Source organism: Tachypleus tridentatus, chromosome 1 (genome assembly GCF_004210375.1).
Source record: "Tachypleus tridentatus isolate NWPU-2018 chromosome 1, ASM421037v1, whole genome shotgun sequence".
Lineage (NCBI taxonomy): Eukaryota > Metazoa > Arthropoda > Merostomata > Xiphosura > Limulidae > Tachypleus > Tachypleus tridentatus.
Genome location: NC_134825.1, coordinates 178,098,785 through 178,163,546, shown reverse-complemented (window position 1 = coordinate 178,163,546; position 64,762 = coordinate 178,098,785). Strand labels below are relative to the sequence as shown.

The 64,762-nt window shown below is 33.9% G+C and overlaps 2 protein-coding genes across 8 annotated transcripts in view; both read right to left on the bottom strand.

The window, feature by feature from the left end:
• Positions 1-12,940, bottom strand: part of bisc (TM2 domain-containing protein 1 biscotti) — a 21,968-nt gene extending 9,028 nt beyond the window's left edge. For 2 of the 6 annotated variants that reach the window (XM_076466044.1, XM_076466042.1), the window contains exons 1-4: positions 12,639-12,859; positions 10,924-11,000; positions 10,687-10,777; positions 670-761 (exon numbers count right to left, since the gene is read on the bottom strand). In XM_076466044.1, the coding sequence (XP_076322159.1) occupies positions 670-761; positions 10,687-10,777; positions 10,924-11,000; positions 12,639-12,769 (391 nt within the window). In that variant the 5' untranslated portion in view covers positions 12,770-12,859. Of the gene's footprint in view, positions 1-669; positions 762-10,686; positions 10,778-10,923; positions 11,001-12,568; positions 12,607-12,638 lie in introns of those variants that run through there. The other 4 variants (XM_076466058.1, XM_076466069.1, XM_076466063.1 and 1 more) reach the window with 4 other exon arrangements.
• Positions 12,941-24,096: 11,156 nt separating this feature from the next.
• Positions 24,097-60,401, bottom strand: LOC143231491 (gamma-interferon-inducible lysosomal thiol reductase-like). Of its 2 annotated transcripts, XM_076466029.1 has the most exons (7): positions 60,301-60,401; positions 52,346-52,492; positions 46,871-46,945; positions 41,669-41,764; positions 29,706-29,852; positions 24,914-24,982; positions 24,097-24,317 (listed from the first exon to the last, which is right to left on the bottom strand). In XM_076466029.1, the coding sequence occupies exons 1-7, from the start codon at positions 60,367-60,369 to the stop codon at positions 24,255-24,257; spliced, it is 666 nt and encodes a 221-aa protein (XP_076322144.1). In that variant the 5' UTR covers positions 60,370-60,401; the 3' UTR covers positions 24,097-24,254. The 2 variants fall into 2 exon arrangements, with proteins under 2 accessions (XP_076322144.1, XP_076322151.1); XM_076466036.1 differs by lacking the exon at positions 52,346-52,492.
• Between the last annotated feature and the right edge of the window lie 4,361 nt (positions 60,402-64,762).

Below are 64,762 nucleotides of genomic sequence, written 5' to 3'. Positions count from 1 at the left end.
CAGAGTCCAAGTTCAAATCATTTTGCAGGTAGACTATCCAGAGTCCAGGTTCAAATCATTTTGCATGTAGACTATTCAGAATCCAAGTTCAAATCATTTTGCAGGTAGACTATTCAGAGTCCAAGTTCAAATCATTTTGCAGGTAGACTATTCAGAGTCCAATTTCAAATAACCACATTAAATAAATGTTTATTTTAGAAACAGTGGAAAAAAATATTTTTCTGAAACTACATACTTATCAAATTTATCAATTAATTTTATTTTTGGAACAAAACAGGACAACAAGAACCTTCTATAGTCAAAAGGATAAAATATGAAAAATATGTACATAGTTTTGTCCACAAGGAGATGTGTCAAGAAAAATCTGTCTATTACCACTTATTGATAAAAGATTCCACATAATTGGAAATATCTCAGCTTTTGATCCTTTCACACAATTTGTCAAGTCTAAGATTATTAAAATATAGAGCTGAAAAAAGTACTTAAGAATGAAGAAAGTCCATATATATATATACACCATATAATTTCACAAAATATGAATCTTAATGAAATTCCAGCATATTATTTTTATAATTAGTTTAACTGTTCTTGAAGAATTAGGTTTCAAGTTGTAATAAACTGGTAATCTTATAAAAAAACATATATATATATACAAATACTACAACATACCAATAGCAGGATAGCCTAAGTAAAACCTGTCTATACCAAACATTCCCAGAAAGATAGACAACAGAAGAGCTGTTTCAAATGAGTAACCATTTCTACACATGGAATAAAAACAGGCAATATTAGAAAAACATTAAATTATAAACAATGCAAGGCTTAATAAAATTCTCTATGAAAATTAGTTAGAAAGAAAAATAGCACCATTTTAGCTAAACACAATTCCTACCTTAATAAAAATGTCCCCTAGTTATAACTGAATACAAAAAACATCAACAATCTTATAAATCTCAATTTCTTCTTTTTCTTTTCCTTATGTGAAAACCAATTTCTGATGTCTGAATCTGCACAACATATTTAATAACAAAATTCAGGTAAGGATTACACTGTTAAACAAGGCATAATGAATAACAGAAATCAGGTAAGGATTACACTGTGAAACAAGGCATACTGAATAACAGAAATCAGGTAAGGATTACACTGTGAAACAAGGCATACTGAATAACAGAAATCAAACATGAATTACACTGTGAAACAAGGCATACTGAATAACAGAAATCAAACATGGATAACACTGTGAAACAAGGCATACTGAATAACAGAAATCAGGTAAGGATTACACTGTGAAACAAGGCATACTGAATAACAGAAATCAGGTAAGGATTACACTGTGAAACAAGGCATACTGAATAACAGAAATCAGGTAAGGATTACACTGTGAAACAAGGCATACTGAATAACAGAAATCAAACATGAATTACACTGTCAAACAAGGCATACTGAATAACAGAAATCAAACATGGATAACACTGTTAAACAAGGCATACTGAATAACAGAAATCAAACATGGATTACACTGTTAAATGCAACATACTGATTAGGTAAAGATTAAATTGCTAATTAAGGCATACTAAGTAACAGAGTAGGTAAGGCCATATCCATTGTCTGTGCATTATATGAGCCTAAATTAGATCTACTATCCCATTCACTGGTTAACACTCTTTAACAATGTAAATTTATAGTGATTTGCACTTGCATAGAAAATATATGAATATTTGCAAGAATTTTGAAAAAGGCTAATCCATCACAACATGTGGTTACACAAGGTCTACCAACATCTGCTTATTAAAGTTTTCTTCAGAACAAGGATGCTCATTACTTAGTAATGCAACTTGCTGGAAACATTTTGCCAAGCACAACAAGCTAATTGCTACTAACCTTGTCAGTATTATGCATGTTTTAAATTGTAACTACTGGATAGTGAAACAAGAGAATCACACTTTGAGAAATTTCTATTCCAAGAGTATTGGTACAGCTATCATCAAGAAAGTTAAAACTATAAAAACAAAGGCTACTAGGTATAGTTACTATCAGGAAATTCAAAACAGTATCAAAAAAGTGTACAAGTATATCTCTCACCAAGAAACCCTAAAGAGTAAAAACAAAGAGCACTGGTATAGCTACCATCAAGTAAATAAAACAGGGTAAAAACAAAGGATACTGGTATAGCTACCATCAAACTCAAAACAGTAACAACAAAGAGTACTGGCATAGCTACCATCAAACAAAGGGTACTTGTATAGCTCTCAAGAATCTCAAACCTGTACAAAAGCAAAGGGAACTGGTAGAGCTACTATCAAGAAAGTGAGTGAGTGTAACAACAAACAAAAGCCTGTACAAAAACAAAGGGAACTGGTAGAGCTACTATCAAGAAAGTAAAGCGAGTGTTACAACAAACTCAAACCTGTACAAAAGCAAAGGGAACTGGTAGAGCTACTATCAAGAAAGTAAAGCAAGTGTTACAACAAACTCAAGCCTGTACAAAAACAAAGGAAACTGGTAGAGCTACTATCAAGAAAGTAAAGCAAGTGTTAAAACAAACTCAAACCTGTACAAAAACAAAGGAAACTGGTAGAGCTACTATCAAGAAAGTGAGTGAGTGTAACAACAAACTCAAGCCTGTACAAAAACAAAGGGAACTGGTAGAGCTACTATCAAGAAAGTGAGTGAGTGTAACAACAAAGAGTATTGGCATACCTACCATCATAAAACTCAAAACAGTGTAACAACAAAGGGTAGTGGTATACGTACTATCAAGAAACTCAAAATAGTGTAATAAAAAACAGTACTGGGTAACAGTACAAGGAGTAATGGAATAGCTACCACGAAGCAACTCAAATCTGTTCAAAAACAAAGGGTACTGGTACAGCCCCCATCAAAAAAGTAAAGTGAGTGTAATAACAAACTCAAAACAACATAAAAACAAAGGGTACTGGCATAGCTACCATAAAGAAACTCAAAACAGTGTAAAAAGAAAGGGTACTGGGTATATGTACTATCAAGAAACTCAAAACAGTATAATGAAGGGTACTAGTATATTTCTCAACATGAAACTCAAAACAGTGTAAAAACAAACAGTACTGGTAGAGATGCCATCAAGAAACTAAAGACAGTGTAAAAATTAAGAGTTCTTGTATAGCTCTCATCAAGAAACTGATTGGTTTGTTGGTTGATTTGGTGTTTTATGGCACAAAGCAGCTAGGCTATCTGTGCCAAACATCTGGTAAACAGTAAAGTAAATTTAGTAACATTCATAAAATGAAATTACGGTAAAACAAAACAAAGTTTAAAACAAATATCATAAAACTAATGTTTACATCTAGTGTACAATGTTAAGAGAAAAACTACTGTAATAAAAGTTGTAAAGGACTTTCTGTAGCAGAACTGTAATTATCATAACTCACCAGGAAGACTAGCAGGTAAGTACAAAAACCATCATCAGTCACCTGAAGTTGGTCATTTTAGTCCTGGTTTCGAGTTATTTAACGTTATGGCCATTTTCTAATTTCAAATCAAACTAGAGAGACTGTGATTCTTAAGAGAGAACCACATTAAAAAAAGATTCAATGTATAAATTAAACAACTTAAATGGCATAAAAAGATTAATGGCCTTTAAAAAACTAAATATATTACCAAGGTGAACAATGTCACCATCACCAATAACACTGTCTAACATTATGGAAAAACCTTGGGACAGAACATGTTTAAAATGAAGCTGTCGTTGAGAGTCATAACGAAGGTAAGAAAGTAAAATGGAGTTTACTGTGACCTGAGTGTTACACAGACTATACATTGGTGTATCAGTTCCAGATAAAAGAAAACAATGAGTTAAAAAACTGTGACCAATGCATAGCCTAATCAGAACAACTTCCTCTTTCTGATCCTTATGGAAATAAGACAGCCAAAGTCCATTATAGGGTTTTATTTGGAAAAGCTTGTTTTCACTTTGCTCACTCCTGGCCATAGTCCACGTATGGAAGAGGCACAGCAGTGTTAGTGCCAGAGCAGATATATTTAGCTGCTTTTTCAGCGAGCTTGTTCCCACAAATACCAATGTAGCACAGTATCCAGAAAAACTGGATAGAAGTAGATGTTAAAGAGAAATGGGCCAGTCAGTTTTAAATATTGGCAAGAACAGGGTGTGAATTAACATGAAATGATTCCAGGGTCAGTAGAGAACTAAGTGAGTCAGTATAAATAGTGTAGTTTGAGAACTGCTTAGCTTCTTTGTGATCCAGGACAACAGAAACGGTGTAGTTCAGAAGTGAACACAGAAGCTGTAGAGAGGATTCTGTGCACAACCATCGAACCACAACAAACTGTGGCAGAGCCCACACAGTCACCAGATTTCGAATCATCTATATAAACAGGAAGGAAAGGATGGTTCAAAAAATATTCAGCAAATAACAGACAGTATTTCCAATCAGAAGTGTCTGCTTATCTCAGATGATTTAAAGATAGGTCACATTTGGGGACTGTTATAAGTCATGGTGGGATGGGTTGACCACTGGATACAGCAATGTTATCCAAGGTCAGACCCAATTTATCCAACTGCGCATGGATACGAAGGCCAAAAGCAGCAATGGCAGATCATCTGAAAAAGTTCTAAAAAGAGGAAGGAAAACACAAACTCAGATGGGATGCTTTGGTAAGGAACGAAGTTTCAAAACATATAGTAAAGACAGTTGCAAATGGCAGAGGTGTAACGAAGGTTCACGAGACTATGTATAAGCTCTAAACTGCGGAAGTGAGAAAAGCCCCAGTGCTGAGCCAAAGCCCTTTATAATGAATTGGGTCCAGCATCTTTTAGGCCAAGGTTCTGGCAGATCCATAGACCAGAAATCCATAGTCTAGCCTTAAACAAATAAGAGCACAATATATCTTTAGCATAGAACATTGATCCAATCCCAAAGTGGTGGAAGACAGAACACAGAGGATGTTCAATGCTTTTGTACATTTGACCCGTAGCTGTTTGATGTGTGGTATAAAGATCAGCTTATGGTCAAAGATAAGCCCCAAGAACTTTGTCTCAGGGGCCACAGGCAGCACAACTTCACCAATATGGAGTTCAGGATTAGGGTGAACACACCATTGACAGCAAAAGTGCATGGAAATGGTTTTAGAGAAAGAGAAGATAAAGATATTTTCTGTGGTCCATTTCAGTAAACAACTGAGGGCAGTCTGTAGCTGCTGCTGAATATACCTCATGTTTAACAACTGACATGAGATGTGAAAGTCGTCAACATAAAGCCCGTTTGCAACAGTGAGAGGGAGTTGTTCAGTGATGGTAATAATCTTTATACTGAAAAGTGTGACACTCAAAACACAGCTCTGAGAGACTCCAAGTTCCTGTAGAAAAGAACAGGAAAGTGTCGAATCCACACAAACTTGGAATCTCCTGTCCATTAAAAAATGTTTAATAAAAATGGGCAGATGGCCATGTAACCCATATATATATGGAGGTCTCATAAAATGCCCTACCTCCATGTTGTGTCATAAGCCTTCTCAATGTCAAAGAATATTGATACAAGATGTTGTCATTTGAGAAAGGCTTCTCTGATTGACACTTCAAGTCAAATAGGTGGTCCATGATGAAGAGCTGTCATCAGAACCCACACAGGGTGGGCGTGAGGAGGTTGTTTGAATCGAGGAACCAAACAAGACAAACATTAACCATCCTCTCTAAGGTCTTACAGAGACAGCTCATCAATGCATTTGGATGGCAGTTTGAAGAAATCTTGGGATCCTTCCCAGGCTTAGAGAAAGGTAGGACAATAGCCTGGCACCATGCTTAAGTAAAAACAATTCTCCTGTGACATCCGGTTAAAAACAAGCAGGAGATAGATGGCACAGCATTTCATAGTGTACATCATCTGGTCCAACCAATATACTGCCAGACTGATGAAGGGCCAATTTGAGTTCCACCAGTGTAAAGGGACAATTATAATCATAGAGACAATTAGCTTGAGAGGAAAGAGGTGATCGCTCTGCCCAAGTCTTGATGACTAAGGAAGTTGAGGAGGAGGAAGAAGTGCTAGATACCTGGCAAAAGCTTTCACCTGGAGTATCAGCTACTTCCTGGCCATCAGAGAGCAAGATTGAGAGGGGACAGAATTATATTGCCCACTGACCTTTCAAATCTTGTTCCCTATGACCTTGGAACTAGTGGTAGAAGATATGCTGGTTGTGAACTTAATCTAAGATTCCTTCTGGCTTTGACGTCTTACCCACCAAGCATGTGCATGGGCCTGCTGGAAAGTGATGCAATTCAAGAGTATGGAAAATCTAAGGAAAGTATCCCAGGCCCATTATTGAGCCTTCTTTGACATGTGGCAGGCAGAATTCTACCACGGACGAGGATATTGTCAAAAACAATGTTTTAGGAATACATTGAGCAGCTGCTTGTTTAATACAGTCAGTTACTGCTGCCACACAAGCATCTATTGATGGCTTACAGACGATAGCAGGATCAAGTTCTGAGAAAGCAGTAAAAGAGGACCAGTTTGCCTGATCCAGCTTTCACCAGGGCACAAGGGGGTCAGGTGGCATTATAGGAAAATGATCACTGCCTCGTGGATTATTGTCAACCCTCCATCAAAAATGGAAGAAAAATGAAGGGAAGCAAATTGAGAGATCAATAGCAGTAAAGGATTGACTAGGTGCATGGAAATAAGAACTGGTATTGAAAAGAGAAAGGTTGTGATCAGAGAGCATATGCTCTATAGAGCAACTCCTCCTATCAATATTAGGACTTCCCCAGAGGGGATGATGTCCATTAAAGTCCCCAGGATTAAAAAGGGAGATAGCAACTGTTCAATGAAAACATCAAGGTTTGATTGATCATATGTCTCTCCAGGCAACAGGTAGACAGAACAAACAGTGGTGGTATGATCCAAGAAAACACGGATGGCTATTACCTTCCATGGGTGTGTCAATTGGGCAGGTCTTTGCTGTTGGAAGGGGATTCCAGTGACTGAGAACATAAACAAATGATTGTTTTGCATCTTACGGTGGGAGAATAAGATGTGCCTGAGGAAATGCCTGTACCTGGAACCAAAGGAAGTGGACCTTGGGATTTTTTGGAATGTATGGAAGGGACAGAGACAGGTGTAGAAATTGATTCATCAACGTTTTTAGCCATGGAGGTCAAAATACTTTTCATTTGTTTTGAAAATGATTCTTTTGAAAGCACAGAGAGATTCATCTGCACTCCTACTGTAGTAGTGGAATGAAGTGCAGCAGCATACGTCCAAGATGAAGTGGTGGACAGCAATTTTTGAGCCTCAGGATAAGTAATGTTATGAATCATATTCAAACATTGCACCTCTTTTTCTTTCAACCATTTAAAACAAGAATGAAAGTAGGAAGGGTAAGAGCCATTGAAATTGGCCCAATGAGGGTCCGGTTTACACTCATAAGCATCATGGACCTGGCCACCTCAACGAGCAAAGGTCAAGGAACCATGACATGACATCTTTGAGTAGCCAAACTGCTGATACTATAAACATCAGACAGGGTTTGGAATGTATGGCCAAACCCTGCAATTAAGATAATTACATGCGATGATGTAAATGTTAGCATGAGGATACTGGTTGGCATCGTAATTCCATCATTGAGAGTGGAGATACTCCTCACTGCAGAAATTCCTTGAGTGGAGAAACCAGCAAGAATATCTGACTCAGGGATGTCCTTCAAATCCCTCTCAATAATAACTCCTCATGATGAATTCAAAGTAGCATGAGGTGTAACCTCAATAGGTATATCCCCAACTGCCTTTGAATGCAAGAGGAGTTAGTTCACTGTGTTGAGATGTGGATGTTTCCACCAATATGTCACCAGATTGAAGCTTATTTGCTGACTTTGGAGAGCTGGCAAGTCCCTCTAGTACCTTCTGAATGAAAAAGGGAGACATTTGCCCTAAAGGTTTGTGTGAAAGAGAATGTAGGATAAGAAAATGAGGTACAACAGGTGTTACAGATGTTAAAGATTGCTGCTCAGAATCTTGAAGACGAAGTTGTTTACTTATGGACTGTTTTTTCACTATTTAAGTTTTTATTTGGAGAATCCATAATAAAAGGAAATATTTAGGTGCCCACTGACCCCACCCACCATGGAGCCATATGAGGGGATGCACTACAATCTCAAACAAGGACAATGCAGTAATGCCAGGGTTTCATGAGGACTATACCCAAACATCAGCATCAGATACAATGTCCACAACACCTGTTGAGAACATCTAACACTGGTAATTGATTGACCCTAGCCAAAGTGGACCAGCTGAATGACCCAAGGAGGGCCACCCCAAGGTTGCTCACCTACAGGAATTCAAGGCCAAAGTGGTGTGTTAGGGTTGGACCCCTCAACCACCAGTATCCTCTCCTCCCCTTCACGGGTCGCCACACACGGCAAACACGTGAGTAAATGTTTAGATCCCAGAGGAGGTAAACTGAATGAACAGAACCTTCCCTGGGAGGTCCTCTCACTACATACAGGAATCCACACCAAGGAGCATCAAGAAACTGAAAACAGTATAAAAACAGAGGACTGGCATAGCTACCACCAAAAACCTCAAAACAATGCAAGAATGATGGGTACTGGTATATCTCTCAACAAGAAACTCAAAACAGTATAAAAACAGAGTATTGGCATAGCTACCACCAAAAACCTCAAAACAATGTAAGAACAAAGGGTACTTGTATGTCTCTCAACAAGAAACTCAAAACAGTATGAAAACAGAGTACTGGCATAGCTACCACCAAAAAACTCAAATCAGTGTAAGAGCAATGGGTACTGGTATATCTCTCAACAAGAAACTCAAAACAGTATAAAAACAGAATATTGGCATTATAACCATCAAGAAACTAAAAACAATGCAAGAACAAAGGGTACTTGTATATCTCTCAACAAGAAACTCAAAACAGTATAAAAAAAAAGAGTGCTGGCATAGGACACTTGTAATACTTTTCATAGAAAACAAAAAAAAAACAACCAACAGAAAGATGACAACTTTGACAATTCTATTGACATCCAACAGCCAAACTTACCAGAAAAATTAAAAATGTATATTTTCCAGAAACACCTAAAAACATTTTAAATGATTTTTTTCAAAGAATTTTCTCACAAAACAGAAAACTAAAAAACAACATAATAAAGAGAGACATTAATTCCATTAAAAACCTAAAATAAGACAAAACAAATTCTAAAAACAGATAAAGGAAATGCTATAGTCATAACAAACATGAATGAATACATACTAACAAAAATACTACTAAAAATGAAAAAAAGCCAATGCAATTTCAAAAACACTTTATTCCTACCTATACAAGACCAGCTCGCCTAACACCACAAATATACAGCATCCCCAAATGTCATAAATCAGTTTATCCACTATGACCAATAATGCCCATATATGAATCTTTAATTACAATCTTGGTGAATACATAGCATGGACATTCTCCAAATATGTAACATCAGCCAGCTCATTCATCAAAGCCTCTTTTAATTTTGAATCTTTGGGAAGAATTCAGTATATGTTGGATTATGTCAAGTGTGGTCCATTCAGCAGAAAACATTCAGTGAAAGCACCTTCCATAGTAGGTTTTTTTTTCTTTCATATTTTGTACTGCTTTGTGAACATTTTATCAGAGTTGCTTGCCACAACTTCCATTTGTTCAGGAAAGAATGTTTAACATTAGAAACATGGCAAAAGCAACTTCTCCACTTATTTATATCAGCCTTAATTTAATACTAAACTAGGCCACAAGTTTGTGACTGGTTTTGCTGGTTTGTTACTTTCTTTCAAAACTAGGGATGGTGGCAATAGCCTCAGAAGCTTTCCATAAGTCAGAAACACTCCCTCTGGAGGAAATGGTGGCAATGAAAATCAAATCTGAAGCAACTTATCCTAATCATCAGACTATGCCAGCTCAGAAGTGAACAAATTCAGAAAACACTTATTGCATTATTGGAACAAGATGTGATAAGTATGTATATGATTTAACTGCTTTCATTACATTAACAGATCAACACCTACTTTGGTTAGGTGACAATAACCTGTGTAATTAATGCTTACTGATATTTGAATAAATTTCCCAGCTTAACCCTTAAACATCAGAAATGTTGTAGGTAGCAGTATCAATTGATGATGGCTGCCATTTAAGGCTCAATCAATATGGCATCCTTAACAGTGTTGAGTTTATATGCTTCCTTTACTACAATATATCAACGTAACACTTACTCACTCTACTATCATGATACCAATGTAATCTTCCAATACAGTCAGCACAATCTTTACCTATCTTACATAATTCTGTTCAATATATCAAGTACAATCTTTGGCTACTTAACATTTGTATAGCCACCAAATAGTTAAAACTGACTAATGGTCTCATGTTTTCTGCATTACATAACATAACCACATCTTATGTCTGAAGATGGTATTTTTTGTAAGCCTTTTAAGCCCATTTTAAACAAATATCCCTTACTCAGTCTCCAGATAATATTTATCAAGAGAAAAAATATGAACCAGATAATTAATCAGTGTTAAACTTCATATCAAAACATTTGAAACAATGACTGAACCAAATCTAAAATTTCTTCTTCAAGAAACTAGCTTTAAATATAGAACATATTCTGACTGCTTCCTTTGATATGTTTTATTTGTAACACTATCTTTATACTCACGTGTATTCACAAGGTATCTCAACTATAAAGGTCCTATTATCCAATCCTGTGCCTGGTTTACACTGTATATTCTCAGCTGTTGTACAGTTTACTGAAAGAACCAAACAAATGTCTTCAATATTTTATAAATAATTAACACTTTAACCCTAAACACTGCTGCAGTAATACCAGAATTCAATGTTTTTAATGTGATTACAAAAGTTTCTTTTGATTGAACAGTTTTGATGTCATTTTTACCTAATGCTTTATTTTCTTTGGAACATCCTCTTGGTTGTTGTGTTCTGGGGTCAATATCTGGATTGGCACAAGAATACCTGGAATCAGATCAAGAAAAGCACTATTCTTGGCAAAATAAAATAACAAATAAGAAAAGCCAGTATGTTTTGATAATAGGTGATAGAACTAAAGACCCATCAAAAAACAGCAAACGAGCTTGGCACATTAACAATTCAGAAATTAATGAAGAATATATTTGTTGTAAAGTTGCTCATGAACTTGAGACAGAATCATTGGCCAAATGTATTCTGGAAGAATTAAATAACAATGAACTTGATGTCACAAACCTGACTGGTCAAGGATATGATGGCACTATTGCCACAAGCAGCAAGTGCTTTGTGGTTCAACAGAAAATAAGACAAACCATACATAAAACCATTTACCCTCAATTTTAATTTGGTTACTGTAGAAAGTGTGAAATCTGGTAACCCCTGTAGTTGACATTGTTTTAATGTTCACACATACAGGTGAATACTTTTAAAAGAAGAAAAGGCTGTAGAATTTAAAACAATGTAAGAAACATGATAGGCTTCCTAGACATGTGCTGCAAGTGTAATTGTAGCCTAACATAATTTGAAGACAGCTCCCAATCAAATTTAAGTTCTATTGACAGATTCATTCCAATACTTTATATGAATGAGTAAATATGGTAGTGGTCACTAAACATAGTTATATTCTTTGGAGATTTTTGAAAGAAAAGCTACAAAACATCTAGAGTCAATAAAATTATTACATACAATTTGTTTTTCCTAGACCAGATGCTACACAGCAAATGTAGGTTATTTGTATATTACCCTGTTACAGAGTATGTTTTTATAAATACAGTATAGAAGCAAATTTTTTGACATGTTTTAGTTTTATTTCCTCAGTAAAATAATTGATAATTAGTCTAAATATCAGATTATGTTACCTTTACTATGGTAACAAAACTGTTTAAGTCCTCCACTGAGAGCACAACCCAAAGAAAGATTCTTACCAAACCCATGAATTTTAGGTATACACATCCATTATATAAATATTTTCTTCAACTGAATGCTTGGAGCAATGGGACATTTTCCCTCTTGCATTGGGTAAAAAAAAACTTGGTAATTTGGGTCAATAGGTTTTTTTTTACATTCATAGTGTAGAAATGAGATAGCTATTACTTTTGCACTTAATTGAATTTCCTGCCTGTAAAGCAGAATTCTACATAAATACAGCCTATTTATTAATATTATTTTGAACAGTTGTTTTTATTCAGATGTATTATGTTTAAACAGTTATGAAGAACTGTTTTCTTTTTCTCACAACCACAAACAAAGAACATGAACTTGCTGGTTCCTAAAAATAAAAGTTAAGTGGAGCACTGAATTTGTTATATTGATAAATACTACTGTTCCAATAAGAGTATTATTTACATTGTGGCTTACTGGTGGGAAATAAAAAAAAATATCACATAAACCGCCCATAAGTACTACATCAAATCCAACACCGCTAATCCTACATGAAACATTACTATTACTACATTAGTAACTTAAACAGATGACAATGTAAAATTTTAAATTAAGGATTTAAAACACTGAAATATAGAGAGGTATTATAACTTAACTTATGAATTTTATCGTACATTTTAATTATAATCCAAGGCATATTTCAAATTTACATAAACCTTCATAAAATTAAAACTAAAAGGATACTGCCCAATTAAAATATGTGAACAATTAACTTCGTAACAATGAAGTTTCTTAAAATTTACAGCAAAAAGAACGAAATATACAAAAATATGCCAGTAATTATTTGAATAACAATTTTTCATACTCAAATACATTTAATTATTAACTTAAATTTTAAAACAAACACGAAATGTCACTCAAATTTAAAGACATCCTGTTACACTACGAGCGTACAATCACAGTATACATACAACAACAACCTTCTCATTGGCCGGATCACACCACTTTAGTTCTTCACCTAGTGCTATAAAAGTAAATAAAGAAAAGAAAAAAATTCATTGATCAAAATATATCAAATTATATTGGACAGGAGTCCTTTAAAGCTGTTTCAAAACAGTTAATAAATTATTTACAAATAGAAATGACTTAATGAATATTTTTTACAGCACACTAGTTGAATTATTATTTATTATGTTAAAAGTAAAATATAGCGCACTGGTTGAACTATTCTTTAGTATGTTAAAATTAGGTTAAAGCATAAACAATTATTTGATGCACTACATGGCCAAAAGTATGCGAACACCCCTTCTAATTAGCGGGTTTGGTTATTTCAGCAACACCCCATTGCTAACAGGTGCATAAAGTCAAGCACACAGCCATGAAATCTCCATAGACAAACATTGGCAGTAGAATGGGTAGTGCTGAAGAGCTCAGTTACTTTTAACGTGGCACTGTCATAGGATGCTACCTTTCCAACAAGAATGTTCGTCAAGTTTTTGCCCTGCAGAGCTGCCCCGATCAACCGTAAGTGGTTATTATGAAGTGAAAACGTCTAGGAGCAACAACAACTCAGCCACGAAGTGGTAGGCCACACAAGCTCACTAAACGGGACCACCGAGTGCTGAAGCGCATACAAATCATCTATTCACAGTTGCAACACTCGCTAGAGTTCCAAACTGCCTCTTGAAACAACGTCAGCGCAAGAACTGTTCGTCAAGAGTTTCATGAAATGGGTTTCTATGGCTGAGCAGCTGCATACAAGCCTAAGATCTCTATGTGCAATGCCAAACGTCGACTGGAGTGGTGTAAAGCACACCACCATTGGAGTAGGGAGCACTGAAAACACGTTCTTTGGAGTGATGAATCACGATTCACTATCTGGCAGTCTGATGGAGTAATCTGAGTTTGGCAGATGCCAGGAGAATGCTACCTGCCTGAATGCATAATCCCAACTGTAAAGTTTTGTGGAGAAGGAATAAGAGTCTGGGGCTATTTTTCCAGAGAATTTGCGTTTCCAACTTTGTGCCAACAGTTTGAGGAATGCCCTTTTTTGTTTCAGCATAAAAATGCCCACGTGCACAAAGCGAGGTCCATAAAGACATGGTTTGCCGAGGTTGGTGTGGAAGAACTTGACTGGCCCGCATAGAGCCCTGACCTCAACCTCATCGAACACCTTTAGGATGAATTAGAACGCCGATTGCGATTCAGCCCTTCTCGTACTACATCAGTGCCCAACCTCACTAATGTTCTTGTAGCTGAATAGAATCGAATCCCCGCAGCCATGTTCCAAAATCTAGTGAAAAACCTTCCCAGAAGAGTGGAGGCTGTTATAGCAGCAAATTAAAATTTCATTTTAATGCCAATTATTTTGTAATGGGATGTTCATAAACCATATATGGGTGTGATGGACAGGTGTCCACATACTTTTGGCCATGTAGTGAACATGATATAAATTCTAAGCAAACAGAAAAATGAAGGATCGAAAGAAGAGAAAGTTTATGCCTTTCAATTCATAAAATACTTTGTTGATGAACAAGTCAGCATCTAGTATTTTGAAATTTAAATACATGACCTATCAAGTCCAAGCTAATATCTAATTTTAAAGTTTTTACTTTACTACTTCAGCAGAAAACCATTATAAAATTGTTCGAACCACTAACAATTTTTAGTCTGAGAAAAAGAGACCAGAACTATAAGATTATATTCGCTAAGAAATCGTACACAAAAATAAAATATTTTCGAATGGCATTGTGAAAGCTTATAGAAAAAAAAAGAGCGTATTTTAACTACAAGGGTAAACCTGATTTGTTTGTTTTGAATTTCGCGCAAAGCTATATGAGAGTTATCTGCGCAAACCGTCTCTAATTTAGCAGTGTAAGAATAGAGGGAAGGCGGCTAGACATCACCATCCATCGCCAACGCCTGGGCTACTCTTCTACCAATGAAAAGTGAGATTGATCATCAAATTATAATGCCCCCACGGCTGAAAGGGAGAGCGTATCTGGAATGACAGGGATTCGAATCTGCGACCCTCAGGTTACAGTCGAGTACCGAAACACTTGCCCATGTCAGGCTCGGTAAATCTGAAGGTTGTTCTATGTGTCACTGAATAACAGATATGAAAGTATTCGATTCTAGAACATAAAATTAAATAAATAAATGCTTTTACTTTAGATGAACAGAAATAAATGTAGTAGGAATTATCTCTATGTGGATATAAGTTTGTAGTTCTGATAGTCCCCACAAGTAACATGAAAGACAAAATTCCCACCAGGTTTATATGCTATTAATTCAGTTTCTTTCTTCGTGTTACGTTCCTATTGGTAATATTCAATACCATATATCCTTGTTTAGCAACAAAATTATCACGATATTGTTGTTAGGCCATCAATATTCTTTATGTTGAATGTTTAATGTAACTATTAATTTATTGTTTAATTTCAATTTCTTTGTTTTTAATAAATTCGGTGGTACAAAAACAACCAAAACCAATCAAACAACAACATTACTATTCCAGGCAAATGTGTAAACTTACGTAAGAATACAGACGCAAAAGAAAAAGGTGTTCCCTAATATTTGTCAACATTATTAGTGGTTGTATAAAAGAACAGTTCTTGCCCCTCTAAATGATAATATGCGTGACATAAATTATTAATTATTGCAAAAGTTCCTAACAGGAAATCATCCACAGTTCAGTTGTCAGTATTCCAGTTGCAGTTTATACTGTAAAATACTACTCTGAATTCCTATGTCCTCTTGAATAACAAGCGATAACAAGACACATCCTGTAATTAAAGGTTGGTTGAAAAATAATGTTATTGGTAAATATTGATCCTCCTAAGTTATATAATGGCACAAGTTTAGTTGTTGAGATTTTATTTCCACATTTGTTGAAGTAATTGGTCATGCCAAATGTCTTCATTCCAACAATTTATTATTTATTATCAGGTAATTAGCCCCATAAATTTAATCGGTTCCAATTCCCAGTTACAATTTCTCTTGCAATATAAAATAATAGGAAATAAGGTCAAACTTTAAAGGCTGCTGAATTGTTTGGTTTTGGTTTGTTTTTGAATTTCGCGTAAAACTACTCAAGGGCTATCTTCGCTAGCCGTCCATAATTTAGCACTGTAAGACTAGAAGGAAAGCAGCTACCCATCACCACCCACCGCCAACTCTTAGGCTACTCTTTTACCAACGAATAATGGGATTGACCGTCACATTATAACATTCCCACGGCTGAAAGAGCGAGGATTTTTATTGTGATGAGGATTCGAACCAGCAACCATCGAATTACGAGCTAAGTGCCTTAACCACCTGGTCATGCCGGGCCTTCCTGGATTGTTCCTAAAGCAATCTTTCTTCTCACATTGTCAGGGGCTCGGCATGGCTAAGCGTGTTAAGGTGTGCGACTCGTAATCTGAGGGTCGCGGGTTCGCATTTCCATCGCGCCAAACATGCTCGCCCTTTCAGCCGTGGGGGCGTTATAATGTGACAGTCAATCCCACTATTCGTTGGTAAAAGAGTAGCCCAAGAGTTGACGGTGGGTGGTGATGACTAGCTGCCTTTCCTCTAATCTTACACTGCTAATTTAGGGATGGCTTGCACAGATAGCTTTCGAGTAGCTTTGTACGAAATTCAAAAACAAACAAACAAACACATTGTCAGTTCTATGTAGGATGTTCAAGAGCTGATCTCAACAAAACCTGTTTATGTTATCAGGAGAAGAAATAACACCCAGTGTGGTATATAAAAAAGCTTTAAGTTAATTTGTGTAATTTTTGTTTTGAAAATCAAAGTTTAGGTAAAAATTAAAATGTTACGAAAACTGACTTAAAAAAAAAAGATGTTGAAAGTAATTTCACGGTGTTTTCAAATATTCGTTTCAAGTAATTTGGACAACTGTACAGGTAGTAAGTAAAACAAATAAAAGATATATCAAAATCTACTCCATCAACCAGTGTATGTTGATGTTATTTTGTAATTGTTGTTAAGTCTTCTCTATATTTCTTATGGTTCGGTTCCACTCGGCGGGCTCAGTAGATAGCTCGATGCGGCTTTGTTATAAGAGAACACATACACACAAATACACATTTCTTATGGTTCCCCGCTGGGACAGCGGTAAGTCTACGGATATAGAGCGCTAAAATCAGGGGTTTGATTTCCCTTGGTGGAAACAGCAGATAGCCCGATGTGGCTTTGCTATAAGAAAATACACGCATACATTTCTTATGGCTTCTTACACAGGTTTTCCTGGTGTGAAATTGATCACAAATTAAGATTTTGGTGTTTTATTGCGCAAAGCAACAAGGCTATCTGCGCACACAAATTATAAACCTCTAAAAACATTTGCGCAGTTGAAAATTCGCCTGTACAACAAAGTTGAAGTGGTTAACCATTAAAAAAAACAACAAATTATTTAAGATTATAAACTTCTATTCGAGAGTTGTTAAATAAACCCAGTTTCTAGAATATTCTTCACTTGTTAAATCGTTTGTAACAAAATCCGTATAAATAAGGTGTAATATTACGTCATGAATTTTAAAAATAATGAAGTAAAAATATAATTGTGCAGTTTTAATGAAACCCTTAGTAAAAGCTCTGCCTTCTTCAAAATTGTTGCTATAATCCATCTGTACATATTTTATAGTTTTTATAAATCTAAATATTGTTAATTTGCTATGGGTTTTTCAACTTCAATTTCTCCGTCAAACGGTGATTTCTTTATAAATGATATATATCGATTTTTTTTCCATCTTCTTTGCATTTTACTTCTCTTTCGGTTTGGTGTTATTTCCACCACTTTATCTTTTATACCATTTTCGAATTTGTTTTGAGCTCGTGACGCCGTTTTTGTCAGTTTAGGTTCTATTTTATCGGCCCAACATGGCCAGGTCGGTTAAGGCGAGCGACTCGTAATCCGAGGGTCGCGGGTTCGCGCCCGCGTCGCGCTAAACATGCTCGCCCTCCCAGCCGTGGGGGCGTATAATGTGACGGTCAATCCCACTATTCCTTGGTAAAAGAGTAGCCCAAGAGTTGGCGGTGGGTGGTGATGACTAGCTGCCTTCCCTCTAGTCTTACACTGCTAAATTAGGGACGGCTAGCACAGATAGCCCTCGAGTAGCTTTGTGCGAAATTCCAAAACAAATAAACAAACATTATTTCTCCTATTGCTTTGGTCTGGTTCCTGGCCGGTTAAACAAAATAGGTAGACAGTGAAATTTATTGAAAAGTCATTCTATGCTGCACTAACTAACTGAGTAAGAATAATAAACAGTCTAAATCATGCACTTATGGCTAACAAGTATAATAGAGACTATAAAAGAAGACTGATTGATCCAGACAGCAGACGATAATAAACCACAAGGTACAACAAACAACAAAACCTTATACTGCTGCATATCATATGTTCCGGACATTAGGTAAAAAATAACCTACATTTGGAAAAACTTATAACAAAACACAACATTCCAGTAAGCACCAAATTTATTTAACAACCAGGTACAAAACAAAAGTTGATACTATGTAAAATTTACACTGATAAAAATAACACTAGCAATATTTATAAATTACAATGTAACAACTGCAAGAACTTCCGTATCGAAGAAAAAAACAGAAAAATTGAAACTAAATTCAAAGAACACAAACAAACACCATCACACGTTTTTGAACACTGTAAATCGAATAAACACGACATAAACGAAGAAAACACCAAAAAACTGAGTAGGGAAACAAATATAAACAAACGCAAAATCAAAGAAGCCCTACTTACACAGTAACTAAAACCAAAATTAAACCAATGTAAAGGAACACCTTTATACCTATATTAATTAATAACCTAACAGCTAACTGAAACATTCCGTACAAAACCGTACTCATTTACACTCTCGTCCCTAAAACACGTGCCAGTACAAAACCGTACTCATTTACACTCTCGTCCCTAAAACACGTGCCAGTACAAAACGGTACTTATTTATACTCTCGTCCCTAAAACACGTGCCAGTACAAAACCGTACTCATCTACACACTCGTCCCTAAAACAAGTGTCAGTACAAAACCGTACTCATCTACACACTCGTCCCTAAAACACGTGCCAGTACAAAACGGTACTTATTTACACACTCGTCCTTAAAACACGTGCCAGTACAAAACCGTACTCATCTACACACTCGTCCCTAAAACACGTGCCAATACAAAACCGTACTCATCTACACACTCGTCCCTAAAACACGTGCCAGTACAAAACGGTGCTTATTTATACTCTCGTCCTAAAACCGTGCCAGGTACAAAACCGTACTCATCTACACACTCGTCCCTAAAACAAGTGTCAGTACAAAACCGTGCTCATCTACACACTCGTCCCTAAAACGCGTGCCAGGTACAAAACGGTGCTTATTTACACACTCGTCCTTAAAACACGTGCCAGTACAAAACCATTACTCATCTACACACTCGTCCCTAAAACACGTGCCAATACAAAACCGTGCTCATCTACACACTCGTCCCTAAAACAAGGTGTCGGTACAAAACCGTACTCATCTACACACTCGTCCCTAAAACACGTGCCAGTACAAAACGGTGCTTATTTACACTCGTCCTTAAAACACGTGCCAGTACAAAACCGTACTCATCTACACACTCGTCCCTAAAACACGTGCCAGTACAAAACGGTACTTATTTACACTCTCGTCCCTAAAACACGTGTCAGTACAAAACCGTACTCATCTACACACTCGTCCCTAAAACACGTGTCAGTACAAAACCATTACTCATCTACACACTCGTCCCTAAAACACGTGCCATTACAAAACGGTACTTATTTACACACTCGTCCTTAAAACACGTGCCAGTACAAAACCTTACTCATCTACACACTCGTCCCTAAAACACGTGCCAGTACAAAACGGTACTTATTTACACTACTCTCGTCCCTAAAACACGTGCCAGTACAAAACGGTACTTATTTACACTCTCGTCCCTAAAACACGTGCCAGACGACTGTCAGTTGCAAACTCTCAGTTTGTTAACCTGAAGATGACATAAGAAGGTCGAAACGTTGTTCTCTGCTTGATTAGTAAAAATGTTAAGACCCATATCAGCCATTCTAAAATACACTTTTACTTCAAGTGGGTTTCCTGTCTTCATGAATGGTATAAACTGATAAGGGGCTAGCAACACTTGAGGTATAGGAGAAATGTTTAATGATGTAAATTGATAACGAGACTAGCCACCCATGAAGTGTAGGGGAAGTGTGTAATGACGTAAACTGATAACAAGGCTAGCAACCCTAGAAGTGTAGGGGAAGTGTGTGATGACGTAAACTGATAACAAGGCTTGTAACCCCAGAAGTGTAGGGGAATTGTGTGATGATGTAAACTGATAATGAGGCTAGGATGCCTGAAAGTATAAGAAAAGTGTTTAATGATGTAAACTGATAACGAGGCTAGCAACCCTAGAAGTGTAGGGGAAGTGTGTGATGATGCAAAGAGATAACGAGGCTAGAAACACTAGAAGTGTTTCATGATGTAAACAGATAACAAGACAAGGATACCTTGGGGAAGAGTGTAATGATGTACACATATAACGACGCTGGGAATCCCAGAAACATTGGAGACGTGTGTAATGATGTAAACCGATGATGAGGCTAGTAGCTATTGAAGTATAGGAAAAGTGTTTAATGATATAAACTGATAACGAGGCTAGTATCTCTTGAATTGATTAATGATGTAAAGTAATAACAGTGCTGGGAACCCTTGGAGTGTAGTGGAAGTGTATGATGATATAACCGAAAACGAGGCTATAAATCCTTGTAGTGAAGAAGAAATGTGTAATTAAGTAAGCTGATAACGAGGCTAGTAACCCTAGAAGTGTAGGGAAAATGTGTTATGATGTAAACTGATAACGAGACCAGCAAACCTAGAAGTGTAGGTGACGTATGTAATGATGTAAACCGATACGAAGCTGGTAACACTAGAATGGAGGGGAAGTGTGTAATGAGGTAAACTGAATAGGATTCCTTGAATTGTGTAATGATGCAAAGTAATAACGAGGCCAGCAACCATTGGAGTGTAGGGGAAATGTGTGATATAAACCGATAACGAGGCTAGCAACCCCAGAAGTGTAGGGGAAGAGTGTAATAATGTAAACTGATAAAGAGGCTAGTAACCCTAGAAGTGTAGGGGAAGAGTGTAATAATGTGAACTGATAAAGAGGCTAGTAACCCTAGAAGTGTAGAAGAAGGGTGTGATGATGTGAAATGATAACGAGGCTAGTAACCCTAGAAGTGTAGGAGAAGTGTGATGAAGTAAACCGATAAGGAGGTTGGAACCATAGAAGTGAAGGAAAAGTGTGATGAAGTAAACCGATAAGGAGGTTGGAACCATAGAAGTGAAGGAAAAGTGTGATGAAGTAAACCGATAAGGAGGTTGGAACCATAGAAGTGAAGGAAAAGTGTGATTAATAAACCGATAAGGAACGCTGGAACCATAGAAGTGAAGGAAAAGTATGATGAAAATAAACCGATAAGGAGGTTGGAACCATAGAAGTGAAAGGAAAAGTGTGTGTGTGTAGTAAACCAATAAGGAGGTTGGAACCATAGAAGTGAAGAAAAAAGTATGATAAATGTACCGATAAGGAGGTTGGAACCATATAAGTGAAGGAAAAGTGTGATGAAGTAAACCGATAAGGAGATTGGAACCATAAAGTGAAGGAAAAGTGTGATGAAGTAAACCGATAAGGAGATTGGAACCATATAAGTGAAGGAAAAGTGTGATGAAGTAAACCGATAAGGAGGTTGGAACCATAGAAGTGAAGGAAAAGTGTGATGAAGTAAACCAATAAGGAGGTTGAAACCATAAAAGTGAAGGAAAAGTGTGATGAAGTAAACCAATAAGGAGGTTGGAACCATAGAAGTGAACGAGAAGTGTGTGATTATATAAACCAATATCAACGCTAGGAACCCTACTTTATTATCATACATTACCTCTATTATCATACTTGTACCAATATAGTGGTGTGTGTATCATTATCATATCTGTACCAGTATAGTGGTGTATCATTATCATACCTGTACCAAAATAGTGGTGTGTGTATCATTATCATATCTGTACCAGTATAGTGGTGTATCATTATCATACCTGTACCAAAATAGTGGTGTGTGTATCATTATCATACCTATACCAATATAGTAGTATGTGTATCATTATCGTACCTGTACCAAAATAGTGGTGTGTGTATCATTATCATATCTGTACCAAAAAAGTAGTATGTGTATCATTATCATACCTGTACCAATATAGTGGTGTATCATTATCATACCTGTACCAATATAGTGGAGTATGTATCATTATCATACCTGTACCAAAAAAGTAGTATGTGTATCATTATCATACCTGTACCAAAATAGTGGTGTGTGTATCATTATCATACCTGTACCAATATAGTGGTGTATCATTATCATACCTGTACCAAAATAGTGGTATGTGTATCATTATCATACCTGTACCAATATAATGGTGGTGTGTATCATTATCATACCTGTACCAATATAATGGTGTGTATCATTATCATACCTGTACCAATATAGTGGTGTATCATTATCATACCTGTACCAATATAGTAGTATGTGTATCATTATCATACCTGTACCAAAATAGTGGTGTGTGTATCATTATCATACCTGTACTAATATAGTAGTATGTGTATCATTATCATACCTGTACCAATATAGTGGTGTGTGTATCATTATCATACCTGTACCAATATAGTGGTGTATCATTATCATACCTGTAACAATATAGTAGTATGTGTATCATTATCATACCTGTACCAATATAGTGGTGTATCATTATCATACCTGTACCAATATAGTGGTGTATCATTATCATACCTGTACCAATATAGTAGTATGTGTATCATTATCATACCTGTACCAATATAGTGGTGTATCATTATAATACCTGTACCAATATAATGGTGTGTGTATCATTATCATACCTGTACCAATTGAGTGGTGTATCATTATCATACCTGCACCAAAATAGTGGTGTGTGTATTATTATCATACCTGTACCAATATAGTGGTGTATCATTATCATACCTGTACCAATATAGTAGTATGTGTATCATTATCATACCTGTACCAATATAATGGTGTGTGTATCATTATCATACCTGTACCAATATAGTAGTATGTGTATCATTATCATACCTGTACCAATAGAGTGGTGTATCATTATCATACCTGTACCAAAATAGTGGTGTGTGTATCATTATCATACCTGTACCAATAGAGTGGTGTATCATTATCATACCTGTACCAAAATAGTGGTGTGTGTATCATTATCATACCTGTACCAATATAGTGGTGTACGCTGAATTGATCGATTGAAAAAATGATACACAAACACTGAGATCAACACAAACAAACGATAATAAACCCTAAGATACAACAAACTACAAAACCTTACACTGTTACATACCATATGATCCCGACATCAGCTAAAAAAATAAACAACATTTGGGAAAAACTTATAACAAAACATAACATTCCAGTAAACACCAAATTTACGCAACAACCAGGTACAAAACAAAAGTTGATACAATATAAAACTACACTGATAAAAATAACACCTACATTATTAATAAAATACAATGTAACAACTACCAGAACTTTCGTATCGAAGAAAAAAACAGAAAAATTGAAACTAAATTCAAAGAACACAAATAAACACCATCACACGTTTTTAAACACTGTAAATCGAATAAACACGACATAAACGAAGAAAAGATCAAAAAACTAAGTAGGGAAACAAATATAAACAAACACAAAATCAAAGAAGTCCTACTTACACAGTAACTAAAACCAAAATTAAACCAATGTAAAGGAACTCCTTTATACCTATATTAATTAATAACCTAACAGCTAACTGAAACATTCCGTACAAAACCGTACTCATCTACACACTCGTCCCTAAAACACGTGCCAGACGACTGTCAGTTGCAAACTCTCAGTTTGGTAACTTGAAGATGACATAAGAAGGTCGAAATGTTGTTTGATTAGTAAAAATGTTAAGACCCACACCAGCCGTTCTAAAATACACTTTTACTTCACGTGGGTTTCTTGTCATCATGAATGGTGTAAACCAATAACGAGGCTAGCAACTTTTGAAGTGTGTAATGATGTAAACTGATAACGAGACTAGATAGGATAGAACTGTTTATAAAACCATAATGCACAAGTTGAATGTTAGTTTAACAAACAGTAACAAGTTACTTTTTATCAATTTAAAGCTTTTAATCCTTTTTTAAAATTTCGTTTTGTTAAACATGCATGTACAGCAGTTCCTTACAGAGAACAACTTAGATATGATTGGAAGTAAAATGTTTTCTTTTGGCCATGTTGCATACAGAAGGCTTCACTCCCTGAAAAACAGTGAAAATAAAATTACAAACTGGTTTCTAATCATGTTTGAACTAATGTGTTTTAAACATGAATAATTGGTCATAACCTCAACAGATTATTACACATAATGATGACAGATTACAAACACGCCTCCATAAAAAAACTAAAACAAATATCCTTACAAGTTCCTAACACACGAATAAATAATTAATTTTATAAACAGTGCCTTGTGTAATTCATTAGAATAACAATATGGTTACTACAATATTCATACCTTACCGCATTCTTATATTAAAGACATGTGATCTATTCACTGGGCCATGAGAGGCAAAACGGACATAAATTCTCTACCAACCAAATCATTACAGTATTTGTATCTTATATTGTTTTTCATCCGTACATGATCCAAAGGGAACATTGATTTTTAAACTGTATACATACGATCTTTACCTATCTCTATGTCTATCTGTTAAAACTGCTTGCTCTATGCTATCACTTATGTATTGTAATTGTATGTGAAATAAAACATGTTCTTTATAGTTAATACAAGCGTTTCTAGGTACAAATCGACACGTACCACTCTTTGGTTTAATACATAAAACATAAATTTTCTTACTTTATACGCTTCACAGGTCAAGTCGAAAAGATCAGTCTCTGCTTGACCCTGAATTTTCTCAGTATGAACCTGTAGTAAACAGAAGTAGGACTTGTATATTCTGTAAGTATAGGTGTCTGTGTTTATCAACTTTTAAGATCTAGTACCACACACCAAACACATACTTTGTCACAAATCTCTACTTAACTCTCAATCTACAGGATATAGAGATAATATATTAAGGCTAGTTTACTTTGTTATGAATCTCTACTTAACTCTTAATCTACAGGATATAGAGATAAGATATTAAGACTAGTTTACTTTGTTATGAATCCTTACTTAACTCTTAATCTACAGGATATAAAGATAAGATATTAAGACTAGTTTCCTTTGTTATGAATCTCAACTTAACTCTTAATCTACAGGATATACAGATAATATATTAAGACTAGTTTCCTTTGTTATGAATCTCTACTTAACTCTTAATCTACAGGATATACAGATAAGATATTAAGACTAGTTTACTTTGTTATGAATCCTTACTTAACTCTTAATCTACAGGATATACAGATAAGATATTAAGACTAGTTTACTTTGTTATGAATCCTTACTTAACTCTTAATCTACAGGATATACAGATAATATATTAAGACTAGTTTACTTTGTTATGAATCCTTACTTAACTCTTAATCTACAGGATATACAGATAATATATTAAGACTAGTTTCCTTTGTTATGAATCTCTACTTAACTCGTAATCTACAGGATATACAGATAATATATTAAGACTAGTTTACTTTGTTATGAATCCGTACTTAACTCTTAATCTACAGGATATAAAGATAAGATATTAAGACTAGATTCCTTTCTTATGAATCTCTACTTAACTCTTAATCTACAGGATATACAGATAATATATTAAGACTAGTTTACTTTGTTATGAATCTCTACTTAACTCTTAATCTACAGGATATAGAGATAAGATATTAAGACTAGTTTACTTTGTTATGAATCCTTACTTAACTCTTAATCTACAGGATATAGAGATAATATATTAAGACTAGTTTACTTTGTTATGAATCCTTACGTATCTCTTAATCAACAGGATATAAAGATAAGATATTAATACTAGTTTACTTTGTCACGAATCCCTACTTAATTCTTAGTCTACAGGATATGAAGATAAGATATTAAGACTAGTTTACTTTGTCACGAATGCCTACTTAAATCTTAATCTACAGGATATAGAGATAATATATTAAGACTAGTTTACTTTGTTATGAATCCTTACTTAACTCTTAATCTACAGGATATAGAGATAAGATATTAAGACTTGTTTATTTTGTTATGAATCCTTACTTAACTCTTAATCTACAGGATATAGAGATAAGATATTAAGACTAGTTTACTTTGTTATGAATCCTTACTTAACTCTTAATCTACAGGATATAGAGATAAGATATTAAGACTAGTTTACTTTGTTATGAATCCTCACTTAACTCTTAATCTACAGGATATAGAGATAAGATATTAAGACTAGTTTACTTTGTTATGAATCCTTACTTAACTCTTAATCTACAGGATATAGAGATAAGATATTAAGACTAGTTTACTTTGTTATGAATCCTTACTTAACTCTTAATCTACAGGATATAGAGATAAGATATTAAGACTAGTTTACTTTGTTATGAATCCTTACTTAACTCTTAATCTACAGGATATAAAGATAAGATATTAAGACTAGTTTCCTTTGTTATGAATCTCTACTTCACTCTTAATCTACAGGATATACAGATAATATATTAAGACTAGTTTCCTTTGTTATGAATCCTTACTTAACTCTTAATCTACAGGATATAGAGATAAGATATTAAGACTAGTTTACTTTGTTATGAATCCTTACTTAACTCTTAATCTACAGGATATAAAGATAAGATATTAAGACTAGATTCCTTTCTTATGAATCTCTACTTAACTCTTAATCTACAGGATATACAGATAATATATTAAGACTAGTTTACTTTGTTATGAATCTCTACTTAACTCTTAATCTACAGGATATAGAGATAAGATATTAAGACTAGTTTACTTTGTTATGAATCCTTACTTAACTCTTAATCTACAGGATATAGAGATAATATATTAAGACTAGTTTACTTTGTTATGAATCCTTACGTATCTCTTAATCAACAGGATATAAAGATAAGATATTAATACTAGTTTACTTTGTCACGAATCCCTACTTAATTCTTAGTCTACAGGATATGAAGATAAGATATTAAGACTAGTTTACTTTGTCACGAATGCCTACTTAAATCTTAATCTACAGGATATAGAGATAATATATTAAGACTAGTTTACTTTGTTATGAATCCTTACTTAACTCTTAATCTACAGGATATAGAGATAAGATATTAAGACTAGTTTACTTTGTTATGAATCCTTACTTAACTCTTAATCTACAGGATATAGAGATAAGATATTAAGACTAGTTTACTTTGTTATGAATCCGTACTTAACTCTTAATCTACAGGATATAGAGATAAGATATTAAGACTAGTTTACTTTGTTATGAATCCTTACTTAACTCTTAATCTACAGGATATAAAGATAAGATATTAAGACTAGTTTCCTTTGTTATGAATCTCTACTTAACTCTTAATCTACAGGAAAAACAGATAATATATTAAGACTAGTTTTCTTTGTTATGAATCTCTACTTAACTCTTAATCTAAAGGATATACAGATAATATATTAAGACTAGTTTACTTTGTTATGAATTCTTACTTAACTCTTAATCTACAGGATACAGAGATAAGATATTAAGACTAGTTTACTTTGTTATGAATCCTTACTTAACTCTTAATCTACAGGATATAGAGATAAGATATTAAGACTAGTTTACTTTGTTATGAATCCTTACTTAACTCTTAATCTACAGGATATAGAGATAAGATATTAAGACTAGTTTACTTTGTTATGAATCCTTACTTAACTCTTAATCTACAGGATATAGAGATAAGATATTAAGACTTGTTTATTTTGTTATGAATCCTTACTTAACTCTTAATCTACAGGATATAGAGATAATATATTAAGACTAGTTTACTTTGTTATGAATCCTTACTTAACTCTTAATCTACAGGATATAGAGATAAGATATTAAGACTAGTTTACTTTGTTATGAATCCTCACTTAACTCTTAATCTACAGGATATAGAGATAAGATATTAAGACTAGTTTACTTTGTTATGAATCCTTACTTAACTCTTAATCTACAGGATATAGAGATAAGATATTAAGACTAGTTTACTTTGTTATGAATCCTTACTTAACTCTTAATCTACAGGATATAGAGATAAGATATTAAGACTAGTTTACTTTGTTATGAATCCTTACTTAACTCTTAATCTACAGGATATAAAGATAAGATATTAAGACTAGTTTCCTTTGTTATGAATCTCTACTTCACTCTTAATCTACAGGATATACAGATAATATATTAAGACTAGTTTCCTTTGTTATGAATCTCTACTTAACTCTTAATCTACAGGATATACAGATAATATATTAAGACTAGTTTCCTTTGTTATGAATCTCTACTTAACTCGTAATCTACAGGATATACAGATAATATATTAAGACTAGTTTACTTTGTTATGAATCCTTACTTAATTCTTAATCTACAGGATATAAAGATAAGATATTAAGACTAGATTCCTTTCTTATGAATCTCTACTTAACTCTTAATCTACAGGATATACAGATAATATATTAAGACTAGTTTACTTTGTTATGAATCTCTACTTAACTCTTAATCTACAGGATATAGAGATAAGATATTAAGACTAGTTTACTTTGTTATGAATCCTTACTTAACTCTTAATCTACAGGATATAGAGATAATATATTAAGACTAGTTTACTTTGTTATGAATCCTTACGTATCTCTTAATCAACAGGATATAAAGATAAGATATTAATACTAGTTTACTTTGTCACAAATCCCTACTTAATTCTTAGTCTACAGGATATGAAGATAAGATATTAAGACTAGTTTACTTTGTCACGAATGCCTACTTAAATCTTAATCTACAGGATATAGAGATAAGATATTAAGACTAGTTTACTTTGTTATGAATCCTTACTTAACTCTTAATCTACAGGATATAAAGATAAGATATTAAGACTAGTTTCTTTTGTTATGAATCTCTACTTCACTCTTAATCTACAGGATATACAGATAATATATTAAGACTAGTTTTCTTTGTTATGAATCTCGACTTAACTCTTAATCTACAGGATATACAGATAATATATTAAGACTAGTTTCCTTTGTTATGAATCTCTACTTAACTCTTAATCTACAGGATATACAGATAATATATTAAGACTAGTTTACTTTGTTATGAATCTCTACTTAACTCTTAATCTACAGGACATAGAGATAAGATATTAAGACTAGTTTACTTTGTTATGAATCCTTACTTAACTCTTAATCTACAGGATATAGAGATAATATATTAAGACTTGTTTATTTTGTTATGAATCCTTACGTATCTCTTAATCAACAGGATATAAAGATAAGATATTAAGACTAGTTTACTTTGTCACGAATCCCTACTTAACTCTTAATCTACAGGATATACAGAGAAGATAGTAAGACTAGTTTGTTTTGTAAGAATTTTAAATCTATAGGATGTACAAATAAGATAGTAAAGCTAGTTTACTTTGGTGTGGATCGTTAATGAGAATGATATACCACTATATATGAAACATGTATCTAAATATAATTTCTCTCTCTCAATACTTACACCATTCAACGTTATCCATGGTGTGTATTGGTGAGAAGGATCCAAGGTGAGAGTTTTGTTTGCCATTTCATATTCCAGGCTATTTCCATGAGTACCATTAGCACAGGTAAAAATGGCTTCCCAATCTACTTGTAGAGACTTGGCACACTGAAAATAACATGGAAGTACAGTTTTTAGAAAGGGTAAAATAAGCAGTTATTTCTTAGTTTCCATATTTATCGTTATTTTGTGTCTGTCTGATGACATATTTAAATCATCACACAATATACCTTCTTATGTTATAATTTTCATGGGCGTGTATAAACACTTCTTATTTTTCAATGAGATATTAATTGCTGTGTTATTATATATGACATAGCATTCTAACAGATGAAACCTTTTCTTCAGCCTGCCACGGTTCTTCAATGAGATATCAATTGCTATGTTATTATATATTACATAGTATTCTAACAGATGAAACCTTTCTTCAGCCTGCCACGGTTCTTCAATGAGATTTCAATTGCTATGTTATTATATATTACATAGTATTCTAACAGATGAAACCTTTTCTTCAGCCTGCCACAGTTCTTCAATGAGATTTCAATTGCTATGTTATTATATATTACATAGTATTCTAACAGATGAAACCTTTTCTTCAGCCTGCCACGGTTCTTCAATGAGATATTAATTGCTATGTTATTATATATTACATAGTATTCTAACAGATGAAACCTTTTCTTCAGCCTGCCACGGTTCTTCAATGAGATTTCAATTGCTGTGTTATTATATATTACATAGTATTCTAACAGATGAAACCTTTTCTTCAGCCTGCCACGGTTCTTCAATGAGATTTCAATTGCTGTGTTATTATATATTACATAGTATTCTAACAGATGAAACCTTTTCTTCAGCCTGCCACGGTTCTTCAATGAGATATCAATTGCTATGTTATTATATATTACATAGTATTCTAACAGATGAAACCTTTTCTTCAGCCTGCCACGGTTCTTCAATGAGATTTCAATTGCTATGTTATTATATATTACATAGTATTCTAACAGATGAAACCTTTTCTTCAGCCTGCCACGGTTCTTCAATGAGATTTCAATTGCTGTGTTATTATATATTACATAGTATTCTAACAGATGAAACCTTTTCTTCAGCCTGCCACGGTTCTTCAATGAGATATCAATTGCTGTGTTATTATATATTACATAGTATTCTAACAGATAAAACCTTTTCTTCAGCCTGCCACGATTCTTCAATGAGATATTAATTGCTATGTTATTATATATTACATAGTATTCTAACAGATGAAACCTTTTCTTCAGCCTGCCACGGTTCTTCAATGAGATATTAATTGCTATGTTATTATATATTACATAGTATTCTAACAGATGAAACCTTTTCTTCAGCCTGCCACGGTTCTTCAGTGAGATATCAATTGCTATGTTATTATATATTACATAGTATTCTAACAGATGAAACCTTTCTTCAGCCTGCCACGGTTCTTCAATGAGATTTCAATTGCTGTGTTATTATATATTATATAGTATTCTAACAGATAAAACCTTTTCTTCAGCCTGCCACGGTTCTTCAATGAGATATTAATTGCTATGTTATTATATATTACATAGTGTTCTAACAGATGAAACCTTTTCTTCAGCCTGCCACGGTTCTTCAATGAGATATTAATTGCTATGTTATTATATATTACATAGTATTCTAACAGATGAAACCTTTTCTTCAGCCTGCCACAGTTCTTCAATGAGATATTAATTGCTATGTTATTATATATTACATAGTATTCTAACAGATGAAACCTTTTCTTTAGCCTGCCACAGTTCTTCAATGAGATATCAATTGCTGTGTTATTATATATTACATAGTATTCTAACAAATGAAACCTTTTCTTCAGCCTGCCACAGTTCTTCAATGAGAAAACAATTGCTGTATTATTATATATTACATAGTATTCTAACAGATGAAACCTTTTCTTCAGCCTGCCGCAGTACTTTAATGAGATATCAATTGCTGTGTTATTATATATTACATAGTATTCTAACAGATGAAACCTTTTCTTCAGCCTGCCACAGTTCTTCAATGAGATATCAATTGCTGTGTTATTATATATTACATAGTATTCTAACAGATGAAACCTTTTCTTCAGCCTGCCACAGTTCTTCAATGAGATATCAATTGCTGTGTTATTATATATTACATAGTATTCTAACAGATGAAACCTTTTCTTCAGCCTGCCACGGTTCTCCAATGAGATATCAATTGCTGTGTTATTATATATTACATAGTATTCTAACAAATGAAACCTTTTTTTCAGCCTGCCACGGTTCTCCAATGAGATATCAATTGCTGTGTTATTATATATTACATAGTATTCTAACAAATGAAACCTTTTCTTCAACCTGCCACGGTTCTTCAATGAGATATCAATTGTTGTGTTATTATATATTACATAGTATTCTAACAGATGAAACCTTTTCTTCAGCCTGCCACAGTTCTTCAATGAGATATCAATTGCTATGTTATTATATATTACATAGTATTCTAACAGATGAAACCTTTTCTTCAGCCTGCCACAGTTCTTCAATGAGATATTAATTGCTATGTTATTATATATTACATAGTATTCTAACAGATGAAACCTTTTCTTCAGCCTGCCACAGTTCTTCAATGAGATATTAATTGCTATGTTATTATATATTACATAGTATTCTAACAGATGAAACCTTTTCTTCAGCCTGCCACGGTTCTTCAATGAGATTTCAATTGCTGTGTTATTATATATTACATAGTATTCTAACAGATGAAACCTTTTCTTCAGCCTGCCACGGTTCTTCAATGAGATATGAATTGCTGTGTTATTATATATTACATAGTATTCTAACAGATGAAACCTTTTCTTCAGCCTGCCACGGTTCTTCAATGAGATATCAATTGCTATGTTATTATATATTACATAGTATTCTAACAGATGAAACCTTTTCTTCAGCCTGCCACAGTTCTTCAATGAGATATCAATTGCTGTGTTATTATATATTACATAGTATTCTAACAAATGAAACCTTTTCTTCAGCCTGCCACAGTTCTTCAATGAGAAAACAATTGCTGTGTTATTATATATTACATAGTATTCTAACAGATGAAACCTTTTCTTCAGCCTGCCGCAGTACTTTAATGAGATATCAATTGCTGTGTTATTATATATTACATAGTATTCTAACAGATGAAACCTTTTCTTCAGCCTGCCACAGTTCTTCAATGAGATATCAATTGCTGTGTTATTATATATTACATAGTATTCTAACAGATGAAACCTTTTCTTCAGCCTGCCACGCTTCTCCAATGAGATATCAATTGCTGTGTTATTATATATTACATAGTATTCTAACAAATGAAACCTTTTTTCAGCCTGCCACGGTTCTCCAATGAGATATCAATTGCTGTGTTATTATATATTACATAGTATTCTAACAAATGAAACCTTTTCTTCAACCTGCCACGGTTCTTCAATGAGATATCAATTGCTGTGTTATTATATATTACATAGTATTCTAACAAATCAAACCATTTCTTCAGTCTGCCACGGTTCTTCAATGAGATATCAATTGCTATGTTATTATATATTACATAGTATTCTAACAGATTAAAGCTTTTCTTCAGCCTGCCACAGTTCTTCAATGAGATTTCAATTGCTGTGTTATTATATATTACATAGTATTCTAACAGATGAAACCTTTTCTTCAGCCTGCCACGGTTCTTCAATGAGATATCAATTGCTGTGTTATTATATATTACATAGTATTCTAACAAATGAAACCTTTTCTTCAGCCTGCCACAGTTCTTCAATGAGAAAACAATTGCTGTGTTATTATATATTACATAGTATTCTAACAGATGAAACCTTTTCTTCAGCCTGCCACAGTTCTTCAATGAGATATCAATTGCTGTGTTATTATATATTACATAGTATTCTAACAGATGAAACCTTTTCTTCAGCCTGCCACGGTTCTTCAATGAGATATTAATTGCTATGTTATTATATATTACATAGTATTCTAACAGATGAAACCTTTTCTTCAGCCTGCCACGGTTCTTCAATGAGTTTTCAATTGCTGTGTTATTATATATTACATAGTATTCTAACAGATGAAACCTTTTCTTCAGCCTGCCACGGTTCTTCAATGAGATTTCAATTGCTGTGTTATTATATATTACATAGTATTCTAACAGATGAAACCTTTTCTTCAGCCTGCCACGGTTCTTCAATGAGATATCAATTGCTATGTTATTATATATTACATAGTATTCTAACAGATGAAACCTTTTCTTCAGCCTGCCACGGTTCTTCAATGAGATTTCAATTGCTATGTTATTATATATTACATAGTATTCTAACAGATGAAACCTTTTCTTCAGCCTGCCACAGTTCTTCAATGAGATTTCAATTGCTGTGTTATTATATATTACATAGTATTCTAACAGATGAAACCTTTTCTTCAGCCTGCCACGGTTCTTCAATGAGATATCAATTGCTGTGTTATTATATATTACATAGTATTCTAACAGATAAAACCTTTTCTTCAGCCTGCCACGATTCTTCAATGAGATATTAATTGCTATGTTATTATATATTACATAGTATTCTAACAGATGAAACCTTTTCTTCAGCCTGCCACGGTTCTTCAATGAGATATTAATTGCTATGTTATTATATATTACATAGTATTCTAACAGATGAAACCTTTTCTTCAGCCTGCCACGGTTCTTCAATGAGATATCAATTGCTATGTTATTATATATTACATAGTATTCTAACAGATGAAACCTTTTCTTCAGCCTGCCACGGTTCTTCAATGAGATTTCAATTGCTATGTTATTATATATTACATAGTATTCTAACAGATGAAACCTTTTCTTCAGCCTGCCACGGTTCTTCAATGAGATTTCAATTGCTGTGTTATTATATATTATATAGTATTCTAACAGATAAAACCTTTTTTTCAGCCTGCCACGGTTCTTCAATGAGATATTAATTGCTATGTTATTATATATTACATAGTGTTCTAACAGATGAAACCTTTTCTTCAGCCTGCCACGGTTCTTCAATGAGATATTAATTGCTATGTTATTATATATTACATAGTATTCTAACAGATGAAACCTTTTCTTCAGCCTGCCACAGTTCTTCAATGAGATATTAATTGCTATGTTATTATATATTACATAGTATTCTAACAGATGAAACCTTTTCTTCAGCCTGCCACAGTTCTTCAATGAGATATTAATTGCTATGTTTTTATATATTACATAGTATTCTAACAGATGAAACCTTTTCTTCAGCCTGCCACGGTTCTTCAATGAGATTTCAATTGCTGTGTTATTATATATTACATAGTATTCTAACAGATGAAACCTTTTCTTCAGCCTGCCACGGTTCTTCAATGAGATATGAATTGCTGTGTTATTATATATTACATAGTATTCTAACAGATGAAACCTTTTCTTCAGCCTGCCACGGTTCTTCAATGAGATATGAATTGCTATGTTATTATATATTACATAGTATTCTAACAGATGAAACCTTTTCTTCAGCCTGCCACAGTTCTTCAATGAGATATCAATTGCTGTGTTATTATATATTACATAGTATTCTAACAAATGAAACCTTTTCTTCAGCCTGCCACAGTTCTTCAATGAGAAAACAATTGCTGTGTTATTATATATTACATAGTATTCTAACAGATGAAACCTTTTCTTCAGCCTGCCGCAGTACTTTAATGAGATATCAATTGCTGTGTTATTATATATTACATAGTATTCTAACAGATGAAACCTTTTCTTCAGCCTGCCACAGTTCTTCAATGAGATATCAATTGCTGTGTTATTATATATTACATAGTATTCTAACAGATGAAACCTTTTCTTCAGCCTGCCACAGTTCTTCAATGAGATATCAATTGCTGTGTTATTATATATTACATAGTATTCTAACAGATGAAACCTTTTCTTCAGCCTGCCACGGTTCTCCAATGAGATATCAATTGCTGTGTTATTATATATTACATAGTATTCTAACAAATGAAACCTTTTTTCAGCCTGCCACGGTTCTCCAATGAGATATCAATTGCTGTGTTATTATATATTACATAGTATTCTAACAAATGAAACCTTTTCTTCAACCTGCCACGGTTCTTCAATGAGATATCAATTGCTGTGTTATTATATATTACATAGTATTCTAACAAATCAAACCATTTCTTCAGTCTGCCACGGTTCTTCAATGAGATATCAATTGCTATGTTATTATATATTACATAGTATTCTAACAGATGAAACCTTTTCTTCAGCCTGCCACAGATCTTCAATGAGATATTAATTGCTATGTTATTATATATTACATAGTATTCTAACAGATGAAACCTTTTCTTCAGCCTGCCACGGTTCTTCAATGAGATATTAATTGCTATGTTATTATATATTACATAGTATTCTAACAGATGAAACCTTTTCTTCAGCCTGCCACGGTTCTTCAGTGAGATATCAATTGCTATGTTATTATATATTACATAGTATTCTCACAGATGAAACCTTTTCTTCAGCCTGCCACGGTTCTTCAATGAGATTTCAATTGCTGTGTTATTATATATTATATAGTATTCTAACAGATAAAACCTTTTCTTCAGCCTGCCACGGTTCTTCAATGAGATATTAATTGCTATGTTATTATATATTACATAGTGTTCTAACAGATGAAACCTTTTCTTCAGCCTGCCACGGTTCTTCAATGAGATATTAATTGCTATGTTATTATATATTACATAGTATTCTAACAGATGAAACCTTTTCTTCAGCCTGCCACAGTTCTTCAATGAGATATTAATTGCTATGTTATTATATATTACATAGTATTCTAACAGATGAAACCTTTTCTTCAGCCTGCCACAGTTCTTCAATGAGATATCAATTGCTGTGTTATTATATATTACATAGTATTCTAACAAATGAAACCTTTTCTTCAGCCTGCCACAGTTCTTCAATGAGAAAACAATTGCTGTATTATTATATATTACATAGTATTCTAACAGATGAAACCTTTTCTTCAGCCTGCCGCAGTACTTTAATGAGATATCAATTGCTGTGTTATTATATATTACATAGTATTCTAACAGATGAAACCTTTTCTTCAGCCTGCCACAGTTCTTCAATGAGATATCAATTGCTGTGTTATTATATATTACATAGTATTCTAACAGATGAAACCTTTTCTTCAGCCTGCCACAGTTCTTCAATGAGATATCAATTGCTGTGTTATTATATATTACATAGTATTCTAACAGATGAAACCTTTTCTTCAGCCTGCCACGGTTCTCCAATGAGATATCAATTGCTGTGTTATTATATATTACATAGTATTCTAACAAATGAAACCTTTTTTTCAGCCTGCCACGGTTCTCCAATGAGATATCAATTGCTGTGTTATTATATATTACATAGTATTCTAACAAATGAAACCTTTTCTTCAACCTGCCACGGTTCTTCAATGAGATATCAATTGCTGTGTTATTATATATTACATAGTATTCTAACAGATGAAACCTTTTCTTCAGCCTGCCACAGTTCTTCAATGAGATATCAATTGCTATGTAATTATATATTACATAGTATTCTAACAGATGAAACCTTTTCTTCAGCCTGCCACAGTTCTTCAATGAGATATTAATTGCTATGTTATTATATATTACATAGTATTCTAACAGATGAAACCTTTTCTTCAGCCTGCCACAGTTCTTCAATGAGATATTAATTGCTATGTTATTATATATTACATAGTATTCTAACAGATGAAACCTTTTCTTCAGCCTGCCACGGTTCTTCAATGAGATTTCAATTGCTGTGTTATTATATATTACATAGTATTCTAACAGATGAAACCTTTTCTTCAGCCTGCCACGGTTCTTCAATGAGATATGAATTGCTGTGTTATTATATATTACATAGTATTCTAACAGATGAAACCTTTTCTTCAGCCTGCCACGGTTCTTCAATGAGATATCAATTGCTATGTTATTATATATTACATAGTATTCTAACAGATGAAACCTTTTCTTCAGCCTGCCACAGTTCTTCAATGAGATATCAATTGCTGTGTTATTATATATTACATAGTATTCTAACAAATGAAACCTTTTCTTCAGCCTGCCACAGTTCTTCAATGAGAAAACAATTGCTGTGTTATTATATATTACATAGTATTCTAACAGATGAAACCTTTTCTTCAGCCTGCCGCAGTACTTTAATGAGATATCAATTGCTGTGTTATTATATATTACATAGTATTCTAACAGATGAAACCTTTTCTTCAGCCTGCCACAGTTCTTCAATGAGATATCAATTGCTGTGTTATTATATATTACATAGTATTCTAACAGATGAAACCTTTTCTTCAGCCTGCCACGCTTCTCCAATGAGATATCAATTGCTGTGTTATTATATATTACATAGTATTCTAACAAATGAAACCTTTTTTTCAGCCTGCCACGGTTCTCCAATGAGATATCAATTGCTGTGTTATTATATATTACATAGTATTCTAACAAATGAAACCTTTTCTTCAACCTGCCACGGTTCTTCAATGAGATATCAATTGCTGTGTTATTATATATTACATAGTATTCTAACAAATCAAACCATTTCTTCAGTCTGCCACGGTTCTTCAATGAGATATCAATTGCTATGTTATTATATATTACATAGTATTCTAACAGATTAAAGCTTTTCTTCAGCCTGCCACAGTTCTTCAATGAGATTTCAATTGCTGTGTTATTATATATTACATAGTATTCTAACAGATGAAACCTTTTCTTCAGCCTGCCACGGTTCTTCAATGAGATATCAATTGCTGTGTTATTATATATTACATAGTATTCTAACAAATGAAACCTTTTCTTCAGCCTGCCACAGTTCTTCAATGAGAAAACAATTGCTGTGTTATTATATATTACATAGTATTCTAACAGATGAAACCTTTTCTTCAGCCTGCCACAGTTCTTCAATGAGATATCAATTGCTGTGTTATTATATATTACATAGTATTCTAACAGATGAAACCTTTTCTTCAGCCTGCCACGGTTCTTCAATGAGATATTAATTGCTATGTTATTATATATTACATAGTATTCTAACAGATGAAACCTTTTCTTCAGCCTGCCACGGTTCTTCAATGAGTTTTCAATTGCTGTGTTATTATATATTACATAGTATTCTAACAGATGAAACCTTTTCTTCAGCCTGCCACGGTTCTTCAATGAGATTTCAATTGCTGTGTTATTATATATTACATAGTATTCTAACAGATGAAACCTTTTCTTCAGCCTGCCACGGTTCTTCAATGAGATATCAATTGCTATGTTATTATATATTACATAGTATTCTAACAGATGAAACCTTTTCTTCAGCCTGCCACGGTTCTTCAATGAGATTTCAATTGCTATGTTATTATATATTACATAGTATTCTAACAGATGAAACCTTTTCTTCAGCCTGCCACAGTTCTTCAATGAGATTTCAATTGCTGTGTTATTATATATTACATAGTATTCTAACAGATGAAACCTTTTCTTCAGCCTGCCACGGTTCTTCAATGAGATATCAATTGCTGTGTTATTATATATTACATAGTATTCTAACAGATAAAACCTTTTCTTCAGCCTGCCACGATTCTTCAATGAGATATTAATTGCTATGTTATTATATATTACATAGTATTCTAACAGATGAAACCTTTTCTTCAGCCTGCCACGGTTCTTCAATGAGATATTAATTGCTATGTTATTATATATTACATAGTGTTCTAACAGATGAAACCTTTTCTTCAGCCTGCCACGGTTCTTCAATGAGATATTAATTGCTATGTTATTATATATTACATAGTATTCTAACAGATGAAACCTTTTCTTCAGCCTGCCACAGTTCTTCAATGAGATATTAATTGCTATGTTATTATATATTACATAGTATTCTAACAGATGAAACCTTTTCTTCAGCCTGCCACAGTTCTTCAATGAGATATTAATTGCTATGTTTTATATATTACATAGTATTCTAACAGATGAAACCTTTTCTTCAGCCTGCCACGGTTCTTCAATGAGATTTCAATTGCTGTGTTATTATATATTATATAGTATTCTAACAGATAAAACCTTTTCTTCAGCCTGCCACAGTTCTTCAATGAGATATCAATTGCTGTGTTATTATATATTACATAGTATTCTAACAGATGAAACCTTTTCTTCAGCCTGCCACAGTTCTTCAATGAGATATCAATTGCTGTGTTATTATATATTACATAGTATTCTAACAGATGAAACCTTTTCTTCAGCCTGCCACGGTTCTCCAATGAGATATCAATTGCTGTGTTATTATATATTACATAGTATTCTAACAAATGAAACCTTTTTTTCAGCCTGCCACGGTTCTCCAATGAGATATCAATTGCTGTGTTATTATATATTACATAGTATTCTAACAAATGAAACCTTTTCTTCAACCTGCCACGGTTCTTCAATGAGATATCAATTGCTGTGTTATTATATATTACATAGTATTCTAACAAATCAAACCATTTCTTCAGTCTGCCACGGTTCTTCAATGAGATATCAATTGCTATGTTATTATATATTACATAGTATTCTAACAGATTAAAGCTTTTCTTCAGCCTGCCACAGTTCTTCAATGAGATATCAATTGCTGTGTTATTATATATTACATAGTATTCTAACAGATGAAACCTTTTCTTCAGCCTGCCACAGATCTTCAATGAGATATCAATTGCTGTGTTATTATATATTACATAGTATTCTAACAAATGAAATCTTTTCTTCAGCCTGCCATGGTTCTTCAATGAGATATCAATTGGTGTGTTATTATATATTACATAGTATTCTAACAAATCAAACCATTTCTTCAGTCTGCCACGGTTCTTCAATGAGATATCGATTGCTATGTTATTATATATTACATAGTATTCTAACAGATGAAACCTTTTCTTCAGCCTGCCACAGATCTCCAATGAGATATCAATTGCTGTGTTATTATATATTACATAGTATTCTAACAAATGAAACCTTTTTTTCAACCTGCCATGGTTCTTCAATGAGATATCAATTGCTGTGTTATTATATATTACATAGTATTCTAACAAATCAAACCATTTCTTCAGTCTGCCACGGTTCTTCAATGAGATATCGATTGCTATGTTATTATATATTACATAGTATTCTAACAGATTAAAGCTTTTCTTCAGCCTGCCACGGTTCTTCAATGAGATTTCAATTGCTGTGTTATTATATATTACATAGTATTCTAACAGATTAAAGCTTTTCTTCAGCCTGCCACGGTTCTTCAATGAGATATCGATTGCTATGTTATTATATATTACATAGTATTCTAACAGATTAAAGCTTTTCTTCAGCCTGCCACGGTTCTTCAATGAGATATCAATTGCTGTGTTATTATATATTACATAGTATTCTAACAAATGAAACCTTTTTTTCAACCTGCCATGGTTCTTCAATGAGATATCAATTGCTGTGTTATTATATATTACATAGTATTCTAACAAATCAAACCATTTCTTCAGTCTGCCACGGTTCTTCAATGAGATATCGATTGCTATGTTATTATATATTACATAGTATTCTAACAGATTAAAGCTTTTCTTCAGCCTGCCACGGTTCTTCAATGAGATATCAATTGCTGTGTTATTATATATTACATAGTATTCTAACAAATCAAACCATTTCTTCAGTCTGCCACGGTTCTTCAATGAGATATCGATTGCTATGTTATTATATATTACATAGTATTCTAACAGATTAAACCTTTTCTTCAGCCTGCCATGGTTCTTCAATGAGATATCAATTGCTATGTTATTATATATTACATAGTATTCTAACAGACGAAACCTTTGCTCCAGCCTGCCATGGTTCTTCATCAGCAGATATGCACTTGATGAAATTCAAGCTGGTTTTCATGGTAGTGATATAGAAAAGTCCACATGTCTGTAAGAAAGTAAGAAACGTTTGGAAAATTTTAACATTTCATTGTTTTTCAAACAAAATTCAGTTTTCCACCCTGGTAATAATTTTCCCCAACTGGCAACAACACTTTAATAAGTATTTCATAAAGAGACAAAACAACAGCAAACAGTAACGTTACAAAACTATTAGAAAACAGAAATACTCTATAGAACACATCCGAAAAACAATAATGTAGCATTCAAAACTATCACAAAAACAAAAATATATTAAGACTAGTACACGCTAATTTCCACATATGTTTATCAATATATTTCATGGATGTTTCAGGGCTACCAATTAACATACGTTAACATCTTTCTTATGGCCGACTTCTGCAGGTTCTCAAACATTTAACATAAACTTGTGGGATTACTTATCACATACCTTATTATAAAGTACAGGAATATTCGCAGTTTTAACTTTGTTTTTTCATATTATATTTATTCTTTTCACCTTTGTAACTATTTAGTGCGCTTCCGGCATATTTCTTGATTTTTGTTTTGACTGATTTACCAAAAGGTAAAAGTTCAGAAATGTCATCTTAAGTACAAGATTGCCATATAAAAGTTTAACATAAGACCAGAATGTACACAGCAATAGCTCACTGACCGTCAACCTCACATTCATAGCTAAATTTTGCGAAATCATGTTTGATCAACCAAAAGACAAAACATTACAGTGGAGGCAGTACCACGTGGTAACTTCTTTTGTAAGATGATTAAAATTAAGATCATTCATGAAATTATAATCAGTGATGACAAAAAAACCTACTTGTAGAGAAAACGGCTGATTTGGGTTGAAAAACTTTTTTTTTTTTTATGTAGAGGAGCTAACAACGTTTCGACCTTCTTCGGTTATCGTCAGGGTTTAATCGTGAACCTGATGATGACCGAAGAAAGTCGAAACGTTGTCCGCTCCTCTACATAAAAATTTTCTCAACCCAAACCAGCCGTTTTAACATACATATTTTTCTCTACAAGTCGGTTTTCTCGTCATAACTGATTATAACTGACCGATAGCTGACCACATGTTTAAAGGGGGTTATGCAACTGATTGTAGGAATGTAGAGGGCGTGCTTAGACGTTTTATTATAGTTATTAATATAGGTATAAAGGTGTTCTTTTGTGTTGGTTTATTTTGGGTTTGCGTTGTTGTATAATTAAGGCTTCTTTAATTTTGCGTTTGTTTAAGTTTGTTTCTTTATTTAGTATTTGGGTGTTTTCTATGGTTATGTTGTGTATTTGATTTGCAGTGCTCGAAAACGTGTGAAGGTGACTTTTTGTGTTCTTTGAATCTGGTTTCCATTTTTCTACTTGTTTCTCCAATATACAAGTCGTGGCAGTTATCACATTGTATTTCATAAATAATGTTGGTGTGGTGTTTGTCACTGTATTCTTTACATAGTATAGACCTTAGTTTTGTGCCTGGTTTTCGAATAAATTTGGTATTAACTGGAATGCCATATTTTGTTACTAGTTTTGCCAAAGGTTGGTCATTTTCTGCTGATGTCGGGAATATATGGTATGCAGCAGTATATGGTTTCGTGATCTTTTAATTTGTGGGATATATTTACTTTTGTTGGTTGATTTTGCTTTTGTCCAGGTGTGTGTGAAAAATGTTTTATATGGTTTGTGGAGGAAACTTATTGATGCTGATGAAGTATTGTTTTATTTTGTCTAATTCTTCGTTAATTTTATCTGGTGAGCATAGTTTTATGGCTATGTTTATTTGGTTTCTTAGTACGTTGAGTTTTTGTTTAGTTTCATGTGCTGACTTCCAAGAAATGTATAGCCCAGTATGGGTGATTTGTCGGTGGATTCCTGTTTTAAATTGTGTGTCGATTCATGTAATTTCGAGGTTAAAAAATGATATTTGATTGCTTTCTTCCTGTTCACATGTGAAGTTAATGTTGAGATGTATAGCGTTAATGTGATTGAAAAAATTAAGTGTGTGTTCTGCACACTTCATAAATCCCACAACCGTGTCATCTACATATCTGTACCAGTATAGTGGTGGATGTAATGCTGTGTTAATTACTTGTGTTTCAACTTGTGTCATAAAAATATTGGCTAGAACTGGTGATACTGGGTTTCCCATGCTTAGCCATTTGTTTGTATATAGTTGTGGTTGTTGAACATGAAGTTTGTCTTCATTGGGGTGAATTCTATGAGGGTTGCTAATTGGTTGCTAGGAATATCTATTGATGAGTTAGGGTCTCGGACATAGAGTTGTAAGGGTATCTTGCAGGCGGTTGGGAATTCTGTAAAGAGGGATATAACATCGAAACTGACTATTAAGGCTTTATGATTAAGTTGATTAAGATTAGACTTGAAATTAAAAGAGTCTTTGATGAACGAGCTTGCTGATGTTACATATTTAGAGAATGCCCATGCTATGTATTTACTAAGATACTAAGAAACCAATTAAACACAGCCATAAAACTATGCTCGCCAGATAAAATTAACGATGAATTAGACAAAATAAAACAATACTTCATCAACATCAATAATTTTTAATCGTGAACCTGACGATGACTGAAGAAAGTTGAAACGTTGTTCGCTCCTCTATATAAAAAATTGTCTCAATCCAAACCAGCCGTTTTACATATACAAGGTGTCCCAAAATAACGTTTACACTCTTTGACTGTGTATAGCTAATAAACCGTTTCTTTTGTTTCAGATTTGACTTGTGTCCAAGGATAGCGGATAATCAGCTTACAATCAAGCACAAAATATTAATTCTCAAAACTCTTTGGAAAGTCGAAAACAAAGCTGAAGTGCCAAGACGTTTTATTAGAAAGTTCCACATGGATGCGCCATCTCGTCGTAGCATTTCATGCAGCATCGCCAAGTTTGATGAACACGGAACTCTCCACCATATGACAAAGGGTCGCTCCGGTCGAACAAGATCATCAACAAGCCCAACAAGAGAGCAAGAGGTCATTGATAATGCTCTGACTTCTCCAAGAAAACCAGTGCGCCAACTGTCTCGTGAAACAGGTATCCCTAAATCCAGCGTTCATCGCATTTTGAAGCGTTCCCAATTCAAAGGTTTCATCTCATCGCTTGTTCACTCTCTGAATGAAGATGACCCTGATCGAAGGGTTGAGTTTTGTGAATGGTATCTTGCTAGATGTGCAGGCGATGATGAATTTCCACTCAAAATTGTTTGGAGTGACGAAGCAACATTTAAGCTGAATGGCTCAATAAATCGACACAACTGCACCTACTGGGCAACAGAAAATCCACATGTTACAGAGAAACATCATTTGGATTTGCCTGGAGTGACTGTGTGGTGTGGTCTGTCCACTATGGGACTCATCGGACCATTCTTTTTCCAAGGCACCGTAACAGGATTGAATTATCTCAACATGCTACAAGCGTTTGTCATGCCACGCATCCAAGAACAATTTGGAGAAGAAGAGTGTTTCTTCCAGCAGGATGGTGCTCCTCCCCACTTCCATCGCGACGTGAGAGCTTATCTGGATGCATCTATGCCAGACAGATGGATTGGACGAAGTGGAAGTGTAAAATTTCCTGCTAGATCACCAGATTTGACACCCATGGATTTCTTTTTTGTGGGGTTTCTGAAAGACAAAGTTTACAGCACAAAAGGGCAACAATTGACGAATTGAGAGTTGCAATTGAAGAACAATGTGCTTTAATACCAGATGAGATGGTGTTTGATGTGTGTACTTCCATTTCTTCCCGTTATGAGATGTGTCTGGAGCAGAACGGATTTCAGTTTAAACACCTGAAGTGAAGCGAGCAAATTGTGACATTTTACAATCTCAACGAAGGAGAGTTTTCCTTGGAAAGAATTTTATTTGTTATTTTTTCTCTTGATTTCAGTATTAAATCTTTAAATAAATCCTTTGGCTATCATATGTATCTTGTTTCATTATTAAAATCAATAAACAAGGCGAGTTATAATGATCCAAAGAGTGTAAACGTTATTTTGGGACACCCTGTATATTGGTGAGTTACCTCTTTCTTTCTTTGTGAACCTGACGATGACCGAAGAAGGTCAAACGTTGCTCGATATTCTATATAAAAAATTTCTCAACCCAAACCAGCCCTTTTTACATATATATTCATGACAATAATTCGTGGCGTATTCGTAAAATTCATATTGGTAAAAATATATTATATTAACAAATTTTAATACAAGTATATAGAAAAGCCAGTGCGTTTTCTTATCACCATGTTCAAACAATGGTCTCTGTGTTATATCGCTCAACACAAAATGTAACACATAAAAATGGTGTTATTCTTAAGTTTGTTCAACGCAAACTAAAATTTAAAACATTTCTACACACATAAGTAAACTACGATATATACCTCCAGATTTAACTGGATTAATGAACTGCTAGAACATCGATTGCTCCTGACGAAACTGTAATAGCGAAATATTAATGTTAAATTCTGGAGAAACAGGTCTTCATTTTATTTGCGTTTATAGTAATATTATTGTTAGTCTGTGTACTGAAATGTATAAACAACAAAACTGGTAAAAAATATTTGTTGATTTCTTAATCTAGAGTCTCCAACTCCTGAGGTTATTAGTAATTATGTAATTAACTACCTATCACACCTAATCTATCTTCTGTGGCTATTATAAGTTTATATAGGGATGACAAATGAAACCTAACCCAGCCCCTGTGGTTGTTATTAGTTGTGTAAGAAACAACCTGTTAGCATATGTAGTTATTATTACTTATATAGACAGTGTTCATACTTAGCCAAGCTTCTATGGTTATTGTAAGTTATACGTACAATTAAATCCAACGAGGTTATTGGTGCCCCAGTGGGAGAGCAATAGGTCTTCGGGTTTAAAGTGCTAAAATCAAGGGTTCGATTACCCTCTGTAGACACAGCAGATAGCCTGATGTGTTTTGTTATATCGACAATTTCTACTAAATCTAATAAAGTTACTGTGGTTATTGTAATTATACGTACAATTCTGGTAAACGCGAAGCTAACACTAAATTTTAATAATGACTTTCAGGTTTTCCTAATTTCGGAAGTTGCCTTTATGTTTTCGGCTAAAGCCCAAATGAGGTCACGAAGTGTGAATCGTATTTCTTACCTGGATAATATTTGAATAACATTCCTTAGGTCCATGCTGGCACGTGAATTTCCATTTGTCTCCATCTTTAGTAACCTAAAAAATACATTTATCCTGAAAAATTGTTTTATAAAACTAATCAAATATTTTAAAAGAATAAGAAAACAAAGATGAAAATAAAACGATTGGTTTGGTTTGTTTCATATTTCGCGCAAAGCTATACGAGGGATATCTGCGATAGTCGTCCCTAATTTAACAGTGTAAGATAAGAGGGAAGGCAGCTAGTCATCACCACCCACCGCTAACTCTTGGGCTACTCTTTTTTACCAACGAACAGTGGGATTAACCGTTTCTTTATAACGCCCCACGGCTGAAAGGGCGAGCATGTTTGATGTGAGGAGTCTCGGACAGTAATTCATCTGATGAAGTCGAGAAGTGTGGTAGTTGAAGTTTAACACTACAACAAGAATTACTTAGTTTTAATTTGTCGTCGTCAAAGTGTTCAATCTTTATTATTTTATTTACACCTGCCTTCAATTGATTGATATGTTAGAAAAAATCATTTGTTACTAGTTGGACAAGAATACGACTCAATGTTGTATTGGACAAAGCATATGCCTCGATTATAGTTGACTATGTTGTTAGAGTATGGTAAATTACTCAAACAATTATCGTAAATTATGTTTTAAAGTTAGATGTTTGTATTATTGTTTTACCAGAGGGACATTTGACGTCCTTGAAAGTTTAGTAAATTCTTTCAGTATTAAAATGCGTTATAAAGGTTCGAGCATATTAGGCTTAATTATTGGGTTATTCAGTTTGTTCGTGTCATATAGTTAGTTAGTTTATTTATCACTATGGTTAGTATCAAGTCGTTGATTGGTTTAGTTACCAGTATGGTTAATGACAATTAGTTGGTTGGTTCAGTTAAGAGTATGGTTAGTGTCTAAAGGTTAGTTGGCTCAGTTTTGAAACACAATGGTACCTCGGTTTTCGAACGACTCCTTCTCGAACAATTCGGTTTTCGAACATATCGTTCAATTGTCGAACATGAAGTCGGTTCCCGAACCAAGCTGTCCGAACCCCCGAAATAACCCGACTGATGACCCGAACGACCCTTCGACCATTTTTGGCCCACGCCAAGCTTGCCCAAAACATTTTACCCTCACCTGTCGCTCAATCCACACCCCTGCTAAAATCTGCTGTGAACGTTCACGTTTTTATTTTTATTTTTCTTTGTTGTTTTTCTAAATATTCTGATTAAATAAGCCACCATGGGGTCAAAGAAGAATAATGAAAGCAGCAAACCAAAAAGAAAAGTTGTTAGAGCCACAATAGAGGTGAAAAAGATCTCATAGCGAAGTATGAGAGTGGTCTTCGCGTGTCTGACCTTGCTACACAGTTTGGTATGGCGAAATCGACAGTCTGCACTATATTGAAAAATAAAGATGTCATCAAAGGAGCTGATGTTGCAAAAGGAGTGACAGTGCTTACGAAACAAAGATCACAAAGAATGGAAGAGGCAGAAAAACTGTTGTTGATTTGGGTAAATGAAAAACAGTTAGCTGGTGATAGCATTTCTGAGGTCATCATTTGTGAGAAAGCAAAGAAGTTACATGCTGACTTCCTGAAAAACACCCCAGGAACGAGTACTGATACAAGTGATGCCTTTAAGGCTAGTAGGGGGTGATTTGAAAAATTTAGAAATTGAAGTGGCAAACTTAGTGTAGTGAGACATGGGGAGGGTGCCAGTTCTAACAAAGACGCTGCTGATAAATTTGTTAGAGAATATAAAGGTGAAATTTCAACAAATTTAAAAATTGCTTTAGAAACTGTACTTTGGTTAAGTATAATCCCTGTGTGGTTGCCATATTTTTAAACACGTTAGTTTTTGAGTAAAAAATGAAACAAATTATGCGGGTCCTCGAACTCAGGTTTCTCTCGGTCGTTCGGCTGTTTCAGTGACATTTTACAACTATGACGTAATAGTTGCCAAACACGCTTCCTTGTGCGCCGACCATTTTGTTCCTTTCAGTGCTGGTATTTTATGTAAATCTATCGGTGCTTTTTTCGAATTACATACTTTGTGAGACTATTTTTTGTCTTGATATTACTACTTTATGTTTGTTTTATGATAACATGGTTTACTGCATCGCTTATGGTTGTAAAAACGGTTCGGCATTGAGCAAAAGCTTTTTTTGTTTCTGTGCAAGGAAAAGGAACCGGCAAAGTGGCGACAGTGTGTGCGGATGGTCAATAGGAAGAACTAGACTCTTTCACACCATGCAAAGCTTTGTCAAGATCACTTTGAACACTCATGTTTTGTGTCGGATCCAACTGTTTTGGATTTAGTGGGTTTCAAGCCAGGCAGGTTGAGACTGAAAAAAACATCGGCAGTAGACAGGATCGTCCCCACCATCTTTTCTCTTGTAGAGCTGAGGACCGATCTCAGACTGCAGCATACAGGTTCCACCTCTCTGCAGCCATTCCTTGCCATCACGAAAAGAACAAACTTAAAGTCATGTGTGCAGTATAAAGCGAAAAACAATAACTAGTATAATATAATAATTTAATAAGTACAAGTTTTTGAAGAATGTAACTAGACATACACATTTCACATTCATGAGCGTGTTTTGCATTTGTGGCACCTCAAAGTCAGTGAAACCTTGATTTCCTAGTCTAGACAGTGGACAAATCTATCCCAAATAGAGTATATTCCAAGTTTAAAAGCTGGTAGATCATTCTGTAGATGTTTTTGTATCATTTTTAAATATGGAAAAATTTGAAGAATTCCATTTTTCAAATTTAACATTTCAAGATAAATTAACTATTGAGACTGCTACATCTAGTTTAATTTTATAGACAGAATTATGACAATTTTGTGGAAGGGCCGAGTATTAGTTACCATAGGCGGCAAAGTATAAATAAATAAAACCCACTCTGTGATACCAATAATTTATAAACACCAGACAGGTTTCGAGATGCTCAAAATTGCACGTGAAATAATACAGACCATATTTGCTGTCATGAGTTAGGCTTACCATTCTTCCACTGGAGGTATGACCGACTCGCAACCGGCCTGGGCACTATCAGTATCACTCACAATTCCGCTACTCTAACTCGTGGAACTGTCCTCATCACTAGAACTTGTCAGATCTGTATCAAAAGTAACTGTTCTAGGTTCGTTCAGAGTAGGTTCGAATTGATATGGCACTACTCAACACTGTTCAGAACACAAAGTCAAAACAGATTCCGCCTCTGTTTCTCCGTATGCACTGGCCATGTTTATTTACATTCAACGCGCTGGCATTGGCGGTTTGTTTGGCAACTATTACGTCACAATACTTTTCCTAGCGGCAAACGTAAAAACTAAAACTTTCGGATTGCCTCTCTTAAAGGGCTCTTTCCGCACCAAGTTCTATGTTTCATTTATTAGCGCATATTTTTTATAACAAATGTGAACCTGCAAAATTAATCAGTATTAGTAGTTCTTTTGACTGTAAAGTTTTCTTTTTCTTTAAAATTCACCTTTAAGGGCTATGTAGAAGCTGAGAGTTTTATTCCCCAACAAGTGATGAGACAGGCCTCTTTTGGAAGAAAATGCTAAAGAGGACCTATATCACCAAGGAGGAGAAGTCACTGCTGGGACACAAGCTAATGAAGGACAGGCTAACTCTATTGTTATGTGGTAATGCAAGTGGGGACTTAAAACTTGAGCCTTTGCTTGTGTACCATTCTGAGAACTCAAAAGGTTTTTAAGAAAAATAATGTTCTGAAAAGTAAACTAAATGCCATGTGGAGGGCTAATAGTAAAGCATGGGTAACCAGGCAATTTTTTTATGGAGTGGGTCCATGAAGTGTTTGCCCCAAGTGTAAAGAATTACCTCACGGAAAAACAGTTGCCACTCAAGGCCCTTCTTGTGATGGACAATGCACCTGCTCACCCACCAGGCGTGGAGGACGGGTTGGTGGAGGAGTACAGTTTCATTACAGTGAAGCTCTTGCCCCTTAACACGACTCCTCTCATTCAGCCCATGGACCAGCAGGTCATATCGAACTTTAAGAAACTATACACCAAAGCACTGTTTCAAAGGTGCTTTAAAGTGTCCTCTGACACAGAGTTAACCCTCAGAGAGTTCTGGAAAAATCACTTTAATATCCTACATTGCTTGAGGATCATAGACAAAGCCTGGAGGAAAGTGTCTTTGAGGACCATGACCTGGAAGAAATTGTGGCCAGACTCAGTGGCAGATAGAGACTTTAAAGGTTTTGAGGCTGAGCCTGTTGTCGAGAGTATTGTCTCACTAGGCAAGTGTATGGGATTGAATGTGAGTGGTGATGATGTGGAGAAGTTGGTGGGAGACCACAAGACTGAGCTCACCATGGAAGAACTCCAAGACCTTCAGATGGAGCAGCAACAGAAGGCAACTGAAGAAGTGTCCTCAGATGAGGAGGAGGGAAGGGAGGATGTTCCCGGCTCACTAATCAAGGAAATGTGTGGAAAATGGGGAAAGTTACAAAGTTTTGTGGAAACATTTCATCCTGACAAAGCTGTAGCAAACCGCAGCATGAATCTTTTCAATGACAATGCCATGCCTTACTTCAGAAACATTTTAAAATGCAGGCAGAAACAAACCTCATTAAACAAGTTTTTAGTGAGAAATAGGTCCAGTGAGTCTCAAGAAGGTTGTAGCGGTGCAAAGAGACAAAAGAGAAAGAACCCCAGAAGGAGAGTTACCTGACGTTTTATGTGAGGTGACTCCCCTCCAAACAATAATAACCCTCCTACTCTCCACGTTTCTCACCACCTTTCACTTACACCATCAGTTCTCCTCAGGACAGGCAAAGTGCAGTTAAGTTTTCATTTATTGTTTTTATTATATTTATAGTTTTATGATTGACTTTATACAGGTATAAATAAGCAATATTTTACTTAAAATGCTTCATAATGCGTAATTTTTGGAGGTCTGTTACGGATTAATTTAATTTACAGTATTTCTTATGGGAAAAATTGATTCGGTTTTCGAACAGCCTTCTGGAACAGATTAAGTTCGAGAACCGAGGTACCACTGTAGTGACATTGTGTTTTGATGAAGAAATAAGAAACGTGCTCCACGATTCGTTTGAAAAGAATCAGTAAGTGAAATTGGTCCGTAAGTATTCCACTATGAGTTTAGGCCTGTCAGCGAACATAAGTTAGCTTATAAAACTTGCAATTGGACAAATATATCGTTTTCTCTTTCATTAAGATTTCACCTTACTTTTCTACTAACTAATTTTAAACAAAATCAATAACAACATAATTAAATATTGTTAATTACAGTAAATGAGTACTTCATTTGACTGTTGATTATGTTCTTCGATTATAACCTAAAATGACTCAAAAGTATAACTTTTTTCTGAATTTTAAATAATATAACACAGTATATTTCTTGAGATGTTGGTAGACAATAATAAAACACAAAATATCATAGAATTCTCGGTATTTGAACATACCTTAGCATTTCCAAATGGAACAAGCGTCAGATTCAAAATGACCGACAACTCAGAATAAGTTGGCCACAATTGTTTTACGATAAATTGCCGACAGTCAGGACATAACGACTCATAATACAGGCCTAAGTGAACTGGAGGAGCATCGACCTAAATTAACACATCACCAGAAATTACGAACTAAAACAAAATTTTTTATTATAAAATTGAAATCAACTACATGTTTCAGTTAATTGAGAAATAACGACAGCATGTATATTATTCTATAGTAATTAATGTTTTTGTTTGTTTGTTTTGGAATTTCGCACAAAGCTACTCGAGGGCTATCTGTGCTAGCCGTCCCTAATTTTGCAGTGTAAGACTAGAGGGAAGGCAGCTAGTCATCACCACCCACCGCCAACTCTTGGGCTACTCTTTTACCAACGAATAGTGGGATTGACCGTCACATTATAACGCCCCCACGGCTGGGAGAGCGAGCATGTTTGGCGCGACTCGGGCGCGAACCCGCAACCCTCAGATTACGAAGCGCACGCCCTAGGCCATGCCAGGCCTATAATTAATGTTAATATAATTCATTGATTTTCTTAACTGTTAAGCATATTTCACAGATGACAATTGTTTTTACAGGTATTCTGTACATTATTTAGATACTTATATTAACTGGTATTCTGTATGTGATCGAGCTATTTTTATAAGTTTATGCATATTATTATATAGATATATAAAATTTTGTTTTCATAATATATTCGTATATTGTTCAAAAAGTTAATTTTTGTGTTGAAAGTATAATACGATTAATAGTTTATTAATAGGTTAAACACTTTACAAAGTTTTCAGTTGGTTGTAAAAGTTACAATAGCAGCATAAAAATCTTTGGAACTGCGTTTCTGACGCACTTCAACAAACCTTTCAAACAAAACTAAACTGTTACGTATAGTTGTAAGATTAAAAACAACATCGGTTTAGCCCGGTTGTTCAAACCAATTGAATAAGCAGGAGAAGGAAGACACATCAAAATGTTTTCCATAATTTTAGCATTACGACAAAATAAACGATCGTCAAAATACAATAATAACATCACTACAGCGTCGCTGGAAATGACATCTTCCTCTAAGAAAAATCATGAAGTCTAGCACAGGTGGTTTAAATAGCAAGTTAAGGTTAGGCTTAGTAGATAAAAATAAAGAATAAACATTAAAAGAAAAGGAAAATAATTAAAGTCTTAGGACCCAAATAACACAACACAACCAACACACCTATATAGCGAAGAACATGATAGCAGGCTGTAGTGAAGAAAGCCAGCCCAAAAGAAATGGTAAATGAACGACCTAAACCAATAAATACAGACAGATAACAAATATCAACCTAGATATTGAAACACATGAATCAACAGAGGCGCCAGTTTACTTTCAGCAAACACAAACAAAACACTAACACACAACCACAATAAAAGAAAAACGGGAAACACAAATAATCACTTAACACTATTATAGAAAGTAATCCCAGGTACGTTTAAACAAACTATACAAACCAACTCCATAAACTACTGCTATCAAACGCATAGCTAATAGTAGCGTTCTAATCAAAAGGACCGATATAACTTACCAATGTAGTTTTCTGTAACAAAGGCCTTCCATCTAAGATGCATTACACAACTTTTAGCTATGGCTAAACCGAACACCAAATATTCGTAATTAAAGGTATACATCATAAGATGGAAACAGAACGAACTTTCCCAAACACCATTTTGTACACAAAGGTCGAACGACTCGCTTGAAGCAAGGTACAAAAACAAACCAACATGATTAATAGCACATGAAATACAAAACAAGGGATATTTTTAGTAAAATATCTAAAATTTCTCCATATCCATAGCATAATATCTAAAAACACACCATATCCATAGCATAATATCTACGGAACACAAAATATTCACAGTATAATATCTTAAAACACAGAAACTACGGAACACAGAATATTCACAGTATAATATCTTAAAACACAGGATATCTACAGTATAATGGTATCATTCTCTGGTATCAGAAATTCCAGGTAGAAGAAACGCCAGCCGTTGTCGTATGACGTGTGTTTCTTCTTGCCAAAGATAGAAACATACTGAGGCAGTCTGTAATTCTCTTCCACGATGTGTGGGTTGTGCCTGAATACAAACAAACTCAAATTGTTGTAAATAAAATCACAAATTACAAAAAAAAATTGAAACAAGATACAAAATGTAGTGTAATAACCAAACGTACACAACACATATAGACCAACTACTAAGACACCAATAAGTTATATTCATTAGTAGTGTGCACACAAGCATACACTAAACAAATATCACACTCAAATAAACAACACAAAATAAACAAACACATCAACAATGCAAGAAATCACAAAACGAAAATTTCACATAACAATTTAACGAATGTCGTTGTTTTTTTTTGCTTTTCAATTTAGCGCAAAGCTACACGAGGGCTATCTGCGCTAGCCGTCTGTAATTTAGCAGTGTAAGGGGAGGCAGCTAGTCATCATCATCCACCGCCAACTGTTGGGATACTCTTTTACCAGCGAATAGTGGAATTGACTGTCACATTATAACGTCCCCGTGGCTGAAAGGGCAGGCAAATTTGGTGCAACGGGGATTCGAACCCGTGACCCTCAGATTATGAGTCGAATGCCTTAACCTACCTCGCCATGCCAGACCATTTAAACAAATGAAAACATGAAATATAACCGAATCAAAAATACAAAAACTCACCCGTAAATGTATTCACAAGCACATATCATAACCTGATAATAGAACTATATTATATTTTATCAGTGAATATGAAAACTCTCAGAATCAACATTAATACGTTACATTACTTTTCACAGTAATCGACACTTCACAACTATTATCTCCCAGAATCTTGTGGGTTTTTTCCTCGCTCAAAAACACACAATAAACCAGGCCACCTGTATCTTCTAGGTCAGGATTTCAGAAGTGTATTTACAGGATATTTACGTTGAATACAACCTCAGTAGAAATGGTTGATTTGTCAATGAACTGTTTGTAAAACAAATTAAGACAAGTGGTAAAAAATCAGTGATGTCGAGAAACCCACTTGTTGAGAAATTTATATGCAAAAAATTTATATGGTAAAAAAGTAACAAATGCTACAAATGTTAAATTTATGGACATGACGATGAAGGGGTGAGAAAGCGTAGTTATTGTAAAGTGTTGAATCCTGATATCGTAATGTGATTAGTCTAGAATTTGATTGGAAATGAATAAACCAAAATGTAGAAGGTAAAGGCTTAGAATAGAAACTAACCGTCTCAGATGTCACAAAACATGACCAAAACACCAGCAATATTCAGTTACAATGTAAAACAATGATTTATAAACATAATAAAGTAATATTTCATGCTGAAACACATAATCATCTCATTGATTGACTGATTATTATTACATAGGCATAACATGTCTCCTTATACAACGTAGTTCATAGTAAAGGTTATGTTAGAAAGGTAAAACATCTGACAATTTACTTATGGATTAAACAGCTTGACAGGTATGTAGTTGATAGCAAAGATTATGTTACTAAAGTAACACATCTGACAATTTATGTATGGATTAAACATCTCAACAAGTATTTAGTTTATAGTAAAAGTTATGTCAGTAATTTAAAACATCTGACAGTTCACGTAAGAATTAAACATATTGACAGCTATGTAGTTGATAGTAAAGGATACGTCAGTAACGTAAAATATCTCACAGTTTACGAACGGATTAAACATCTTGACAGGTATGTAGTTGATGGTAAAGGATACGTCAGTAATGTAAAACATCTCACAGTTTACGAACGGATTAAACATCTTGACAGGTATGTAGTTGATAGTAAAGGATACGTCAGTAATGTAAAACATCTCACAGTTTACGAATGGATTAAACATCTTGACAGGTATGTAGTTGATAGTAAAGGATACGTCAGTAATGTAAAACATCTCACAGTTTACGAACGTATTAAACATCTTGACAGGTATGTAGTTGATAGTAAAGGATACGTCAGTAATGTAAAACATCTCACAGTTTACGAACGGATTAAACATCTTGACAGGTATGTAGTTGATAGTAAAGGATACGTCAGTAAAGTAAAACTTCAGACAATTTACGTAAGGATTAAACATCTTGACAGGTATGTAGTTGATAGTAAAGGATACGTCAGTAATGTAAAATATCTCACAGTTTACGAACGGATTAAACATCTTGACAGGTATGTAGTTGATGGTAAAGGATACGTCAGTAATGTAAAACATCTCACAGTTTACGAACGTATTAAACATCTTGACAGGTATGTAGTTGATAGTAAAGGATACGTCAGTAAAGTAAAACTTCAGACAATTTACGTAAGGATTAAACATCTTGACAGGTATGTAGTTGATGGTAAAGGATACGTCAGTAATGTAAAACATCTCACAGTTTACGAACGGATTAAACATATTGACAGCTATGTAGTTGATAGTAAAGGATACGTCAGTAACGTAAAATATCTCACAGTTTACGAACGGATTAAACATCTTGACAGGTATGTAGTTGATAGTAAAGGATACGTCAGTAATGTAAAACATCTCACAGTTTACGAACGTATTAAACATCTTGACAGGTATGTAGTTGATAGTAAAGGATACGTCAGTAATGTAAAACATCTCACAGTTTACGAACGGATTAAACATCTTGACAGGTATGTAGTTGATAGTAAAGGATACGTCAGTAAAGTAAAACTTCAGACAATTTACGTAAGGATTAAACATCTTGACAGGTATGTAGTTGATAGTAAAGGATACGTCAGTAATGTAAAATATCTCACAGTTTACGAACGGATTAAACATCTTGACAGGTATGTAGTTGATAGTAAAGGATACGTCAGTAAAGTAAAACTTCAGACAATTTACGTAAGGATTAAACATCATAACAAGTATTAAGTTGATAGTAAGGGTCATGTTATTTTTGCAAAACATCTGATAGTTTACGTATGGATTAAAATATTAATAAGTATTTAGTTGACAGTAAAGGTTATGTTAGTAATTTAAAACATCTCAAGTATATGTAACGATTAAACATAACAATAAATATTTAGTTGATAGTGAAGGTTATGTTATTATTGTAAATCATCTCAAGTTTACGTAAATATTAAACATCTTAACAAGTGTTAAGTTTATAGTAAAGGTTATGTTAGTAATGTAAAACATCTAACAGTTTACGTAAAGATTAAACATCTTAACAAGTGTTAAGTTTATAGTAAAGGTTATGTTAGTAATGTAAAACATCTAACAGTTTACGTAAAGATTAAACATCTTAACAAGTGTTAAGTTTATAGTAAAGGTTATGTTAGTAGTGTAAAACATCTAACAGTTTACGTAAAGATTAAACATCTTAACAAGTGTTAAGTTTATAGTAAAGGTTATGTTAGTAATGTAAAACATCTAACAGTTTACGTAAAGATTAAACATCTTAACAAGTGTTAAGTTTATAGTAAAGGTTATGTTAGTAGTGTAAAACATCTACCAGTTTACGTAAAGATTAAACATCTTAACAAGTGTTAAGTTTATAATAAAGGTTATGTTAGTAATTGTAAACACCTGTCAGTTTAGGTATGGATTAAACAGATTAACAAGTAATTAGTTGATAGTAAAGGTTATGTTAGTAATTGTAAACACCTGTCGGTTTAGGTATGGATTAAATAGATTAACAAGTAATTAGTCAATAGTAAAGGTTATGTTAGTAATTGTAAACACCTGTCAGTTTAGGTATTGATTAAACAGATTAACAAGTAATTAGTTGATAGTAAAGTTTATGTTAGTAATATTAAAAATCTCTCAGTTTACTTACGGAAAAAATAAGTATTAAGTTGATAGTAAAGTTTATGTTAGTAATATTAAAAATCTCTCAGTTTACTTACGGAAAAAATAAGTATTAAGTTAATAGTAAAGGTTATGTTAGTAATGTTAAAAATCTCTCAGTTTACTTACGGAATAAATAAGTATTAAGTTGATAGTAAAGGTTATGTTAGTAATGTTAAAAATCTCTCAGTTTACTTACGGAATAAATAAGTATTAAGTTGATAGTAAAGGTTATGTTAGTAATGTTAAAAATCTCTCAGTTTACTTACGGAATAAAGAAGTATTAAGTTGATAGTAAAGGTTATGTTAGTAATGTTAAAAATCTCTCAGTTTACTTACGGAATAAATAAGTATTAAGTTGATAGTAAAGGTTATGTTAGTAATGTTAAAATCTCTCAGTTTACTTACGGAAAAAAATAAGTATTAAGTTGATAGTAAAGGTTATGTTAGTAATGTTAAAAATCTCTCAGTTTACTTACGGAATAAATAAGTATTAAGTCGATAGTAAAGGTTATGTTAGTAATGTTAAAAATCTCTCAGTTTACTTACGGAATAAATAAGTATTAAGTTGATAGTAAAGGTTATGTTAGTAATGTTAAAAATCTCTCAGTTTACTTACGGAAAAAATAAGTATTAAGTTGATAGTAAAGGTTATGTTAGTAATGTTAAAAATCTCTCAGTTTACTTACGGAATAAATAAGTATTAAGTTGATAGTAAAGTTTATGTTAGTAATGTTAAACTTGTGACAGTTTACGTCAGGACTAAACATCTTAACAAGTATTATGTTATTAGTAAAGACTACGCTAGTAATGTCAAACATCTGACAGTTCACGTATAGATTAAACATGTTAACAAGTATGTAGTTGAAAAATATATATGATAAAGTATAAGTATGTAGATGTAGTATAGAAGTATGTAGTATAAGTTTAAGTATGTAGTATAGAAGTATGTAGCATAAGTTTAAGTATGTAGTATAGAAGTATGTAGTATAGAAATATGTAGTATAGAAGTATGTAGTATAGAAATATGTAGTATAGAAGTATGTAGTATAGAAATATGTAGTATAGAAGTATGTAGTATAGAAATATGTAGTATAGAAGTATGTAGTATAGAAGTATGTAGTATAGAAATATGTAGTATAGAAGTATGTAGTATAGAAGTATGTAGTATAGAAATATATAGTATAGAAGTATGTAGTATAGAAATATGTAGTATAGAAGTATGTAGTTGATAGTAAAGTTTATGCTGGTAATTGTAAACATCTGTCAGTTTAAGTATGGATTAAACATCTTAACAAGTATCTAGTTGATAGTAAAGGTTATGTTATTAATGCAAAACATCTGATAGTTTACGTATGGGTTAAACATATTGACAGGTATTTAGCTGGTAGTAAATTTTATGCTGTTAATATAAAACATGTCAAGTTTACTTAAGGATTAAACATCTTAATAAATATTTAGTTGATGGTAAAGGTTATGTAAAATATCTGATAGTTTACATATGAATAACGCGTATTAAGAAGTATTTAGTTGATATTAAAGGTCATGATAGTGATGTTAAACATCTGATAGTTTACGTATGGATTAAATATCTTAACAGGTATTCAGTTGATAGTAATGGTTGTATTATTAAACTTTTTGGATGTGTCATTCGGTTTGAGAGAATAGTGGTAGTTTGATCATAATTATATAACCTACCGTAATGTTGTGACATGTTTTTGTACATACGTGTAACTTGAGAAATGTATGTAATTATATATGAAACACAAGTGTTTTTCCAGAAGAGTTCTGAATTGCAGATTTTGCTTGAAATCCGTATAAAAGTACAAAATAACTACAAGAGATTTAGTTGTGAGTTCGTTAAAAGAGCCACAGTTAATTCTTTCGCACCTATAGTGTATGTGGTTCTGGTTACTGGCTGTCATCTCTGGTTAGTACTTCAAAATGAGTTAGTTTTAGTCGAATTGTCATAAAAACAAATAAGAAATTGCTTGTGCCAGACACATGTTGTTCTTTTGCTGTTTAATAAAAACTATAAATATCAGATCAGTTAAACGTATTCCAAACAAAATTACCTTTTCAGTCTCTGCATGGACAGACCCACAAAGCATCACTAAAAATACTGAATAAAACCTATTTACCATCTTTCCAGTGCAGTTACCAAACTAGAAAATTCACTTAAATATATTTCGCTGACCTTATTGACTTCACAGTTGTTGTTCTATCACGTACATGAAAATTCACATCCAGTGATAGGTTTGTCCTTGAGTCAACCTCGTGATTTCCTGAACTAGTGTAGTTCTGCTGAATAAAAACGAGAAATCACACATACATTTAGTGTTGAAAAGACATGAACAAGGACTGTAACTGTAGCTTCGTTTTATGGTCTTAATACTAATTTGTTGTGTATCGGCACACAATATGCCATCTGAGCTCCGTCCAAGTCAAAGAATTGAACCCCAGGTTTTAGGAAATTGTAATAGGTCTCCTCACTAGGAAAGATTACGGCGAAGTTCGAAGTTTATTAGAAGATGAAATGTTTAATGACAAAGTTTATGTGTCGAATTTCTTGCGAAAGAAGAACTTTTCCGCTAATTGTGCCTAACATAAGTGAAATAACACCTTTGAAACCAGTCTTATTGATATGAGGCCTAACCGATTAGTTATTTTAAAATCAAACTGTAATTCCCCCGTCGCACCAAACATGATCGTCCTTTCAGCCGTGGGGGCGTTATTATGTGAGGGTCAATCGCACTATTCGTTGGTAAAAACAGTAGCCCAATAGTTGGCGGTGGGTGGTGATGACTAGCTGCCGATCCTCTAGTCTTACACTGCTAAATTAGGGACGACTAGCACAGATAGTCCTCATGTAATTTTGTGCGAAATTCGAAAACAAACAAAAAACTGTAATTATAAATAGTTACACGCTTTCCAATTTGTTTTGTTTTTAAACTATTGTATCAAGACAGTTTCGTTTAACACGTTACTAGTTGCAACAGGAAAAATCTACGCAAAATAGACAACTTAGGAGTATGTAACATAAATAATGAAACGTTTATACTTAAAAAAACAAACATAAAATTAGTTTATTATCAATACGACTGGTATGGGTACTAAAACTTTAACATTTCGACCATCGAAATATCCATACCAGCAGTCTTTACTTCAAGTGGGTTTATCGTCATCACGAATAAAACTAGTTTATTTCTTAAATATTCGTATATTAACAAAAATACTGTACAAAAGTTATAAATTATTGTAACGTCTGGATCAATTGATACAAGTAATGCCAAGACCAGTCTATGAAATGATGACGAAATATCTTGGTTCCTTGATTGTATAACAACACCTGCTATTCTTCGTAGAGTGGGGTTTATACAGACATATGTTCTTACATGAAGGCCCGGCATGGTCAAGCGTGTTAAGGCGTGCGACTCGTAATCTGAGGGTCGCGGGTTCGCATCCTCGTCGCGCCAAACATGCTCGCCCTTTCAGCCGTGGGGGCGTTATAATGTTACAGTCAATCCCACTATTCGTTGGTAAAAGAGTAGCCCAAGACTTAGCAGTGGGTGGTGATGACTAGCTGCCTTCCCTCTAGTCTTACACTGCTAAATTAGGGGCGGCTAGCACACATAGCCCTCGAGTAGCTTTGTGCGAAATTCAAAAAACAAACAATCCTACATGAAAACCAGTCTTATCGGCTTTAAGATGTCAGCGAATTTTCTTTTTATCACTAGTTGATTTACGTATCTCACAGGTGAAGTCATGTAAAAAATATATAGTTGAGTATCTCTGCAATGCCATCTGGAGATGGAAAAAATGCTGCTGTCCTGACCTTACAAAAGACCAGGATTTGACACTTGAACAATGTTGGTTCAAAGTTCCATTGGTAACCAAAATTTTGAAACAAAATCGCCAAAGAGTTTCCTTGTTAAAGTGTCTGCTTACTTGATAGCAACAACATATACTTCTGACCATTTGACAAAACATTCCAACACAATCATAATGTATTTATTCAGTTACAAAGTGTACCAGGAACAACTCCCCCTCAAGTGGTACACCAACATACTATTATTGTAGATGTTCACGCTACTTCTTTTGTAGATTTGTTTGCTCACAGCAGATTTCATGTGATCTACATGAAGACAACAAATACTATTTTCACTCTCTCCACTGTCTTCTTAACAGTGAAGTGTTCAACCAGTGTAATTATGTGGAGATAAATGAGTGGAACACATGGTAGAAAGTGTGTAAGTGTCAAGTAAAGTCATTCTTTCTTTCCACTGGTATATGTATCCATTTCCAAAATAGAAAATGTCCTCTTGTATCCTGAACATCCTTGTCTGTAATTTTAGTTAAAGGATTTTATTTCGTACATTTACCTTTTCTAGTAAACTGGTTCTTCTTTTTTTAAGGGCAGCTTTAAGTATTTGTTTTCTTTTTTATTCTGCTTTTCTATCCTTCTAACCCCTTCCCACTATCCCATTGGCTTTGTAGCAAATCCGAGAGCCCCCACTGGCAAAAACCAGGTTTTGATATTCTTGGTGGACATAGCCCATCATATTTAACAGTAAACTAGCTATTATTCTATTTCAGTGAGCTTTCTTGAAAGAGAAACTGTGAATCTGTATCTTGTTTTACTTTATGTGGTTTGTATATACTAGTACATTACTTTTACTGCTTTAAAGGTTAAACTATGTATTTGCACAAGTTAATGGGTGTTTCCATGTTATATCTAGTATTACTGTAGTAACTGATTCGTTTCTATATTTATCAGCTTACCATTAAGAACTTTTTTCCCCCATTACATTGATGTGTAGATATATATATATATATGTATGGAATTTGTTTAAAGTAATATATTAAAACATAGTTTAAATACATACAAGTTATTACAAATCATGAAATAAATGGTTTTAATGATTTCTCTTTTACTTCTGAGTCAAACATTGCAGTTCAGTATAAATCTAAAGACTCGAGATGTCCACAAGGCACATTAATGTTTTGAGTAGTGAAGTTAACACACTCCTTTAACATGTCACAAGTTTAAAGGTTATTTATTTTAAAGTTAAATCTGTCAGTTTGAAACAGAGAATGAATGAAAGTGTGAGGTGTTGGCATATGATGCTTTAGTTATACAAAATTTAAGAAAATATTTTATTTGGTTTACATGGAGTCTTAGCATAAACACAGGGTGCTGAAAGTCTTGGTTCACATGGAGTCTTAGCGTAAAGACGTCCTGAAAGTCATTCAGACTGCTTTGCAGATAACGTTCATTCTGCCTTAGGATATTGCAGTAATATCCAGTATCTGGTACAAAAGGATTAATGGCTGTAATAGTTTTTGCTGTTAACATTGTCCAAACATTACAGCCACTCAGTGAGGTCAGAATGTGGCCCTGTTAACATAAGAAAGAAACCAATGTTACCTGTTGAATCCAGTTCTATGTTTTACCAAGAGATCATTGTTTTAGTTCTGTGGAAACAAACACCTTTGTCTGTCTGAAAATAAAGGTTGTGTTGATTTTTGCTACATTTGTCTATTATCCTTATTTCATATACACTTTGGATTAAATTTACACATTTATAGAACTCTGCAATTATTAGCAGGTCTGTCTGTATGATGATTGCTGTGAAGCCAGTTTTATCTGAAATTAAATCTACATCTTCACTGTTCCTCAATTACCAACACAGTATAAAATGTTTTCTACTATAAGAGTAACTTTCAATTTTTCTCTTACTGGAAGATTGTTGTTTATATCTATACACTTCCTTTTGACTTTTGTGGGGACAATTTGACATATTTATTTACCTGTACCTTCAGAGTGAGTTCCTATATAGAAACCTGTGAAAGAAAACTTATTACAAACACATCCTCAGCATGCTTAAAGTAAAATGAATGATGAACAACATATTTCACTATCTTACTACATCCAAATAACCCATTAACTGCAGTAGAGTACAAATAACTCATTAACTACAGCAGTAGAGCACAAATAACTCATTAACTACAGCAGTAGAGTACAAATAACTCATTAAATACAACAGCAGAGCACAAATACCTCATTAACTACAGCAATAGAGTACAAATAACTCACTAACTACAGCAGTAAAATACAAATACATGATTAACTACAGCAAGAGTACAAATAACTCACTAACTACAGCAGTAGAGCACAAATAACTCATTAATTGCAGCAGAAGAGAACATATAATCCATTAACTATAGCAGTAGAGTACAAATAACTTATTTACATACTATGTTTCTGTTTACTTCATAAAATCAAAATATCACGAACTTGTTTTGTTACTACAGCCTAGATTTTTAGAACTTTATCTCATGAGAGTGTATAACGAATATCTGTATAACAAATATTTGTATATTATACATTTAAATATGGCTGGTATGGATAGAGAAAGCACTAGTAGAGGAGCAAACAATGTTTCAACCTTCTTCAGTCATTGTCAAGTTCACAAAGACGAGGACTGAAGAAAGTCAAAATGTTGTTTGCTCCTCTACTAGTGCTTTCTCTACCCA

Coding starts and splice junctions, on each gene's coding strand:
- LOC143231491 (XM_076466029.1), bottom strand. CDS start 60,369: ATGGTAAATAGGTTTTATTCAGTATTTTTAGTGATGCTTTGTGGGTCT. Junction 41,765..46,870: donor GTTATTCAAATATTATCCAG/GTAAGAAATACG, acceptor ACTTTCTTACAG/ACATGTGGACTTTTCTATAT. Junction 24,318..24,913: donor TGACCTGTGAAGCGTATAAA/GTAAGAAAATTT, acceptor ACTGTTTTTCAG/GGAGTGAAGCCTTCTGTATG.